This window comes from Arachis hypogaea, chromosome 5 (genome assembly GCF_003086295.3).
Source record: "Arachis hypogaea cultivar Tifrunner chromosome 5, arahy.Tifrunner.gnm2.J5K5, whole genome shotgun sequence".
Lineage (NCBI taxonomy): Eukaryota > Viridiplantae > Streptophyta > Magnoliopsida > Fabales > Fabaceae > Arachis > Arachis hypogaea.
Genome location: NC_092040.1, coordinates 25056077 through 25128165, shown reverse-complemented (window position 1 = coordinate 25128165; position 72089 = coordinate 25056077). Strand labels below are relative to the sequence as shown.

The 72089-nt window shown below is 34.4% G+C and overlaps 5 protein-coding genes and 1 long non-coding RNA gene across 15 annotated transcripts; 5 read left to right on the top strand and 1 right to left on the bottom strand.

The window, feature by feature from the left end:
* The first annotated feature begins 20218 nt into the window (after positions 1–20218).
* Positions 20219–27347, top strand: LOC112800985 (pentatricopeptide repeat-containing protein At3g42630). 6 transcript variants are annotated; one of them, XM_025843452.3, is made up of 3 exons: positions 20219–20587; positions 25795–25954; positions 26052–27347. In XM_025843452.3, exons 2-3 carry the CDS (start codon positions 25799–25801, stop codon positions 27162–27164), a joined length of 1269 nt encoding a protein of 422 aa, XP_025699237.1. In that variant the 5' UTR covers positions 20219–20587; positions 25795–25798; the 3' UTR covers positions 27165–27347. The 6 variants fall into 6 exon arrangements, with proteins under 6 accessions (XP_025699237.1, XP_025699235.1, XP_072093003.1 ...); XM_025843450.3 differs by having other exon boundaries at positions 20223–20587; positions 25753–25954; XM_072236902.1 differs by having other exon boundaries at positions 20225–20587; positions 22489–25954.
* Positions 27348–31515: 4168 nt separating this feature from the next.
* LOC112800984 (uncharacterized) lies at positions 31516–33089 on the top strand. 2 transcript variants are annotated; one of them, XR_011881878.1, is made up of 3 exons: positions 31516–31774; positions 32387–32416; positions 32647–33089. It is a non-coding gene; the product is annotated as an uncharacterized lncRNA (long non-coding RNA). The 2 variants fall into 2 exon arrangements; XR_011881877.1 differs by having other exon boundaries at positions 32575–33089.
* An 863-nt stretch (positions 33090–33952) lies between these two features.
* Positions 33953–36007, bottom strand: LOC112800983 (transketolase, chloroplastic). Of its 4 annotated transcripts, XM_072236898.1 has the most exons (5): positions 35744–36005; positions 35588–35654; positions 35029–35332; positions 34865–34937; positions 33953–34490 (listed from the first exon to the last, which is right to left on the bottom strand). In XM_072236898.1, exons 3-5 carry the CDS (start codon positions 35053–35055, stop codon positions 34366–34368), a joined length of 225 nt encoding a protein of 74 aa, XP_072092999.1. In that variant the 5' UTR covers positions 35056–35332; positions 35588–35654; positions 35744–36005; the 3' UTR covers positions 33953–34365. The 4 variants fall into 4 exon arrangements, with proteins under 4 accessions (XP_072092999.1, XP_072093000.1, XP_072092998.1 ...); XM_072236899.1 differs by lacking the exon at positions 35588–35654 and having other exon boundaries at positions 35744–36007; XM_072236897.1 differs by having other exon boundaries at positions 35588–35940.
* A 947-nt stretch (positions 36008–36954) lies between these two features.
* Positions 36955–41220, top strand: LOC112800982 (uncharacterized). The gene is made up of 14 exons (XM_025843447.2): positions 36955–37158; positions 37233–37277; positions 37375–37473; positions 37553–37663; positions 38140–38314; positions 38447–38503; positions 38642–38778; positions 38891–38950; positions 39034–39111; positions 39473–39546; positions 39792–39863; positions 40214–40278; positions 40686–40733; positions 40904–41220. The coding sequence occupies exons 1-11, from the start codon at positions 37087–37089 to the stop codon at positions 39847–39849; spliced, it is 966 nt and encodes a 321-aa protein (XP_025699232.1). The 5' UTR covers positions 36955–37086; the 3' UTR covers positions 39850–39863; positions 40214–40278; positions 40686–40733; positions 40904–41220.
* Positions 41221–49708: 8488 nt separating this feature from the next.
* LOC112803336 (uncharacterized) lies at positions 49709–51123 on the top strand. The gene is made up of 2 exons (XM_025846835.1): positions 49709–50321; positions 50402–51123. The coding sequence occupies exons 1-2, from the start codon at positions 49709–49711 to the stop codon at positions 51121–51123; spliced, it is 1335 nt and encodes a 444-aa protein (XP_025702620.1).
* A 137-nt stretch (positions 51124–51260) lies between these two features.
* LOC114927752 (uncharacterized) lies at positions 51261–52160 on the top strand. The gene has a single exon (XM_029298688.1). It carries the CDS (start codon positions 51261–51263, stop codon positions 52158–52160), a length of 900 nt encoding a protein of 299 aa, XP_029154521.1.
* Positions 52161–72089: the final 19929 nt, after the last annotated feature.

The following is a 72089-nucleotide window of genomic DNA, read 5'->3' as shown; positions in this document are numbered from 1 at the left end:
TTCACAAGCAAGCCCGTTAGGTGATCCAAGTCCATTCCTTATCTAACTTAGTGGCTAACCAAGTAACTAAAGTTCATTTGCATCTGAACTAATCCCTTCTCCACTGAACCAACTCTCTGTTCTCGTTCTTCTCTTCTCTCACCCACGCATGACAATATGGCTATGTTAGGGTTCACATCCTAGAAGAAAAAAAGAGTTTCTGGTCGCAAACTTTGTCTTTCAGACAATACACAAAGAAGAAAAGGGGAAGAAGCTTCTTGAAGAAAAGGTCAAATCAATGAAGCCAAAAGTAAAGGCCTCCTCTAACTTAATCAAAAGATAAAGGTAGATTGTTTCTATTTACATGCATGTTGATAGCTTGATTAAAACCTACCTTCTTCTACACATACCATTTCGGGAAAAAATGAAGAAAGTGGTGTCTGCTTTTTCCTGATGTGAATTGGTGCACGAATTTGTAATTCGTACAACTAACCAGCAAGTGCACTGGGTCGTCCAAGTAATACCTTACGTGAGTAAGAGTCGATCCCACGGAGATTATTGGTTTGAAGCAATCAATGTTTATTTTATTAATCTTAGTCAGGAGGCCAATAAGGTTATTTGGATTTAGTTGTAAGAAGTCAAAGTATTTAAAATTGTAAGAAAAATAATAGAGAATAATAGCGTTACTTGTTGTGCAGTAATGGGGAATATGTTGGAGTTTTGGAGATGCTTTGTCCTTTGAACTTCAACTCTTCCTTGAAATCCTTCAACAGACGCAAGGCTCCTTCCATGGCAAGCTCTATGTAGGGTGTCACCGTTGTCAGTGGCTACTTCCCATCCTCTCAGTGAAAACGTTCCTATGCTCTGTCACAGCACGGCTAATCATCTGTCGGTTCTCAATCAGGTTGGAATAGAATCCATTGATTCTTTTGCGTCTGTCACTAACGCCCAACTTTCAGGAGTTTGAAGCACGTCACAGTCATTCAATCCCAGAATCCTACTCGGAATACCACAGACAAGGTTTAGACTTTTCGGATTCTCATGAATGCTGCCATCAATCTGGCTTAAACCACGATGATTCTGATTAAGGAATCTAAGAGATATTCATTCATTCTGATGTAGAACGGAGGTGGTTGTCAGGCACACGTTCATGGATTGAGGAAGGTGATGAGTGTCACGGATCATCACCTCCTCCATAATTAAGCGCGAACAAACATCTTAGATAAGAACAAGCGTGTTTGAATGGAAAACAAAGGAATTGTATTAAATCATCGAGACGCTGCAGAGCTCCTCACTCCCAACAATGGAGTTTAGAGACTCATGCTGTCACAAAGTATGTAATTCAGATCTGAAAATGTCATGAGGTACAAGATAAGTCTATAAAAGTTGTTTAAATAGTAAACTAGTAACCTAGGTTTACAGAATATGAGTAAACTAAGATAATTGGTGCAGAAATCCACTTCTGGGGCCCACTTAGTGTGTGCTGGGGCTGAGACTAAAGCTATCCACGAGTAGAGGCCTTTCTTGGAGTTAAACTCCAAGTTATGACGTGTTTTGGGCGTTCAACTCCGGATCATGACGTTTTTCTGGCGTTTAACTCCAGACAGCAGCATGTACTTGGCGTTCAACGCCAAGTTACGTCGTCTATCTTCGCGCAAAGTATGGACTATTATATATTGCTGGAAAGCCCTGGATGTCTACATTCCAACGCCGTTAAGAGCGCGCCAATTGGACTCCTGTAGCTCCAGAAAATCCATTTCGAGTGCAGGGAGGTCAGGATCCAACAGCATCAGCAGTCCTTTTTCAGCCTAACTCAGATTTTTGCTCAGCTCCCTCAATTTCAGCCAGAAAATACCTGAAATCACAGAAAAACACACAAGCTCATAGTAAAGTCCAGAAATATGATTTTTGCCTAAAAACTAATAAGATTCTCCTAAAAACTAACTAAAACATGCTAAAATCTATATGAAATTACCCCCAAAAAGCGTATAAAATATCCGCTCATCACAACACCAAACTTAAACTGTTGCTTGTCCTCAAGCGACTAGATAAATAAAATAGGTTCTAACAGAAATTAAGAAGTAATAATATTTTAGAGTTTTAAATGAAGCTCAGATTCTTATTAGATGGGCGGGGCTTGTAGCTTTTTGTTTCTGAACAGTTTTGGCATCTCCCTGTATCTTTTGAATTTCAGAATGATTGGCATCCTTAGGAATTCAGAATTCAGATAGTATTATTGACTCTCCTAGTGTAGTATGTTGATTCTTGAACACAGTTATTTTATGAGTCTTGGCCGTGGCCCTAAGCACTTTGTTTTCCAGTATTACCACCAGATACATAAATGCCACAGACACATGACTAGGTGAACCTTTTCAGATTGTGACTTAGCTTTGCTAAAGTCCCTAGTCAGAGGTATCCAGAGCTCTTAAGCACACTCTGTTAGCCTTGGATCACGACTTTAACCACTCAGTCTCAAGTTTGTAACTTGGACCTGCATGCCACAAGCACATGGTTAGGGACAGCTTGGTTTAGCCGCTTAGGCCTGGATTTTATTTCCTTGGGCCCTCCTATCCATTGATGCTCAAAACCTTGGATCCTTTTTACCCTTGTCTAGGGCTCATGGCTTTTTTTTTACTGCTTTTTCTTGCTTCAAGAATCAATTTCATGATTTTTCATATCATCAATAATATTTTTCGTGTTCCTCATTCCTTCAGGAGCCAATATTCATCAGATTCAAAGTACAAATTATGCACTGTTCAAGCATTCATTCAGAGAACAAAAAGTATTGCCACCACATATAATTAATTATAATTTTTATTATTGAGAACTCGAAAAATATAGATTACTTCTTTATTCTAAAAGAAAATCTACTACTTTATTTATGCCTAATGATGATGAGAAAAATAAATTATAGCTTAATTGGAAATAAAATCAAAATAGACATACTAATTACTACTAAATATCTCCTAAGGTGAATTTCTATAATAGTACTATCACTAAGCTAAAGCAGAAAAATTGGAACTCAGCAACCTGTTGTTTTGAGGAGTAGATGTTCCTCTAATCTGTGGGGTGTTGTTCAAGGATTAATTTTTGGCGCTTCAGCTCCCTTAGATCACGCCCTTGCTCTTCCTGTTCCTTGAGCAGTTTGCAAAGCATGTTACTTTGATTATTCTGTTCTTCCTTTATTTGGTCCATAGCTTCTTGTAATTTGGAAATAGAAGCCTCAAGATGTTCCCAATATTCGAATTGGGGCAGTTCTGGGAGGGCTTCTTGTGCTCTCCTCTTGGTTGGATCATCTTGTTGCTGTTGTCTGACCATTGATATTCCAGTAATGGGCTTTTCAATTAGGATATATTCTGTTATTCCCATCTTTACTCCAGCATCTTTGCAGAGCATGAAAATTAGGCTTGGATAAGCCAATCTGGCGTCCTTAGAATTCCTGTTTGCTATTTTGTATAGCTCACATGAGATCAGCTGACGGACTTCTACTTCTTTTCCCAACATGATGCAGTGAATCATTACTGCTCTTTTAATAGTGACTTCAGAACGGTTGCTGGTGGGCAATATGGAACGCCCTATGAAATCTAGCCAACCTCTGGCTACTGGTTTTAGATCTTCCCTTTTGAGTTGAACTGGGATGCCAGTCGTGCTGGTGGTCCACTTGGCTCCAGGGATGCATATGTCCTCCAGAACCTTGTCCAGCCCTTTATTGACCCTCATCATTCTCCTATTAAAGGAGTATGGGTCATCTTTCAGTTGGGGAAGCTTAAATATCTCCCTGATCTTGTCAGAATTGGTATGAATGATCTTTCCTCTGACTAAGGTCCGATGGTCAAAGAGAGCAGCTCCAATTATTCTTTGCCTGTCTGTTTGCCATAGATTAGCATAGAACTCCTGAACCATGTTCCTTCCCACTTTCGTTTCAGGATTGGCCAGAATTTCCCAATTCCTGTTTCGAATTTGCTCTTGGATCTCCGGATATTCATCTTCTTTCAGATCAAATCTGACTTCCGGGATCACTGATCTGTGACTCATTATCTTGTAGTAATGGTCTGAATGTTCTTTAGTTAAGAACTTCCCTTGATTCCAAAGTGGCTTTGGAGTGTTCTCTTTCTTGCCTCTTGAGTTGGGTTGTTTTCCTTTAGGAGCCATGATCTTTAGTGGGTATGTTTTTGTGATCACGGATAAAACACACCAAACTTAGAGCTTTGCTTGTCCTCAAGCAAAAGAGAAGAAAGAAGAGGGATAGGAGGAGAGCAAGTGTTTGAAGGTGATGAGGAGGGGGGCGCCGAATTCAAAATATAGGGAGGGGGGTGGGTAATTTTCGAAAAAAAAGAAAAAGATAAGATATAAGATATGATTTGTAAAAGATAGAGATGATAAGAAAAAGATATAGTATTTTTTTTTAAAAAAAAAAGATTTAACTAATAATTAAAAGATAGATCTGAAATTTTAATTTTGAAAAAGATTTAAAAATATAATTGAGTTTTGAAAACAAACTTACAAGAGTTGGATCGGATTGGAAAGCCATTTGTTTTTTTGGGTTAAGATATATTTAAAATTTTTGCAACATGGATTTTTAGAAATCAGGGTTTTTAGAAAACTAACTTGATATGATGGATGACAATTTGGAACATGTTTATGTAAGAAATCATGAATTGAAACATAAAAATTTTGAAAAATCAGGATTAAAAATGAATTTTTACCTCCTCCCACCATCCTGGCGTTAAACGCCCAAACGATGCATGTTTTGGGCGTTTAACGCCCAATTGTTGCTTCTCCTGGGCGTTCAATGCCCAGCTGATGCTTCTTTCTGGCGTTGAACGCCAGGAAGTCCTTTGTCACTGGGCGTTTTTTCTGAACGCCCAGGATGCTAGCAGACTGGCGTTAAACGCCCAGAAGGTGCTTCTTTCTGGCGTTTAACGCCCAGAAGATGCTCCTTTCTGGCGTTCAACGCCAGAACTACCCTTACTGGCGTTAAACGCCCAGTGGGTGCTTCTTTTGGGCGTTCAACGCCCAAAGTGTTTCTTACTGGTTTTTTTCACGCCAGTGAGCTTCCAAATTTTCCTGTAACTCTGTGACTTCAACCAATTGCTATTTCACCTTTGAAGATACTTGGACTCATACCTGTAAAAAAAAGAAAATTTATTTAATTAGTAAATAAACTTTGTAAATGGCTGGGTTGCCTCCCAGCAAGCGCTTCTTTATTGTCTTTAGCTGGACTACCACTGAGCTCTAATCAAGTCTCAGTTTTGAGCATTCTTGCTCAAAGTTGCCTTCAAGATAATGTTTAACTCTCTGTCCATTAACAATGAACCTTTTGTTAGATTTATTATCCTGAAGCTCTACGTATCCATATGGTGATACACTTGTAATTACATATGGACCTCTCCACCGGGATTTTAATTTCCCAGGGAATAATTTGAGCCTAGAATTGAATAGCAGAACTTTCTGCCCTGGCTCAAAGACTCTGGATGACAATTTCTTATCATGCCATCTTTTTGCTTTCTCCTTGTAAATTTTTGCATTCTCGAAAGCATTGAGTCTAAATTTCTCTAACTCATTTAACTGGAGCAATCGTTTTTCTCCAGCTAACTTGGCATCAAGGTTTAGGAATCTGGTTGCCCAGTAGGCCTTGTGTTCCAGTTCCACTGGCAAGTGACATGCCTTTCCATACACAAGCTGGTATGGAGAGGTCCCTATAGGGGTCTTAAATGCTGTTCTGTATGCCCACAGAGCATCATCCAAGCTTCTTGCCCAATCCTTTCTACGGTTAATTACAGTCCGTTCCAGGATTCTTTTGAGTTCTCTATTTGAGACTTCAGCTTGCCCATTAGTTTGTGGGTGATATGGAGTAGCTACCCTGTGGCTAACTCCATAACGTACCAGAGCAGAGTAAAGCTGTTTATTGCAGAAATGAGTACCCCCATCACTGATTAATACTCTAGGGATACCAAATCTGCTGAAAATATGTTTCTGGAGGAATTTTAACACTGTTTTAGTGTCATTAGTGGGTGTTGCAATAGCCTCCACCCATTTGGATACATAATCCACTGCCACCAGAATATAAGTGTTTGAATATGATGGTGGGAAAGGTCCCATGAAGTCAATGCCCCATACATCAAACAACTCAATCTCCAATATCCCTTGTTGAGGCATGGCATAACTGTGGGGTAGGTTGCCTGATCTTTGGCAACTGTCACAATTAAGCACAAATGCTCGGGAATCTTTATAGAGGGTGGGCCAGTAGAAGCCACTTTGGAGGACTCTTGTGGCTGTTCGCTCACTTCCAAAATGTCCTCCATATTGTGATCCATGGCAGTGCCATAAAATCTTTTGCGCTTCTTCCTTAGGCACACATCTACGGATTACTCCGTCTGCACATCTCTTGAAGAGATATGGTTCATCCCAAAGATAGTACTTTGCATCTGTGATTAATTTCTTTGATTGCACCCTACTGTACTCTTTGGGTATGAATCTCACTGCCTTGTAGTTTGCAATGTCTGCAAACCATGGCACTTCCTGGATGGCAAACAGTTGCTCATCCGGAAAGGTTTCAGAGATCTCAGTGAGAGGGAGGGACGCCCCTTCCACTAGTTCTATTCGGGACAGGTGATCTGCTACTTGATTCTCTGTCCCTTTTCTATCTCTTATTTCTATATCAAACTCTTGCAGAAGCAACACCCATCTGATGAGACTGGGTTTTGAATCCTGCTTTGTGAGTAGATATTTAAGAGCAGCATGATCAGTGTACACAATCACTTTTGATCCTACTAAATAGGATCTAAATTTGTCAATGGCGTAAACCACTGCAAGTAGCTCTTTTTCTGTGGTTGTGTAATTCTTCTGTGCGTCATTTAAAACACGGCTGGCATAGTAAATGACGTGCAGGAGCTTGTCATGCCTTTGTCCCAACACTGCACCAATGGCATGGTCACTGGCATCACACATCAATTCAAATGGTAATGTCCAGTCTGGTGCAGAGATGATTGGTGCTGTGACCAATTTAGCTTTCAGAGTTTCAAAAGCCTGCAGACACTCTTTATCAAAGATAAATGGCGTGTCAGCAGCTAGCAGGTTGCTTAGAGGTTTGGCGATTTTTGAAAAATCCTTTATAAACCTCCTATAGAATCCTGCATGCCCCAAAAAGCTTCTGATTGCCTTAACATTGGCAGGTGGTGGTAATTTTTCAATTACTTCTACCTTAGCTTGATCCACCTCTATTCCCTTGTTCGAAATTTTGTGCCCAAGGACAATTCCTTCAGTCACCATAAAGTGACATTTTTCCCAGTTTAAAACCAAGTTAGTCTCTTGGCATCTTTTCAGAACAAGTGCTAAATGGTTAAGGCAGGAGCTGAATGAGTCTCCAAATACTGAAAAGTCATCCATGAAGACTTCCAGGAATTTTTCCACCATATCAGAGAAAATTGAGAGCATGCACCTCTGAAAGGTTGCAGGTGCATTGCATAAGCCAAATGGCATTCTTCTGTATGCAAATACTCCAGATGGACATGTGAATGCCGTTTTCTCTTGATCCTGGGGATCTACTGCAATTTGATTATAACCTGAATATCCATCCAGGAAGCAGTAGTATTCATGACCTGCTAGTCTTTCTAGCATTTGGTCTATGAATGGTAAAGGAAAATGATCCTTTCTGGTGGCTGTATTGAGCCTTCTATAATCAATACACATGCGCCACCCTGTAACTGTTCTTGTAGGAACCAGTTCATTTTTTTCATTATGAATCACTGTCATGCCACCCTTCTTAGGGACAACTTGGACAGGGCTCACCCAGGGGCTGTCAGAAATAGGATAAATAATCCCGGCCTCTAGTAATTTAGTGACCTCTTTCTGCACCACTTCTTTCATAGCTGGATTCAGCCGCCTTTGTGGTTGAACCACTGGCTTGGCGTCATCCTCCAGTAAGATCTTGTGCATGCATCTGGCTGGGCTAATGCCCTTAAGATCACTGATGGACCACCCAAGAGCTGTCTTGTGTGTCCTTAGCACTTGAATTAGTGCTTCCTCTTCCTGTGGCTCTAAGGTAGAGCTTATAATTACAGGAAAGGTATCACCTTCTCCCAGAAATGCATATTTCAGGGATTGTGGTAATGGTTTGAGTTCAGGTTTTGGAGGTTTCTCCTCTTCTTGAGGGATTTTCAGAGGTTCTATTATCTTCTCTGATTCCTCCAAATCAAGCTGAACATCTTTAAAGGTGTCCTCTAGCTCTGATTCGAGACTCTCAGCCAAATTGACCTCTCTTACCAGAGAGTCAATAATATCAACACTCATGCAGTCATTTGGGGTGTCTGGATGTTGCATGGCTTTAACAACATTCAACTTAAACTCCTCCTCATTGACTCTCAGGGTTACTTCCCCTTTTTGGACATCAATGAGGGTTCGGCCAGTTGCTAGGAAAGGTCTTCCTAGAATGAGAGTTGCACTCTTGTGCTCCTCCATTTCCAGCACCACAAAGTCAGTAGGAAAGGCGAATGGCCCAACCTTGACAATCATGTCTTCAATCACTCTTGATGGGTATTTAATGGAGCCATCAGCAAGTTGAAGACATATCCTGGTTGGTTTGATTTCTTCAGTTAAACCAAGCTTTCTGATAGTAGATGCAGGTATTAGGTTGATACTTGCCCCAAGGTCACATAAAGCTTGCTTGGTACAAGCACCCTCTAATGTGCATGGTATCATAAAAGCTCCCAGGATCTTTAAGCTTCTCAGGTAAGCTTTTCAGAATGACTGCACTGCATTCTTCAGTGAGGTAAACTTTTTCAGTTTCCCTCCAATCCTTCTTATGACTTAAGATCTCTTTCATGAACTTAGCATAAGAGGGTATTTGCTCAAGTGCTTCTGCAAACGGAATCTTTATTTCAAGAGTCCTGAGATAGTCTGCAAAGCGGGCAAATTGCTTATCCTGTTTCGCTTGGCGGAGTTTTTGAGGATAAGGCATTTTAGCTTTGTATTCCTCAACCTTAGTTGCTGCAGGTTTATTACCTACAGAAGTGGGTTGGGAAGCCTTTTTAGAGGGGTTGTCATCAGCACTTGTATGTGACTGATCCCCCACTGGCATTTGAATGCCAGAGGTGGAAGCTGGAGTGGCGTTAGACGCCACCTCCTTGTTTGTTACTGGCGTTTGAACGCCAGAACCATGTTCCCTTTAGGCGTTCAACGCCGGATTCATGCTTGTTTCTGGCGTTGAACGCCAGAAATGAGCATGGTCTGGGCGTTCAGCGCCAGCTTTATTCCTCTCTGGGCTCTGACTGTCCTCAGAGGGATTTTGAGTAACCAATTGTTCATTTCTTGGTTTCCTACTGCTTTGAAGTGAGGTATTTAATGTTTTCCCACTTCTTAATTGAACTGCTTGACATTCTTCTGCTATTTGTTTTGACAGTTGCTTTTCTGTCTGCTTTAGTTGCACTTCCATATTCCTGTTAGCCATTCTTGTTTCCTGTAATATTTCCTTGAATTCGGCTAGCTGCTGAGTTAGAAAGTCTAATTGCTGATTAAATTCATTAGCCTGATCCACCGGACTGAGTTCTGCAGTTATTGTTTTAGCTTCTTCTTTCATGGAAGATTCACTGCTTAGGTACAGATGTTGATTTCTGGCAACTGTATCAATAAGCTCTTGAGCTTCTTCAATTGTTTTTCTCATATGTATAGATCCACCAGCTGAGTGGTCTAGAGAAATCTGAGCTTTTTCTGTAAGCTCATATTAGAAGATGTCTAATTGCACCCATTCTGAAAACATTTCAGAGGGGCATTTTCTTAGCATCTCTCTGTATCTCTCCCAGGCATCATAAAGAGATTCATTATCTCCTTGTTTGAAGCCTTGGATGCTTAGCCTTAGCTGTGTCATCCGTTTTGGAGGGAAATAGTGATTCAGGAATTTTTCTGACAGCTGTTTCCATGTTTTTATGCTGTTCTTAGGCTGGTTATTTAACCACCTCTTAGCTTGATCTTTTACAGCAAATGGAAACAGTAATAATCTGTAGACATCCTGATCTACGTCCTTATCATGAACTGTGTCAGCAATTTGCAAAAATTGTGCCAGAAACTCTGTAGGTTCTTCATGTGGAAGACCAAAATACTGACAGTTTTGCTGCACCATGATAATGAGCTGAGGATTCAGCTCAAAGCTACTAACTCCAATGGAGGGTATACAAATACTACTCCCATATGAAGCAGTAGTGGGGTTAGCATATGACCCCAGAGTCCTCTTGGACTGTTCATTCCTACTTGCTTCCATGATGGAATTACAAGAGATAATTTATATGTTGATTTTTTTTATTTTATAGAAGTGGAATAAATAAAAACGGAATATATAAAAAAAATTTGAAAATATTTTATGAAATTTTTTTTTCTCGAAAATTTTGAAATTGAAATCTGAATTTTATATAAAAAATTTCGAAAATGTGGTTTTAAAATTAGTTAGAAAAGATATATATTTTTTTTTGAATTTTGAATTTTATGATGAAAGAGAAAAACACATAAAAGACACAAGACTTAAAATTTTTAGATCTAATGCTCCTTATTTTCGAAAATTTTGGAGGGAAAACACCAAGGAACACCAAACTTAAAAATTTTAAGATCAAGACACAAGAAAAATTCAAGAACACTTTGAAGACTCACAAGAACACCAAGAACAAAAGAAAGAACACCAAACTTAAAATTTTAAAAAAGACAAGATAAATTTTCGAAAATTAAAGAAAATTAATAAGAAAACACCAAACTTAGAGTTTGGCACAAGATTCAATCCAAGAAAAAGTATTTTTGAAAAAGATTTTCAAAAGTATTGGTGCTCCCTCATCAAGAATATAAACCAATATTCTAGCCAAATGGGCAGAAAAGGTAACAATTGTTCTGAATGGGTATATTCTTTTTGGAAGACTAATGCTTTGGATTAGTATAAGAAAAACAAGAAAAGACACAGAACAAGAAAAATTAAAGATCAAACAAGGAAAATAAACAAGAACAACTTGAAGATCAAGGAAGAACCAAGAACACTAACATGAAAATTTTAAAGAAAATACTAAATATGCAATTAACACCAAACTTAGAATAAGACACTAAACTCACGAAAAATTAACAATTAATTAATAAAAATAATATTTTTGAAAAGAAATTTTTGAAAAGAAACTATCCTATCAAAATTTAATGACTTTGTAACAACAAAAATAAATTATTACTAATCTAAGAAATAAAATAAGCCTTCAATTGTTCAAACTCAACAATCCCTGGCAACGGCGCCAAAAACTTGGTGCACGAATTTGTAATTCGTACAACTAACCAGCAAGTGCACTGGGTCGTCCAAGTAATACCTTACGTGAATAAGAGTCGATCCCACGGAGATTATTGGTTTGAAGCAATCAATGTTTATTTTATTAATCTTAGTCAGGAGGCCAATAAGGTTATTTGGATTTAGTTGTAAGAAGTCAAAGTATTTAAAATTGTAAGAAAAATAATAGAGAATAATAGCGTTACTTGTTGTGCAGTAATGGGGAATATGTTGGAGTTTTGGAGATGCTTTGTCCTTTGAACTTCAACTCTTCCTTGAAATCCTTCAACACACGCAAGGCTCCTTCCATGGCAAGCTCTATGTAGGGTGTCACCGTTGTCAGTGGCTACTTCCCATCCTCTCAGTGAAAACGTTCCTATGCTCTGTCACAGCACGGCTAATCATCTGTCGGTTCTCAATCAGGTTGGAATAGAATCCATTGATTCTTTTGCGTCTGTCACTAACGCCCAACTTTCAGGAGTTTGAAGTACGTCACAGTCATTCAATCCCAGAATCCTACTCGGAATACCACAGACAAGGTTTAGACTTTCTGGATTCTCATGAATGCTGCCATCAATCTGGCTTAAACCACGAAGATTCTGATTAAGGAATCTAAGAGATATTCATTCATTCTGATGTAGAACGGACGTGGTTGTCAGGCACACGTTCATGGATTGAGGAAGGTGATGAGTGTCACGGATCATCACCTCCTCCATAATTAAGCGCGAACAAACATCTTAGATAAGAACAAGCGTGTTTGAATGGAAAACAAAGGAATTGTATTAAATCATCGAGACGCTGCAGAGCTCCTCACTCCCAACAATGGAGTTTAAAGACTCATGCCGTCACAAAGTATGTAATTCAGATCTGAAAATGTCATGAGGTACAAGATAAGTCTATAAAAGTTGTTTAAATAGTAAACTAGTAACCTAGGTTTACAGAATATGAGTAAACTAAGATAATTGGTGCAGAAATCCACTTCTGGGGCCCACTTAGTGTGTGCTGGGGCTGAGACTAAAGCTATCCACGAGTAGAGGCCTTTCTTCGAGTTAAACTCCAAGTTATGACGTGTTTTGGGCGTTCAACTCCGGATCATGACGTTTTTCTGGCGTTTAACTCCAGACAGCAGCATGTACTTGGCGTTCAATGCCAAGTTACGTCGTCTATCTTCGCGCAAAGTATGGACTATTATATATTGCTGGAAAGCCCTGGATGTCTACTTTCCAACGCCGTTGAGAGCGCGCCAATTGGACTCCTGTAGCTCCAGAAAATCCATTTCGAGTGCAGGGAGGTCAGGATCCAACAGCATCAGCAGTCCTTTTTCAGCCTAACTCAGATTTTTGCTCAGCTCCCTCAATTTCAGCCAGAAAATACCTGAAATCACAGAAAAACACACAAGCTCATAGTAAAGTCCAGAAATATAATTTTTGCCTAAAAACTAATAAGATTCTCCTAAAAACTAACTAAAACATGCTAAAATCTATATGAAATTACCCCCAAAAAGCGTATAAAATATCCGCTCATCATGAATCAATGAATGAGATTGTTTCTTGGAGCCAAAGCACAAGATTAATGGCTTGGATTCTGATAAGCTGATTGAGAGAGAAAAAATGTTACTGCTGCTGTGTTTGCTACGAGGCTTAGTTCTAAGTCGAAATCCCTGATTTTTTGGGCTGATGGAAGAAAGAGAGAAAGGCTAATTTCCAGCTAGTTTATGAACCAAGGAGCTGAACCCTAGTCGTGGCTAAAGAAAGATACAAATAGGAAAATTACTTCAGTTAGAAGGTAAGGAGAGATAACCAGAGTTTGGTGAGTTGTGTTCTGAGAAGAAGTTCCCTGAAGAAGTTCCTCTACTTGGACAATGCTTTCTTTCAAAGAAGCATTCTGCCAATATTGAAGAACTAAATCAGAGGCTTGTAAATCTGGTTTATCACATAGCAAAAAGACTGTTGAAGAATCAATCTCCTTCATGTTTTACAGATTGTAATTTACTTTTCAATGTTTATATTTCTGTAATTTCTTGAGTGAAAAGGCAATATTGTGAGAACTCATGTAAAAGCCAAATGAGTGAAAAGAGGCTGAGTGATACACTTGAGAGAAAAGTCTAGAGTTATTTTGGATTTCTTTAGGTAAGTTTGTGTCTTGTATCTAGTACCAGTGAGGTACGCCTTTCTTAGTTGGGTGAGCACTAAGAGTGAAGAGTTAGGTATTAGCATAGCCAATGTCAAGTTAGGTTAGAACTTGAGTGTGAGAGGATTGTGTTAATCTTATGGAATTGGTGTATGTAATACTTTAACTTTAGTGGAAATTCCACCACTGTTATGGTGGAGACTAGACGTAGGTTGCATAGTACAAGGCAACCGAACCAAGATACATGATGATGTTAGCTTTTCTCTTCTCTGCACTATTCTATTTTCTGATATTCATGAGACAAAAATAAATTGTCTCATAAATTTCTGCTGCTGAGTTCAAACAAAATCAGAATTGAAAGTCTGCTTTAAAAGGGTTAAGTTCAGTAACTCAAAGAAAGGCACAGATTCAACCCCTTCCCGCCCTTTTCTAAGCCTACTACAACCTTCATTATCCAAACAAGAAAAATCAACTTCAGGAAGTAACAAACCAACAGCAACCACCCCACCTGCTGCTACCCCACCAGCAAGCAGTCAACTAGCAAGGAAACATCCGTCAAATCCTATGCAAGGTGCAACACAGGGGACTGTTACAAGGATTGAAAATTTCAAGAAGTTTGTGCCCAACCCTGGATTTAGACCACCCAGATACGAAAAATGAAGACTAGGATTATTATGTTTAGGATCATATTATTTTGATGAAAATGTATGCTTTCTTAATTAGGATCCTAGTGTTGGGGATTTTAGTGTTCAAAACTTATAAGGTCAATACGTTAAGAACTTTGATATACTTGTTGACCATTGTTCTGGCTCTATAATGCCTATTTTGGGTGTGTTTTCTACATTATGAATATGGATTATGACTTTCTTGAATTGAGCTGTGTCAAATTTTTTGTTCTATTTTGGTCTCTAATATGCAATTAAGATTAATTCCATTAGATGAATCCATTAGTAGTGCACGAACAAAAATATGCATATAATATATTGTTTATTCAATTTCCAAATTATTGTTGCACAGTAATGTCAAACAGTTTAATCTGCATTTCTTTCAAATAAAAGGACAGGTACAAGTACATGAACAACATATGCATATCACATGTTACTTGTTTTTTGCTAGATACAATTGACCCTGTTGTCTATCCAACTTTAAGAGAAGCAAAACTACTGTAATCAGCAGCAGCATACATGCAAACAGGAAAATCTTTCCCATTTTTAGAATCCTAACTTCAGACTCTAATCTTTCAAGTTTCTAAGCAATCTTCATCTTCCATTCTTCATTGTCATTTGAAGAGCTTGTTCTACCATCACATGTTACCACATCTTCTTCTAGAATTTTATTTACCCACAGAAATAACCCACACCACCTCTTACCTACAATCTGCACCCAAAAAAGTGAATCAACCAAGTTTATATCCAGAATTACAGCAAACAACAACAACAACCACTTACATTGTGGTTTGGGCATCCCAGAAACGGTCTCCCTGGATTAGAATCCATCACAGACCATCACAACACTGGTCTCGACCCGCACCCACACCATTCTGGCAAATACAAATCTCTGTTTCTATTCATTCTCCTCATGATGCTTCTAAATGATCGTGGGTTGTTATAACAACTTTTCAAATTATGCGCTCCTTATCCAAATAAAATACTTATCTAAATCTATCCAAGTTGTTATAACAACTTTTCAAATTATGCGCTCCTTCTCTTTCTCCTTCTCCATTTCTTTCTCCTTCTCCTTCTCCTCCTCCTTGTATTTCTTCTTCTTCCAATGAAGTACTAGCAGACTTCTTCTTCTTCTTTTTCCTTTCCTTCTTTTTCTCATCTTTTTTTTCCTCCTCCTCCTTCTTTATTGTTATCACTAATAACACTAACATTTTGCAAACGTCTTTATTAGTTCTGGTTTTCTCTACTGTCATCATTAAATAATTTTGGTTCATTTCTTAATTTATTTCGGCTCATTTATAGTTAATTGTCGGTTTATTCACTTGATGCTGCTGATAAGTATTGACCAAATTTTGTATTCACAAGTGAACTGAAATTAACACATAAATGAACCGAAATTAATTCACAAATGAACCAAAATAAACTAAAAATAAAATGAAATTATTTAATGATGGCACAAAAAAAAATCAGAACCAATAAAGATGTTAGTAAAATATTGGTGTTGTTGGTGATGACGATAACGAAAGAGGAAAAGAAGGAGAAAATGAGGAGGAGGAGAAGTAGAAAAAGAATCTGTGTGCGAGACAAAAAAAAAAAAGAAGCATGGAGGAAGAGAAGAAGAAAAAACATATGTAACGACACTCTTTTAATGAAAGTGATTTTTTTTGTGTTGAACTTATTTAAATAAATTTGGATAAAAAAATACTTAAATGTGTAACAATTCTAATTCAAAAAACATATAATGAGCAATGGTTATTGTTTTTTTTTTTAAATAACAACTACATCTTACTATAGATATTTATTTTATATTACTTCATACATGGTAATTAATTCAAACGTGAAACGTTCTATAACATATTAAAATTTTTTTGGTAAGATAATTTTTTAATCATACATGATTTCATCTTATCTTACCATGTTTTTGGTATGGCATTTTAATTTATGAAAGTTTCTAAAAAAGAAGGTAGATCATATCACTCTTGGCTTATTCGTGTATCAAAAATTTAATCCATTAACATCTTAAATTTCTTAATCAAACTTAATTAACCTTCTTCCTTTAACAGAAAATAGGATACATCTGGCTCTATAACAATTGTTTCCTCAAATCCGTTGCTGTAGTTAAAGATTATTTTCATGCGTCTAAATTAAAGCGGACACATAGTGTTAACTTCACATGTGACTTCCGCAATAAGCATTACATACTGACTCTTATTTTTTTTATTCTTTTCTCTTCTAATGTGTAGATTTGTTTCTTTTTATTCATTTTTATTTTATTTTTAATTTTATTTTTTATGTATTATATATGTTAATGAGTAAGTTAATTATAGAAAATAGAATACATTTGGTTTTGTAACAGTTGTTTTCTCAAATCTATTGTCATAGTTAAAGATTACTTCCATGCATTCAAATCAAAATCGATCACGTAATGTTAACTTCACATGTTGACTTTCACAGCAAGCATCATAAACTGACCCTTAATTTTTTTGTTTTTTTTAATGTGTAGATTTGTTTCTTTTCTATTCATTTTTATTTTATTTTTGATTTTATTTTTAATTTATTTTTTTCATGTATTATATATATTAGTAAGTAAGTTAATTATAGTTTGATTAAGTATGCATAAAGTGTTGTATATATATTGGTTGAATAACGTTACTGAAGTAGAATATATTCATTTTTATAATTTATAATTTTATTTTGATATTCATTTTTGCACTTCATAATTTTATTTCTCTTTTTTTTTCCCTCTCTCCTTTCTTCAAATTTCTGGACACAAATCCTAATAATATACGTATGTAAAATTTTGTTTTGTTGTTTAAATTTGCATTGGATTATGAAAATGAAATTATACATTAGTTTTGATTATGTAATTTTTTTTTTCTTTTACTGGAAATAAGAATCATATTGATGGAAGAAGACGAAGGAATAGATATAAAGTTAATGATTTTTTTATATATTAAGGGTAAATTAAATTTTTTAAAATAATGTGTATTCTGTCTATTATAATTGCTAAATACAATTCTTTTTAATCGTGTTTTTATGTTTATTTGGATGCCATTATTTTGATAAAAAAACTTTTTAAATTTTTTTATTTTTTAGCGTGTTTGACAAATTTCTAATAGTAAAAATAAAAACACTAGAAAAGTAAAAAAATATCTTTTTTCAAAAGTTACGATTTACATTTTTTTAAAAGATTTTTTTTCTTAGAAAAAGATGGTTTTTATGTAATAAATAAACAAAAAAAAATACTTTTATATTTATACCCCAACATAATTGATATATAAAAAGATCTTTTTACATGAATTATTCAAGCATAAAATTATTTTTATTTTTTTATAAGATCTTTAAATAAAATAACTCAAAAAAAAGATATTTTCTTAAAAATTCGTCCAAACAAGTCCTTTGTATATGTATGCTTGTCTTAGTATTCATATCTTTGTGTTGTTTCTCGGTCTTTATATGAGAACAGGACAAGACAAGACATTGATGGACAGAGACACAAAATTTTGTATTCTTGTATTCTATTTGGTTATAAATTAGAATAAATTATGAAAATCTAATTTATTCTCATTTTTTTTCATTCAAAAAATTTGAGATGAAAAATATAATAATAAAAATATATAATTATAAAAAATTAACAAAAATAATAAAAAATAAAAAATAAGTTGTGTCTCTTGTTAGTGTCTCTGTATCCTTCCTGTAAGGATAGACACAAAATACACTAATTCAGTGTCTCTAGACACACTGTTTCTGTCCATGTTTCTTCTGTTCATGTCTCTTCTGCCAAACATAATTTTATATTTCTGTGTCCATGTCTCAGTGTTTTTGTCTCTGTAAACAAACAGCAGCCTATAAGACATGAACCAAATGGAACCTTAGTCACTCTACCGCTGTCATGTCACTGATTCCTCACCTCACTAATGCACACTTTGCATCACTTACTACACCTTAATATTAACAATAACCACACTTCTTCACTCCACTACAACTCCTCATTGCCAACACTACGCCGCTGCACCACTTTCGGCGACTCTTTGAATCTCTTTCACTTTCTCGTATTTTAATTTTCTCTTCAATTTGATTTCTCTTTTTTTTATTATTGTTTTAAGTGGATTAGAGTTAGATGCGTGTATAAAAATGTATACAAGTAACACACAGATATAGGCGTACACATGCACACATAAAGAACACTTAAAGATCTCGAGTTAGTATAAAAATCAATAAAATCTGACTCTTTAGAATCATCTTCTATCGAGGACACACATAAAAAGAAGAAAAAGATGGTTAAGTCCAACTCTCCTTCATTTTGATCAATTTGCTTATCAATGAGACACAATAAGTCCACATCCTATACTCTCTATCTGTCCCCTATTATTAACGCTGCAATATTTTCACTCAATTTATCAACATTCTAAAATCATAACTTTTACAAAATTTATTTAACCTCAATTCTTGAAAGTTGAAAAGCATAAAACTAAACTCTTCAATTTTTCTAGCACCACAAATCTCATCTCAAACCAAACTTTTAAAGGTAAATTATGACCCACCAAAATCTATAGAAATTCTACCGTACATACACTCTACTTCTCCATTCTTCTCTTAACCTATTTCAATCCATATCTCTACCTATTTAATTCCAACATTCTTTACTCAATTTATTTTTAAATTTCAAATCCTCTAATCCTTTCCACTTCCATACACCCCTTTTAATTTCACATTTTAAAAATTAAAATTTACACTTTTTAGACTTCATTCTATGCCAAAATAAATGAATAACAAGTTTTGTATATTAAGAAAAACAAAAATAACAACGAACTTTACGCTTCGTAAAACAAAAACTTGTATTTTATTAAGCCCATGAGTCCATGACTCCACTTCAACACTTGTCTCTCTCACCCTTCACATTTTCTCCCTAATCTCTTTACTCCATCTTCCATTTCATTCTCATTCTTCTTAGTTTGTATTCTCCTCCTCCTTCGTGTGAGTGTGTTTCACTCTTAGAGCTGCTGTCTCTGCTTAAAGTATGATAAATTGATAATAATAATACTTATTATTTGTTAGGTTGAATTATTGAACCTTAGAATTACATGGTATAAACCATGATTTTGAAAATCGGATCGAACCTATCGGTCGGATTGGTCTGATTTTGAACAAAGTTTTTCTATGATTTGGCTCAACTTAAAAAACCGATAAATATAAAATACATGGTATAAACCATGATTTTGAAAATCGGATCGAACCTATCGGTCGGATTGGTCTGATTTTGAACAAAGTTTTTCTATGATTTGGCTCGACTTAAAAAACCGATAAATATAAAACCGTTTCGAAATTGTTGAATTGGATGAAAATCAATCGGTCCAACCGAATTGAGACCCGCCCGGTTTTCACTCAGCTGCCTCAAACAGTATCGTTTTGGGATTAAAAAAAAAAAACAGGAATTGAAGCCTAGAGCAACTCCAATGCTAAGAAATAGAGTTCCTCTTTTGACATATGGGAACTCAATTACCATTGGAGTGAAAAGGGAAAGAGGGCTCTTCACGGGGATCAAGGTTGAGAGTCCCTCTAAGCAGGGACTTGCAACAACCAATAAAATCATGCCATGTGGTAAGTTAATAAAAAAAATAAAAAATATATTAAATATATATTAAATACTTATATATCTATTTAATTAATTATTTATATTAATTATTTAATAATTAGTTATATTAAATTATAATTAATATAAATAATTATGTTAAATCAATATCAAATATTATTTATATTGTTATATTAAATCATAATTAATTAAATTTATTTTACATAAAAAATAAATTTAATTTTTATATATTATAAAATAATTTTTAGTTGAATTATTTATTTTTATTTATAAAATTTAAAATACTAATCAAATTTAAGTTATTTATTTTAATATTTTATAATATGAAATTATTTTGAATTTATAAATTTAAATAATATTATTAAAAAATAATAATTATTATATTAATTTTAATTACTTAATTAATTAATTAATTAGGTGGGACCACAATAGGAATTAAAGTTAGTTTCTTCTAATGGAGAAGAGAGAGATTCATTGAGTTCCTATTTATTGGTTATGACGCAAAATCTGATGTGGAGTCACCTTTTATGACAAGTGGACCATAAATAGGGACTGAGATGAGTTCCCTACTGGAGATGGTCTTACACTCGTAGAGTGTCACGAGCCATCATCCATTCATCCCTTCATCTTTCTAAAAGACATTGCTCTTCGCCTCTTCCCTGTTCCCTCTCTGAGAAAGGAAAGAGGAGACAAACCCTAGCATTCACCGCCGCTGCCGCTCTTCTCACCGCCGTCATCCCACCATCGTTTAGTCGTCCTCCACCGTCCCCTCTGCTGTGTTCTCCAACGCCTCTGCTCATTCGCCAACTTCTTCGTGTCGCATCGCCAGCTCCAGTTCGGAAGTTCGTCGCCCATCGTCCGTGGTTGTCCGTCGTACATCGCCGCCGGCGTTCTTGCTCCCTCTCCCTCATACTCTGCTCACTTCTCAGACCGAAGGTAATCTATGTTTTCTTGATTTTATTTTTGTTTTTTATTTCTTTCTTATCCCTGTTTTCTCTGTCTTCTTGCTTAGTTTATTGAGATTCATACTCTGCTCACTGCTCATTCGGTAATGGCTATTTTCTTTCTTATTTTTTTTTAATTGTTCAGATTCAGAGAGGTTCCTCTTCTTTGCTTGCTTGGATCAGTATGGTTTAGGATATTCATTTTCCCGAATGATTTGAAGCAGAATTTAAGTGGACCAATTTAATCTTGCTTGTTTTTTGAGATAATTTAATCTCCTTTGTTAACCTAATTTAATTTTGCTCGCAGTAAACCCCAATTATTCAAGCAGCTTTTTTGTATGAGTGCTAAAATTATGATAGAAATAGCTGTCAACAGCTTTTTTTTTTTTAATCTTGCATTTGGGCAGTATATTTGTTTGCAGTTTCCTTTTGCATCTTATTGAATGCATTGCTTACTGAATCTAATCAGAAGCTATGATGATGAATTTTGTAGCATTGGTAGGATACACGGTAGGATACTTTTAAAGATTTTGATTAATAGTAGAGTTCTCTTCCAATTATAGCTTGCAAATTCTTACTAGGTTTTGTCCAGGGCCTTCAATTCAATTTAGTTTAGAGTTATTTGTTATAAAAGAAGTCACATGTGAAATTCTTTTTTCTTTACTTTTCTTTTTCTTTACTTATCTTGTTTCAATGTATGCTAACAGCTCATGAATTAGTCTCTTAAGTTGGAAACTCTGATTTCTGTACAGTCAGTTCCTACATGCTTTTAACTACAATATATAATTGGGATTCATTTCTACAAGTTTCTTGATATAAGTTTTCTTTAGCCTCTGTGCTAACTAGAAGAATGTAGTTCCATGATAGCGTATGGTCTTTAATGTTTGCTACTTTCTTGTATCTAGCTTTATTGTTGAGAGAATTTAATATGTTGCAGATTTACTAAGATCATATGACTTTAGTTGATGTAATGCTTTAAATTTGGGTGATATTTTAAAGTTTATATTAGATTATAATTATGTTTTAGTGTGTTTATTTATATTTTATTTATTATTTTATTATAAAACGGTTATTGCGGTTGAACTATGGTTGAACCAGTAAACTAGTGAATCAGTAACTAAAGCGGTTCGATGACCGGTCCGTTTTTCAGAACTTTGGTGTAAACATTTGAGATTTATGATAATTCTTCCTTTTCCTTTTTCTTGCATGAATCGAACATATAGTTGAGGCATTAGTCACACCAATTAAATAGTTGATTTCATTCTGGGTTCCATTTTTTTTTCTCCTTTCAGCTTTGACATTTTTTTTGGTTCCCTTCATTGTTTCACTTGCTTTGGTTACTATAGCACGGTAGGTGTGAATAGTAAACTCGAGAGTTAACTCTCTAGAGTCTTGGTTGGCAACCATGCACTACTAGTTTGGCTTATTCCTTTTTCTTTTCCTTTTCTTTCTTCTTCTCTAGTTTGCTGAAAGTAATGAGTTTCCATTTCATGTTTTGTCAGTTACACAGTTTAGAAATTAAATTATGTTTAGTAGTTAACAATGTCTTGGTTGCTGAATGAACTTGCTGTAGGAGAACAGTGGACATTATGCAACCATGTTGTTCTGTGGGGTGTTTAGGATTGATAAGATCTGCAAACAGAAACTGTTGTCTATAAAAAACAATGAGAAATGTTATAGGGTTAGCAAAATTTATTGTTTTTGGTTATTATTTTTAGCGCTGCGATAGAATTTACCTTTAAGTTTTAGATGCACTTTTTTGTCGCATATAAAACCAGATGCACTCCGCCATTTTGACCAACCTGCTTGGATCCTATAATTTACATCCTGTTCAATCTCTCCATTATCCTGTATGATGCACCCAAGATACTTACAATTTTTAACTTTTTGTAGGATGTTTTCTCCAATCTTCACCTCTATATTGGGGTTTCCCATGTATTCCGTCTTGCTACGGCTTATGCGCAGACCATACACTTTTAAAGCTTCTCTCCATAACTCCAACTTCTTATTTAGGTCTTCCCTTGACTCTCCCATAATGACGATATCATCGGCAAAAAGTATGCACCATGGCACAGGCTCTTGAATGTGCTCTGTGAGTACTTCCAAGACTAATGTGAAAAGGTATGGACTTAAGGATGATCCCTGGTGCAATCTTATACCAATAGAGAATTTCTCTGTCACACCACCTTGAATCTTCACACTAGTTGTGGCCCCATCATACGTCTTTAATTGCCCGAATATATGCGATTCTTATTCTCCTCTTTTCTAAAACCTTCCATAAGATCTCTCTTGGTACCCTATCATACGCTTTTTCCAAATCAATAAACACCATATGTAAATCACTTTTATTACTACGATACCTCTCCATCATCCTTCTTAATAGGTATATCGTTTTAGTGGTAGATCTGTCTGGCATAAATCCAAATTGGTTCTCTGTTACTTGTGTCTCTTTTTTCAACCTTCGTTCTATCACTCTTTTCCATAACTTCATAGTATGACTCATAAGCTTAATCCCTCTATAGTTTTCGCAACTTTGTATATCCTCTATATTCTTGTAGATAGGTACCAAGATGCTCTTTCTCAATTCATCAGACATCTTTTTTGACCTTAAAATCTCATTAAAAAGTTTGGTTAACCAGTTGATGCCTTTTTCTCCAAGACCCTTCCAAACCTCAATCGGGATATTATCAAGTCCTACTGCCCTGTCATTTTTCACTATGCTGTATGGTACGGAGTGTTGGGCGGCTAAAGGGGAGCACGAACATAAGCTGAGTGTGGCAGAGATGAAGATGTTGAGATGGATGAGTGGTCATACGCGATTGGATAAAATAAGGAATGAAGATATAAGAGAGAGAGTTGGACTAGCACCCATTGTGGAAAAGATGGTTGAATCGCGTCTCAGGTGGTTTGGACATGTGAGAAGAAGACTGATAGAACATCCAGTCAGGAGGGTAGATGAGATGGAAGATGGACAAAGGGCGAAAGGCAGAGGAAGACCTAAGAAAACTATCCATGAGGTGGTCAAACGAGATCTACATGTAAACGGTCTCTCTGTAGACATGATACATGACAGAGCACAATGGCGTCATATTATTTTTAGTTATCAGTCTAATTTTTTACTTTCATATTTTGCATCTTAAAAATTGTTAACTTAAAGTAACTAAATACTAGCTTTTTTACCTTCATATTTTCTGTAACTGCGTACAATAATAAATCCATCTCCAACCAAGAGATCGAGCTAAAAACTTCTTTCGAGGAATGAGCAAAACCTGGTCATTTCTCAAGAGAACAATAACTAAGGGACCCAAGGATTTGGAACCTACATGCTGATACTCATGATTTCGATAGCTATACCAGTGATTTAGAGAAGATTTTCCAAATGTGTTTTGTGGAACTCTAAGATAGCGTGAGTCTGTGTTACATGGTTGGAAAAGGATGACGGAATTATAAAATGACAAAATAAAAAATTAATTATCAAATTTGTAACTTCTATGATGTGTCATTTTATTTGTTCACCTTACTAATTTGATCTATTTGATTAGTGTTTGTAGAGAATGGAGAAGAAAAAGGATTAGAATATAGGTTAGACTTGTAAGGCAGTTAGTTAGTTTGAGTTTGACCTATAGCTTGTTATAAACTTATTTTCAAGCACTACGTCTAGTCTGTTGTTGAATTTGACCTGGGCTAAAATTTAAAAGGTCTCACAATTAGGGGTGGCAAACGGGCTGAAGTCCGTCAAGCCGGCTCGCTTAACTCACGAAAAAAGGCTGGCCAGGCTAGAGTTTTGAAAAATCCACCTAACCTGCACTGCCTAACCCACGGGCTTTGGTAGGCTTCGGTGGGGTGGGGCGGGCTAGTCCAGTGGGCCCACCATTATGTTTTTGCTTTAAGGCCTAAAACGAAAACTATCTAAATCCATAAACCCAACTACCCAGCTCGGAACAAATAATCCTATCCATAAATACAATTCACTCCCATTAGGCTCCCCTCTTACCCATCTCACCCCTAACCCTACTCACAAGCTCATAATTCACAAGTTTGATTTGGAATGTTTGTATTTTACTCAAGTTCTAACTTGGATAATGTTTGATTGATTAGAGATTTGGATAATGTTTAATTCGATGCTTTGGACAATGCTTATTTTGATTTGTACAATGCTTGTTTGATTATTTTGTTCAAGAAATTGAGAATTATATGAATTTAGAAATCATAGGTTTATTAAAATGTTTGTGAATTGACTTTTTATGCCAATGTTTAATGGCTTAGTAATTTTTTTCGGAAAAAAAAAAAAAGCGAAGTGAGAGAATAAACGAGCTTAGCCCGCCGGCCTGCAAATCCGTTGTTAGGCAGGGAGGGGTAGAGATTTGGGAGTGCCTCGCTAGGCGGGGTGGAGTTGGCGGGCTTTTGGTGGGGTAGGCTAGCTTGCTTGCCACCCCTAGATACCATTATATTGATAGAAAAAGATCTTTTTTCAATGAAAAAAAAAAGATTTATTTTTTTATTTTTTAGCCTGTTTGACAAATTTTTAATAGTAAAAATAAAAGTAATAAAAAAAATAAAAAATATAATTTTTGAGAAATTACAATTTATATTTTTAAAAAAGATTTTTTTAAAAAAAAGATGGTTTTCACCAAGGTTCTAAAACCGGACCGGTCATTGAACTATTCTAGTTACTGGTTTATTGGTCCAACCGGTGCAACCGTGGTTCAACTGAAAGAATCGTTTTATAGTAAAATAGTAACTAAAATATATATAAAAGTTTTAACAAAAATTTCAGCATAATTTCAAATTTTTATAAAGGTTAACCAGTGAAGTAAGTCAACTAAATCAGTACAGTTTTATACAACAATAATTAACCCCATTTTCCTTTTCCAAAATCCATGGGTTATCAATAGTTTTTATCATAAATACCTCATTTTGTAAACATGCCTTCTGTTTCAGTTCTTCGATGAATATATATGACGAAGAATGTGTTATAAAAATAACTGAATGAAATAATATAAAGCATAAAATCCTCAATGAACTATGTATAAACCAAATTTGCCAATACTTCATTTTGTGCTAATGCTATAACTATTTGCATTTCAACATGTTTCTGTTACACAATATATGAATTTTTTGGAGTTATCCAGTGTTAAATAGGATAATTTTATACAGGGTTACTCTTTCTCTGTTCTCACAATTTCACTATCAGATCAGCCCTATGCTTCTTCCTCATGATCCTTCATCTCATGTCTCTTTCTCTCATTGGTCCATGGCTGCTGGTTCACTTTCTTGGAATGTATCAGCCTTCTTCTGTTGCCACCAATCATCTGTCACTGTGGTCGCAAAAGAACAGCGAATTGGGATCCGCAAATTGGTATGTGCCACGCAAAGAGATGGGCCATAACTATGTAAAGACTAAAGAACTACCCTTTATGCCAATTGACATTTTTCCTCTCATGTTATTTGAACAGGTAATCTTGCGGTGTAAAGGCCTGGACGGCTATCGAGACCGTTCTTCCTTTGCAAAAAAATCTGACATTGTTTTTCATGATATGAATGTTGATGATTGCCTGCCCAAAATGTCTACTTTGTCTGCAGAGATGTTATACTATGCAGAGAGTGGCTTCATTCCTCAAGCGCACACTATATGGGAGCAACTTGTTAACAGTTCTTTTGTACCATCAATTAAATTCATCTCGAAATTGTTTGATGGTTATGAAAAGCACAGGAATTTCAATGGCGTGCTTGAGATTCTACATTATGTCAGTTGGAGAAATTTTGGCATATTACCTCATGTTTACTCTTTGGCTATCTCATGCTTTGGAAGAGGAGGACAGCTTGAGTTGATGGAAGAAACTGTAAAGGAAATGGTTTCGAGGGGTTTCCGTATTGGTTCCAAGACTGGTAATGCTTTCCTTTTGTATTACTGTATTTTTGGTTCTTTGAAAGAGATGGAGAATGCATATGCACGCGTTAAGAGATCTGGATTTATGATAAACGAGGAAGCAATCAGGGCCATGGCCTCTGCATATATAAGGGAGAGAAAATTCTATCATTTGGGTGAGTTCCTAAGAGATGTGGGTCTAGGCAGGAAAAATGTGGGGAACCTTTTATGGAATCTTATGCTACTTTCTTATGCTGCCAATTTTAAAATGAAAAGCTTGCAGCGAGAATTTCTCAGAATGGTGGAAGCTGGATTCCGGCCCGACGTTACAACCTTTAATATTCGTGCTCTGGCCTTTTCAAGGATGTCTTTGTTCTGGGACCTTCACCTCAGCATCGAACATATGGTAGATGCGAAAGTGATCCCTGATCTGGTGATATATGGCTGTGTAGTTGATGCATACTTGGATAAAAAGCTTGGAAAAAACCTGTACTTTGCTTTAAACAAGTTGAACTTGGATCATTCTCCGCAATTATTAACTGATCCACTTGTGTTTGAGGCTTTTGGTAAAGGGGACTTTCATACGAGTGCAGAAGCATTTTTGGAGTTCAAGACGCACAGACAGTGGACTTACAGGGTTCTAGTACAAAAATATCTTAAAAGATATTACCGGAGAGACCAGATATTTTGGAACTACTAATTAATTGGCAGATGTTTTATACTGTACAATGTCTGGCTAGGATGTTAGTTAGAATAACAAGCTGAGTTGCAGGCTTGCAGTTTCTGCAACAAATCGACTTACTTCTCTGTGTTCTTATGACAAGAGCTAAGTCTTACTTGTAAATAACATGTAGTTAACTTGAAATAAGCTTTCACTGATCAAGGATTCACTTGAGTCGATGTTTAGTTAAAACAATATTTGATAGTATAATTGAGGGCATGATAACATTAAATTATTTTTACAAACGTTAGGGATACAAATATAACGATTTAAACGATAGAAACACAATAGCATTTATTCCAAATGATGGTAACAAAAACGATATTTTACTCTTTTATTTATCCGGGAAATGAATGCATTCTTTTGGATGTGTCTAACGGCTGAACAACACATGATGAGCCGAAAGATCTTTTCTTCTACCAACAAAGCGTAATGGTTAACATCTTAACAACACTTCAACTTTAATTTACGAAGATCAAATGGAAGACAAAAATACTCTATTAATGCTGTTTCTGGATAGTGAATTCTACCTTCTAAGCAATGCAACGCAACATATGAGAAAATGCTTTCTATTAATTAGCCTACTAGGCCTTTCTGCGAATTAGTGGCATGTATGGATCCATATTCAGTTCCGAAATCATGGGGTTGAAGTTGGTAAATACATTGGATGAGGTATGACCGATTTAATGCTATTTGTATCCAAAAGCTGGTTAGATCCTATCTTCTTTTTGGAATTTAAATCATCTAAAGTGAGTAGATTGGTAAAGTGATATAATGAGGGATTAATTATCATTAAATTAATAACTTCTATTATGTGTGAGCTCTTTTATTTTAATTTAAAAAGGATTAAGCTCTTACTTTTTCACATTACTAACTTATTCACTTTAGAGGGTCTTGACCCTATTTTTTAGGTTTACAAATAACATTTTTCTTTTTATTTGAACTTGTTTGGGTGAGTTTCTAAGAAAAAATATTTTTTTGAGTTATCTTTTTTTAAAAGATCTTATGGAAAAGTAAAAGTAATTTTATATTTGAATATCTCATCCAAAAAAATCTTTTTATCTATCAATTATGTTTGGGTATAACAATATAAAAGTACTTTTTTGTTTATTTATTACATGAAAAACATCTTTTTTTTTAAGAAAAAAAAATCTTTTAAAAAAAGATGTAAATTACAGTTTCTCAAAAAAGATGTTTTTATTTTTTATTTTTCTAGTGCTTTTACTTTTACTACTAGAAATTTGCCAAACACACTAAAAATAAAAAAGATTTTTTTCATTGAAAAAAGATTTTCTTTTATCAAAATAATGACACCCAAACAAGTACTTATCTTTTACTATTCTCTTTATTATCTTTTCTCGAAATTTGATATCTAATACCTATTTTGGATTCATATACCATTGTTGAATGGCTGTAGTGGAAAGAAGATAAAAAATAAAAGAGGAAAAAAAAATAAATTAACAACATCAGTAAATTTTGAACGGTCAAAAGGATGTAGAAGACTTCAATTATGTTCTTGCCAAATATATCCATAGTAGAAGGAAAAAGGGAAGATCAATTTGTGTTTATTGTTTAGTTTTCTCCTGTTGGAACTTCCTTCTGTGAGGAATTTTGTGATGGATTTATAGATTTTTAAAGAAAAAGTATAAAATAATTAAGTAATTCTTTGAGAAAATTTTATATTGATTTACAAGTTTCTTAAAGAAAAAGTATTAAGTAAGTCCTCGAAGAATTGCAATGTTAGACATATATAATTCATCTTTTTGTCCGAAATCTATAAATTCATCATTGCAATTCCTCAAGAACTTTTTTTCTTATGAGATCTATAAGTCTTATAAAAAATTTTTAAGGACGCATTTGTTATTTTTTTTTTCTTAGGGGCTTATAAGTCATAAGATCATTTTAGAATCCTTGGGGCACTTGCTTGTTTTGTTAATCTAAATAATACCTCTATACATACATGATCAACGCTGCATTATTGAAATGAAAAATTAAATGGTGATCAAGTTGTTAAATCATAGTTAATTATAAAAATATTTGATCATATAGTGTTTAAAATATGCCAAAGAGAAGTCTCCTCTATTCCAAAGCATAATAGGATATCAAATCTTGGTCAAATTAATTTACTTATTATTATATATTATAATTATTTAGAGTTGAATGTGAAGCAATCTGTACTTTATTATATGTTTAGTTCTGCTTCCTTATTAACTCGTACATATAACTGTAGTGTACAATGTCATTATTTGAATATAAAGTGTGTTTTACCGAGACATGTTTAATAAGATTGAGCTATGCTGCATGGCGCATGCTATTGTGATGTAGAAAAAATATACGAAAGACAAAGTTACCCAATCGTTATAGCTATCCACGATGTGTCACTTATGATAATCAGAAGCAATAGTAATTTTCCATCCCATTGATTGTTTTTGGAGATAAGGATCAATTGGTTTTATGATTTTCATCACTTGATAATAATTTTGGATTCTTTAATTTGAACATACTTAGGTTGGTTCTTGAGTTTTGTAATTGTTAATTAAGTTGATTTGCCTATCACCAATTTAGTTAATTACTTATGTGTCTGGTTAACAAAACGGTAATACAAAAGAAACAAAAAAACACAGTGAGAATATATCTTATTTAATATTTATTAATTATTGTAATAATTGATAAATATTAAATAAAACAAGTTTTTGACTATTTTTGATTAATTTTTTTTTGTTATTAAATATTCCATTAACAAAATATATTTGTGTATAGTTAACTGTCACGATAAAAGTTTAATAGCTCACATAACACTAAAGGTGTTAAATTCAATTTGATACTTACTTTTATCGTTTATCGTTTAATGAACTGAAATTTATAGATAGGATGAGACAAAAGCAAGTCTCATTTAGTGTAATTTCAGCTAAATAGACCAAATTGAGCTTTTATCTCATTGTTTTTGGTAAAAAAATTGTAATTAATTTTCAAATTGAAGGCCACACCATAAATCAAATAATAAGTATATGTCAAGACAGTACAATAGTTTAATGTCCATAAATATTTTTTTTAATAAAAATTCATATGCAGCTGATCCAAAGTACAATATCTGTTTATATGTCTTGTTAATATTTTACCTCCAAAATACAATTGATTCACATTGATTTTGCACGAAAATATTGGGTAACAAAAAAATTTTAACTAAAATCAGTCGAAATTTATTTTATTTAGTATTAATTAATTACGGTAATAATTAATAAATACTAAATAAGATAAGTTTTTTATTATTTTTTTGTTTCCATAATATTATCGATTTTGTCATACCTATAATGAAATGGATTTTCCAGTGCACAAGATAACTGGAATTTAGAACAGAACCATGGAAGCGAATCCAAGAAACAAACATGCCGTAATGAATCCCCTACCAGTCACAACACCATTTTGTCACTCCACCTTCCATTGTTGCGACGCACCAATATAAGGGAACATAACCGATTCGCTGTCATTGGTGGAGTGTGAAGCCCGAGAAGATGCCCAATTTGGTGCATCACAACACTCTCTAAGTCAAGTGATTATGTATTATTGAATTGTATTCAAGCGGTGTAAAATGATATAATATAAAAAGATATTTATAAATGTTAAGAAAATCGTAAGATATAATATTTTATAATAAATATTCAAATATACTAAATAATTTTAATAAATGATAATTAATTCTAATATATTGTGTAGTCTTAACATTTGGAAGCACCCATGTTTTAGAGTTGTCCATTACCATGATCCCAAAACTGGAGCCTTCATAAAGTGCTGTCCCAAACTCGTTTCCGATCGTCTCGTTGTTAGAAAGGTCCATGAACACAATCTTTGATGTTGGCATCTTTGAATATTGTCTCTGTGAAGTTCAAAATCCCTATAGCATCTAACTATCGCTGGAATGAATCTTTGAACACATTGGCAATTTCGGGTTGTATATTGTACTTTAAAGGTGTTTGCTACGGTACGATAATAAATTTATATGTACCGATATAATAAAATATGGACAAATTAAAACAAGACATGTGAATTATATTTTCCATATCAATAATTAATTTTTCTTTTTTTAAATACAAATTATATCAATGCTTTTATTAAATCACCCTTATACTTTAATAAAAATAAAAATAAATTTTATTTAATTTTAATGAAAAGACTTAAATATCCTTTTCTTTTTCTATTAGACAAAAATCACCCTAATCTTTTAAATTTAATCAAAATTCAATTAACTTTACTTTATAATTTTATATTTGAATCAATTTAAAAATCAAAACCAAAATACATTTCATTATTCATATACACTACAAATTTACTTTATTTCTAATGAACCCTAATTTAATTTCTCCTTTCCCATTCATACCAAAAAAAAAGAAAAACATATCTAAAGAGTAACCTTCCCCTAATCCCCCTACCAGACAACCGTATTTTATCGTCACCCTCTCTCTTTCTCGTAGCCGCGCCTCCTCTCCGTCGTTCTTCACGCATAGCAGCACGCTCCAGCAACCACTAGCCGTTCTCCGTCCCTCTTCTCTCCGCATTATATGGTTGCTTTGGATTATTATGGGATTTGATTTGTAATATTTCTTTTCCTTGTGATCAAGCTTAGTCAATTAAGTAATGAGATTCAGTTCTATTTCAGTGTATCAACTATGAATGAGTGTTTTATGATTATAGTTATTTATGAGGCAAATTATTCTCTTAAGTGGATAATTATTAAGGCTTGGTTGTTCATGTTTTTAATGTAATTGCTTGCGCGACCTTGGATTTAAGGCGCTGTTCATTTTCTAATTGGTACATATGATCTGGTAAGATAACTTTTTTTTTAAGTTTAATTGAAAATTTAATTAAATGAGATGGTGTGAGGTGTGATCGTGGTGGAGATTAACAAACAAGAATAATAGTAAGATAACTTTTCTATCTCCATTTTTTTATGGTATAGGATCTTGAATCATAGACTTTTTCTTCAATTTCTTTTGTCGTTTTTCTGATCACTGCTTGAATCTCAAGTATTGCTTCGCGACCCAATTTATCCGGGTACTTCAAATTTCCGACCTTTTTCAACTGGGGATGCTTAATTTAACTCTGAGATTGATGAATCAATGTTTCTGAGAAGTGCCTTTTTATTAATTTACTATTAATAATATACATATCTATTTATGTTTTTTTTATCTATCTTAATGTTTCAGGAAGTTACACTTACACTTCACAGGTTGCAGGTAGTAATTTTTTCTGTTATTGAATACATGCAATGCATTATAATCCTCTTGTTTGTTTTAACTTCTAACTATGAATTGATGCAAAGCGTTATAATATATTGTGAACATAGTAATTTACTACTCTGAATTTTCCATGTCAATCTTAATTTTTGCCTTAGTTATGAATTCTCTGCCGAAAAATTCGAAACAACAGCAGGTCATGAGGAATCTTCCGTTTTTGACCCGTGCAGTGTTAATTAAGATCATTCTAATGCGTTGAAGCTTGAACTTGGATTATCTAGTCCTGTGGTTTCTTCAGAAGTTGGGATTAGCCAACCCAAGGAGGAGCATGAGGTGGATGAATTGAGTGATGCTGATTGGAGTAATCTCACAGAAGTGCAATTGGAAGAACTTCTCTTGAGCAATTTGGACACCATTTTTAAGAGTGCAATAAAAAAGATTGTTGCAAGTGGCTACACCGAAGAAGTTGCTAAAAATCTATCTTAAGGTCTGACATCTGTTATGGATGTAAAGATACCGTATCAAATATAGTTGATAATACGTTACGAATCATGCAGATTTGTTTGATGTATACATTAATTTGTTTTCATTGTCAATGTTGATCATAGAGGTAAGTAACACTCTTGTAATATTTTCCAAGCCATAATTTTGGAATTAAAGTCAGCAAGCAAAATACTCCATTTTTCTTTCTGTAAACAAAAATCATAATTTTATATTTTACACACCAGACACCACCAAACAACAGTACATATGAATTGAGACTGCAAAAGGAATTTTCATAGTCTTCATAATTTGTTTTAAATACTGATATTATATGCTAAAAAGTACTAGACAAGAGGAATAAGAGATTAATTTTCATGGAGCTATGAACTAGTTTTGACTAGATAAATGAACTAAAATCTCCAACTTTTTGGAATTCTAAGTGATTACGAAATCTTGGAGGTTGTTTGTGCTGTTTTGATGTTGGGGGTGGAAAGATTTTTTTCTTTGTTAAGCTGGTTATGCTTTTGAAAACTAACTAGGTGGTATCTTTTTTTTTTCCCTACAAGTACAGGATGGTATTTCTGTAAGTTATGTTCCTTTAGGTAGCAATTGTTTTGAGGTATTGGGACAGAGACTAGAAGACTGAGACTCAGTATCATGTTTGTTGGTTTAGAGACTGATACTAAAATTTCTGTCTCTGTCCCCAAAATTTCAATATTTCAGTACCTTCAAAAAGTGGGGATACAGGAGACTAAAACTTTTAAAGACGGAGAATGAAATTTTAATAATATTTTATACCTAAAATACCTTCATTTCAATTAATTAATTCCGATTTTAACATTTGTACAAATTAAATTAGAGCTTCATTCTTGTTTCAATTTCTATCTCCCACTTTGCACCAAATAAAATATTGAGATTTATTTCAGTCTCAGTCTCTCAGTTTCAGTCTTTCAATCTGTGTCTCTCCACCAAACACTACCTTACTTACTATAGAGCGGTGTAGATATTATGCGTTGAAATACCAAATCAGAGAACAAGATGAACCACCATGAATGTTATTCAATGAGAATATTTGATTTTGACCGTGTGGCAAATGCATAACTCAACTGTTCAAAGTGTTCTTACAAGTTCATAAAACTTTCATCTCCTACTTTGATCTAAGAAACTCAAATGAGAATCACAAACAACTGTAACCTAACCTATTCCTTATTCAAGTGAAAGAATGCCCTTTAAACATGCCTCATGCAAATTTCCCTCTAAATGTAATCATCAACTCAAACCAAGGCAGAAACAAAAATAAAGAAACTAATACATCTTAGATAAGTGATTTTGCTGCAGCAATAACAGCTTCCTTTGTGATGCCAAACTCTTTGTATATTTTTTCTGCTGGAGCGCTAGCTCCGAATCGATCAATGCCTATTGCTTCCAATGATTCTCTCCCACCCAAATGTGATCGATGCTCAATGCTAAACACCAGCTGAAACAGCAGCAGGGAGAACACTCTCCTTGTATGCTTCCGATTGCTCGTTGAAAAGTTCCCATGAAACGAATGAACCGACTCTAACGGCCTTACCTTCCTTTCTGAGATTATCTGCAAAAACCGAATATTACCATGAAATACATAAAGCCCCTATCTGGTTTATAAAATGAAACCAGATAAATAAAAAGCACCTACTTCTGGACTCCTAATAAAGTTAGCCTTTGAAGTAATATGGATCCCCATCAGACATATGTAAAGTCAATAATCAAAATCAACATCACAGATCAAAACACATGCATAAGTCATATCAATAAAATGTTTAAGCTCAAATAATTTACATTGTTGATTGATCACATGTCAACACTAGTTAAAATGCTACATAGAGGTTCTTGATTTCATTCGCCTAAATCTTTAACTATTCCTCCACTATCTCCAAATAAAATAAAATTATTGTATAGAAGGATTAAAAGGAGAGAAACACTCACATGCATACACAAGCCGCATGTATGGATCCTCACACTCATCTGCTTTATCAAGCAAGTGGGAGTACTCCATCAACTAGTCCAAACACTTTGAAGTTCAATGATGCAGCAAAAAAGAACAGAAAAAGAAGCAATTGAATGATGGTAAAAATTGAAGCTTCACAAACCTTGGCCATTTTCTGAAGCATAGTCATAGGTTCAAATTAACTATGATAGCATCTAATTAACTCTTTTTTCTGTCCATACAGGAAGATTAGGTGTTGTGTAGGGTGTTCTACAAGAACAGAGAAGTTGGTGGCAAACCTAATAGCATGAGAAGCTGCTATGATGACACAGGCTCTTCATCTCTTCCAGCATTAATGGATTCTTACATCAGCTTTGACCAACAACAACAACCTCAAACCCATCTTCATGCTGATGAGTATGAGAAAGTGCTCGGCTTCTCCATTTTCTCTTACACCCAAACAAGCCCTATTTTAAACCAAAAATTCAGTTTTAAAATCACTTTTTAACCAAAAACACTGTACATTTGAACTCTGATATGTCATTGCTAGTTTTTAAAATCTGATGTGTCATTACTCTCATTGGCATGTAAATTTCAATAAAAACTAAAACTTTAGAAACAACAAAACAACCCAAAGAGTCATCGAAAGTATTACACCAAATAACATAAAGAGAAAAAGAGTACATAGAAGGAATCGAAGAATAGCAGCACCCAATATTCACCTTCAGACAAAGATTAAACAGAGCAAAACACCACACGCACACTCAACCGACCCAAAAACAAAAACCCCTTTTCACAGAACAAGAAATAGGTCAGAATCCATGAACCACCAAAATCAATTCAGAAAGAAAGCAACCCATCAAAGTAAACAAAGACACCTTGGCAACACAGAGCAAAGCAAGCTCGGCTTTCAGATCCTTGATCCACTGACCCAGAAACAAGAAGGAAAACCGGTTGCCCGCACCTGTGACGCCGAGTCGGCGACAGCGAAACCAATTTAGAAAGAAGAGAGAGTTTCAGTCTGACAATTGAGAGAGATGTAAGAAAATCCAGGAAAGAAGAAGAACACTAGAATGATACTTCTGAATATTTTTTGTTCTTTAGATGTCTTTTTTTTTTAATGAATAAACATATGAAATTAGGGTTTATAGAAGAGTATAAGCATGATTATTTGTACATGAATAATGAATTAGATGTTGTTTTAAATTTAAAGTTAGTTAAATTTAAAATTTAATTAATTTAAATAGATAATTTTTATTTAATATAAAAAAATATTTAAATTTTTTTATAAAATTTTTTATTTTTATTAAATTATAAAGATATTTTGGTAAAAGTATTGATATGATATATATATTTATTTAAAAAAATAACTGCTGACGAAGATAATATAATCTACTTGGCATTTTGTTATTTGTCCACGTTTTTATTATATCGGTACGTATGAATTTATCATTGTACCGTAACAAACACCATTAACAAATACTTGTTAACTGTTACTGTTTGTTCGAACAACTCTAATAGAGTGTATGACTTTTCATACTTACAAAAATTAAATTGATTTAGAATTAAAATTTTTATTAAAATTAATAAATAAAATAAAGTTGGTCTCATTTAAGATACACGATATTAACTTAACAAAAAATTAATAAAATTTTGTTACTTGTATAATTATTTTGATAAAATAATTAAAAATAATATAAAATTTAAATTGAATTGAGAATAATTATGAGAATAATAAATCTCACATTTACTTTCAAACATTATCCATGAAATGTGATAAGAGCAACTCCAATACTTTTAAAATTTTGATGTGTATATGGAGTGAAAAGTTTTTATATTTCACTTTACATAGGAAATGATTGATGAATTGATATCAGTCTCACTTTAGATAAATAATTTTATTAAAATTATATATTAGAATGAGAATTTCTATACTTTCTCTTAATTAGTTAATTTTTGTATATATCAAATACGATTGTACCAAAAAATCAATAATAATACAAGTGTCACTCGTCTTTGGCGCTTTCGTACCCCCAATGCTAAAACAAAACCACCCTGCAAATTTCCCTCCAAAAAGTGCAACCGCAACCTGCATTACATTCCTCGAAGAAAGAAAACGACGTCGCTGGGATTTCCTATAAAAAAGCGACAAATATGAAAAATTGAAAATGGAAACTGAAAAGCAAAGAAATTTTTGTTTTCTTTTTGGATAAAATAGGTGATGGAACTTCTGAAGCTCTCAAAGTTCAAGCTCCAACTTCAATCCCTAATTTCCGAAGTTCGATATCTCAGGGTAACATTTTCTCTGAAAACCCGTTCGCCATTGACACTCCCTCCGTTTTCTTCGACTAACGTGAACTTTTTCAGGACAGAGAACGCTCTGCCACGGAACAGCACCGCCAACAAATCCAGGTTTTCCATTTTCTGTTCTTTTACTATTTTTCTTTAGAAAATTTTGGTTATTTTTTCAAGTGCTTATTTGATTTGCGGTGTTTGAGAGCGAGATCAGAGGCAGAAGCAGAATGAGGAAGAGTTGACTATGAAGATACAGGAATTGCAGCAAGAGTTAGCTTCGGTCAAAGAAGATTGCCAGAAACTGGAGAGACAGGTTTGTGGTATTTGATATTTGCATCTTTAAGATCTTGTTTCTCTTTGGAAAATGAAATTTACTTTTGCTTCTAATGCAGGTAAATTACCTACAGAATGATAATGCGATGCTTGAAAGCAAGCACAAAGAGTTGAAGGGAACCCTAAATAGCGTGCTACAGTCTAGGGAGAATTTCGTGCATGCTTATGAGGTTATTTTTTGTATGATTGGCTTTGGTCTTCTTAATATTCGTTATAAATATTGCCATATAAACCATTGAATATAACCAGTAAAGGGGAAGAGATGGTGCTATTCAGCAGTAGGAACCGAGAATTTCGATCATCTCAATTTTCTTTCATGGTTTGCGAGATTGTGTAGAATCTGATGAACATGTGATGTGTGAATTTGAGCAGAACTGGGGAATCGGTGTTTATAACTATATAGCTATAGTGAACCCATTTCCCCCCTTTTTTGTGTGACAATTCTATGGATCTCCTGTGGTATTCATATCTAATCCATATGTTTGATTTTGAACCATATGATTTGTTAATTAGGATTTTGGTTGTTTCTGTAGATTACCAGGACAATTAAAGCTTGTACTTTATAGAGAAATTAATAACAGTTGGACTCCTCCTAATTAAGGAATTACACTGATCGTGTATTTGGGTTTAACAAAAATTTATGCAGGAATCTACTGCTCAAATGAAACGTTCAATTGAAACCAAAGACAGGATGATCAATGTTCTTTCAGAGAAAATAAACTCTCACTTATTGTTATTTGATTCGGTAGAGAAGGAGGTGTTTTATGTCAAGCAAATTGTGGACAAAGTGCAGAATCTTGTAAATGATAAAGAGGAAGTTGGTAAATAGATTTTCAGCTAATAGTCATTCATGCGTTTTTATCTGGGGAACTGTATATATTCATGCGATCAAATGATATAGAAGATTCATTGGTCTCTTGTTTCCTCCCTTTTCAATAATATCCTGTAAGCAGTGACTAGCCTGAGAAACAAAATGGACCGGGTCTCTACATTTGAAAAAGAATTTGTAGGTAACTTAAAACCCCCATTATCAATCTTACATATCTTAAATATGTTGTATGCTATTAATGATATATTTAGGTGCATGATGTGTTTCCATCCTGTTTAAGTTTCATCATCTGGGAAACACTATTTTTTTGTTGCTCCAGAAAATATTACTGATCTAAGAAATAGACTGGAAAACAATGAGGCTGAATTACGAAGAAAGGATAGAGTCATCTCACAGCTAGAAGCAAAGCTGGATGCGGCAAGACTTAGCAATAATGATCGAGCTCATATAGAAGAAATATCCATACCAAAATGGAATAGCTGTCTTAATCAAATACAAAAGTTTCATTTAAGTTTATTTGCTTTTACTTAACAGATTCTGTTGAAGTCTTCTCTTAACCCAGCTAAACATAAAGCAAACTTTATCAGCAAAGGATGTGGAGATACAAAACTTAATTTCAGATAAAGAGGTTGACATTTGATTTACCGCAATGTTTATGATTTCTGGTTGGAGGTCCTTTAACATTCTAACTCCTCTGAACATAATCCTAAGGCATTACAATATGAAGTTGGAAGTTTACAACACATCCTACAGAGGATTCAGGACACTATAATGAATACGAATGAAGAGGTAAATGGATTTCATCCATTTTTGGCTAGAAGGATTTTATTTTTAATACAATTTCTGACTTGACTCTAATTTTACTGTGACATACATAGTTGTCATCTCTTTTTGAAATTTTATCTGTTTACTGTAAGTTTCATAAGTATACAAAGATGAATAGGAATACTATTTCTTTGTCACTTTTCTCTAGTTTTTCTTTCACCCTTTTTAGATGGGCCTGTCTGCATGGTTGGATGATTGATATTTTAGTTTCAAACAGTAATTTTTACTCTCTTGTTTTTAAAAGCTATTCTTCTAATTAGTTCTCAAGGTTGAGTTGTATTTCTACATTATGTATGTGTCAGCACAATGCTTGTTTTTATTTCAGGACAAAATGTTATTCTCCTCAATTTTGTCACAAAAAGAAGCAAGCACAACAGATCTGAAGGCTACAAATAATAGGTAAACATAACATATTGGTACACATGTTAACTTCATCTAAAAATTGGTGTTGGAATTTATAGGCTTATTTAGTGCAGAATGAAAAGAATAAGACACTTGCGTTTCTAGGCCGTCATTCCTATGTGGATGCAAGTGATACCTAATAATGAATGTATCAAAGATTTTGGACCTTCCTGCATTTCTAGGCTTCTATATGAATATTTCAATTATTTCGTTCTTATTAAACAATGCTGTCCATTTCCCAGGATGGAAGATATTGTTCCAAGCAAGGAAGAGAAGGCTCATGAACCTACTGAATGCTGACTTAAAGGGCAGAGGTTTATGTTTAATATTATTTCCTTTGTTTCTAAACAGTTTAATCAAGTCACTGGATCTAACTTTGTCAACAAACTCATATTTGATATTGGTAGATATATGAGAAATAGCTTTGAACCATGGCAGCAAAGAGGACAATGCATTTTCCTTGAAGAATATACTCTTTATTTTTTATATATTTCTTCTGGGACTTAATTGTTTGCAATTGGTTGCTTTAGTTAACCTAAGTAAAACCCAGAAGCACCAATTTTATGGTTCAAAAGTTTGATCTTTTTTACCCCGATGTTTCTGTAAAATTTTCCATTAATTTCAAGTTGAAATTATCCTGATTTTTGTTGCATGATAACTTCAGTTACCTAGGTGTAGCTCAAAAGCCGGAAAAAAAAGAAGTGTTTGAAGAGCATCAATTTGCTGAAGGTATAGTGTCGATGCAGATTAATCAAAATTTCCAAGGGAGATAATTATAAATGTATTAAAATATATTAGCAATTAAACTATATAGTCATTACTCGTTTGCAGACATGAAGTTTTCTTCCATGTTAATCATTCTTAAAGTTTTTTAACTCAAATTCATTAAACTCTTTGTTTCTATGGCCATTTGATCTTTTAAAGTTACAGTTTCAAGTTTGTTATTCACCTGTAATTTACTTTTAAGTTTGGACAATGAACTCAACTGCTCAATCTTTGTTATGGAGGGCTGGAGGCAAATTGATTTGCAATTTGTTTTGACTTCCATACGGGACATGCTTTGAGATGGTAATAGATTTTAGAACCAGTTGAATTAGCATAATAGTTTACTAGTAGTGTCCGATGTTATTCTGCAGGTTTGATCAGATCCTCCGATGACAGCTTACAGCTGATAATCAATAGAGGTATGAATTTTCGATTCTCATTGTTGTAACATGGGTTGTCTGAAATAATGGTAATTCAGATATTTGATTTTAATTTAGTAGATACTTCCATGTTAGCATGACTTTGTTATTTTTTATTTTTATCATTGGTTACTGTTTGGTTACACATATTTATATTGTCATGAAAATAGGTGAAGGAGGCAGCATTATGAAAATGCACGGATAATGCCCTGTCGAAGCATGGTTTTGGTGCCACAATTTTTCTTTTTGCCTCTCATTGCTCATTCATCATTGACAATGCCACAAATTCCCTTTTAATCCTGTATGCTGTATTGGATGGTCATTTGATAATGTAATGTCTGGTTCCTTTTTATTATTATTATTACTATTTTTTTGGGTGGGGGCTGTCATATTTATATACAATTACAAACTCCAATAGAAGGAAGAGACAGGACCACTTGTGGTCATTATTCTGTCTAGTCTTAATGAAAGTATCTATGGACCCAAATTTCTTTCTCTTTCAATAATCATGACAACAAGGAGAATCTATTTTTTCCTTATGAAGCCATTGGGACTCGGATTCTATTATTATGAATTCAACTAAGAAGATTGGACTTGATTGAGGTTCTGTGAAAAATGAGTCTTCCAACAAGATTGTTCCCCCCCCCCCCCCCCCCTCTTCAAAACTCACATTCAAAATCTCTACGAGATCAAGTTGTATAATTATCCATTATCTTTGTCAATCCCCACTCCAACAAGGTATCTTTGGTACAAAGGAGAAAAAGATTATTTGAAAGAAAAATGTTTGGTGAATAAGTTATATTTTTAACTAATTTTGACGAAGTCTTTTTTCTTCAATTGGTATTTATTGTTCCCATAAGTTATTGAACTAATTTGGTTGAATTTAATTACCAAAATAATTTGATCATATAGCATCACGGTATTTTAAAACAAGTAGTTTAGAAGTCTGAGCCGAGGTTGTTCCAACTTTCAACCAAATCTTGTACTTCGATAATAACTTGTCCACTTGACACTACCTGGAAGACAATCATGATTTTAACCTTTAGTAAGGTTAAGTCAACATCAAAAGTATATCGCTTATTGAAGAAAGGAAAAAATATATAAAGTTATTGTTCCTGGTCTAAGAGTTTTAATTTGTAAGGAATAATGTTTAGTGGGCTGACCATCAAAAAATAACTATTAGTAGGCTTTTCCGCTTTTGTGAATTTTAGTGTAATGTCTCTAAGCTCCTCTCTTCTTTGATAGTTTTTAAGTATTATTTTTTACTATTAAAAAGAGGCTTTCATAGCAATGTTATTAGAGAACTTTTAGAATAATGAACCAATTTAAATTTTATCTATTTTTAGCGAAAGACAATATAATTTTTTATTAAGAAATAGAATATTTTGACAACTAATATTATTTATTTTGAGATAATACAAATTTTTTATTAAAAATTTTGTCAAACAGTTAATAAAATTAGTTTTGTAAGAGGTTTTATTTATAAACATAAAGTGTATTTTTTTGTCCTTAACATTTATAATTTCTTCAAAAATATTTTTAATGTTTAATTTCATTTAATTTTGTCCTTAACATTTTTATTTATTTAATTTTGATCCTAACGTTTTAGATAAAATTAACATCCATAGATTATTTTGACATCAATCAAAACCATTAGAAACAAAATAGAATGAAGTTAAACGTTAAAAGTATTTTTAAAGAAAATTATAAATATTGAAGACAAAAAACAGATTTTATCTTATTCATAATATGTAAAAAATTTATACTTCCACAAAATTCTTTTTAGCAATAGGACCAACCACTACTATTCCTAATATTTTTTTCATCCTCATCATGATAACTTTTATCTCTATTATTTCTATTGGGCAACTATATCTTATCACCATTATTATCTCCTCTACTACTATCAACACAAACACTAACACATCAACATCATCATTCTGTTTTTTCTTTTGAAAATTTTTCATATCACAATTACTTTTTTTTTAAACATCATTTGCAACAATGATTCCTTTTTACTTAATCATTACAGAAATTAATACTAATCATCACGGTGAAAAAAATTTCAAAAATAAATTTGTCTGTGTGGATTTAAAATTCTAAAAATTATCAATAAAATTCTTATAAAATTAATTGTTATTATTATTTAACGAATTTTTAATAAAATATTTATATTATCTTAAAATATAAATTTTAGGGGCTGGGCGAAGTATCCCTTTATTTTTCTCTGAGGTCGCATTTTCTTTCATAAAAATACGTAGGAGCGGCATTGAGTCTTTAATCAATTTGTTAAAGCTACTCAAGAAAAAAAAAAAAAAAAAAACAAATTTTAAGATGTTAAAAACTCAAATATCAGAGTCTTATATCACAAATAAACATGTTTCCAAAACTTCATTTATATTTTCTAATTAAAATCTACTATATTGTCTTGATGATTAGTAAATCTGAAATATTTGTAATTTAAATCCGGACAACATAGCCATTAGCTAGATATTGTGAATGACATTTACATTAAAAGAATCGTATCTGTTGTAAAATAAATAAAGAAGATATAATAAATATAAAATAAAAGTGGAAGTAAAAAACATAAGTATTAATATTAGCTAATAATAATCTCATTATAATATGAATAATTGATGTATCTATATTAAAGGAGAAAAAAAATGTTAACAGTGTATAAAAATAATATTATAGTAAAAAGAGGAGAAAGAAATGCTTTATTATTATATGTAATAATTAGAGGCTTAAATCTCTATTTATATACATACATGAGGTAGCTTTTTTAACTTCATATTAAATGTAGTCATTTTTGAGAAACTATTTCTCATAGAAAATGGGCATCCACGTAAGGTGTGATAAAGTATTCTTATCACAACACTTCTTCTTTGGATGACCATTTAGGATTATTGCCTCGTTAAAACCTTACTAAAGAAAAATCCAATGAAAAAAAACTTTAGTAAAGAAAAAAGAGTACAATATCCTTTAGAGATGGAGACTACCTAATTAAAAACTTTGTCAAGAAAAATACAATGGAAAAAAAATTGACCAAGGAAAAAAAGTACAGTTTCCCCCTCTTGCCGACATCATTTAATGTCACGAAATCGGCGCATCCCAATCTCATGTACCAATTTTTCAAAGGAGGATTTTGGTAGTGACTTTGTAAATAAATCTGCCAGATTATCACTTAAGCGGATCTGTTGGATATCAATTGTCCCTTGATTTTGAAGATCATTAGTGAAGAAGAATTTGGGAGAAATATGCTTTGTTCTATCACCTTTGATATATCCGCCTTTAAGTTGAGCAATATATGCTGTATTATCTTCAAACAGGACAGTTGGAGCTATCTTATGGTCAATCAGTTCACATGATGACAGAATATATTGGATCAAACTCTTGAGTCAAAAACACTCGCGACTAGCTTCATGTATCGCGAGTATTTCAGCATGATTAGAGGAGGTTGCTGTTATCGTCTGTTTTGTGGACCTCAATGATATAGCTGTACCACCATATGTGAATAGATATCCTGTTTGAGATTTCTCTTTATATGGATCAGACAAGTATCCAGCATCTGCATAGCTAACTAATTGTGACTTGGATCCATAGGGATAAAACAATCCCATATCAACCGTCCCATGAAGATATCGAAAGATTTGTTTGATTCCGTTCCAATGTCTTCTGGTTGAAGAGGAACTATACCTTGTTAATAAATTCACAGCAAATGATATATCGGGTCGTGTATTATTAGCAAGATACATTAGCGCTCCAATGGCACTAAGATATAGTACTTCACGACCAATAATATCTTCATTCTCTTCTTTAGGACGAAATTGATCCTTTTCCACATCTAAAGATCTTACAATCATTGGAGTGCTTAATGGATGCGACTTATCCATATAAAACTTTTTCAAAATCTTTTCTGTGTATGTTATTTGATGAATAAAGATCCCATTTTTTGTATGCTCGATCAGCAGGCCGAGACAAAATTTAGTCTTTCCAAGATCTTTCATCTCAAACTCTTCTTTTAGAGTTTTTATAATTGTTGGAATCTCTTCAGGAGTTCCAATGATATTTAAATCAACGTATACAACAATTATAATGAATCCAGATACAGATTTCTTTATGAAAACGCATGGGCAGATATCATCATTCTTGAATCCATTTTTGGCCAGATACTCAGTAAGACGATTATACCACATTCATCCAGATTGCTTTGTACCATATAAAGATCTTTGCAATTTGACTGAGTATAACCCTTGCAAATATTCATTGGATGGTTTAGATATCTTTAGTCCTTCAGGGACTTTCATATAGATATCCCGATCTAATGAGCCATATAAATAGGTTGTTACCACATCCATTAAATGTATATGCAGTTTATGATATGCAGATAAACTGACCAAATAACGCAATGTTATCGCATCCACTACAGGGGAATACGTTTCTTCATAATCTATACCGGGCCTTTGTGAAAAACCTTGTGCCACAAGTCGGGTTTTGTAGCGCACAACTTCATTTATCTCATTCCGTTTTCTCACAAATACCCATCTGTATCCAATAGGTTTTACATCTTCTGGTGCACGGACTATAGGTCCGAAGACTTCACGTTTTGCAAGTAAGTCTAATTCAGCCTTCATGGCTTCTTTTTATTTTGGCCAATCATTCCTTTGTCAACATTCTTCGACTGATCTTAGCTCAAGATCCTTACTTTCATGCATGATATTTAATGCCACATTATATGCAAAAATTTTATTGACAATTGTTTTATTTCGGTCCCATTTCTCTCTTGTAAAGACATAGTTTATCGAGATCTCGTCATTTTCACAATTTTTAGGTACCTGAACATCTTCTGGCGTTAAAATTATATCATAATTTTGGATAACTGCAGGTGTCTCTACTATGTCTTTTATAACAGGAATAGTATTTACCTCTTTTCGCTTTCAAAGATTTTTGTCTTTGGAACCGAAAGGCCTGCCACGCTCTTGACGTGTATTTGCTTCGGTGGCAATTTGTCCAACTGGGACATCAATTCGAATTGAGGCATTTTTCGCTGGTATATAAGATTTGGTTATCCTCTTTGTATCAGAAAATGCATCAGGTAATTCATTTACTATTCTTTGTAAATGTATAATCTTTTGAACTTCTAGTTCACATTGCCCTGATCGAGGATCTAAATGCATCAACGATGATGCATTCCAATTAAGTTCCTTTTCAGGAAGCTTATTCTCTCTCCCCTAATGTTGGAAATTTTGATTCATCAAAATGATAATCCGTAAATCGGGCATTAAATACATCCCAGTTTGTATCTCAAGATACCTCACTATAGAGGGAGAATCATATCCAACATATATCCCCAATTTTCTTTGGGGTCCTATTTTGGTGCGATTAGGTGGTGCAATGGGAACATATATCGCACACCCAAATATTCTTAAATGGGAAACATTTGGCTGTTGGCCAAATGCTAATTGCAAAGGAGAGAACTGATGGTAACTCGTTGGGCTCAAACGAATAAGTGTTGCGGCATATAAAATAGCATGTCCCCAAATCGAGGTTGGGAGATTTGTTCTCATAAGCAAGGGTCTAGCAATTAATTGGAGGCGTTTAATAAGTGATTCTGCTAACCCATTTTGTGTGTGAACATGAGCTACTAGATGTTCAACACTTATTCCATTAGCCATACAATAAGCATCAAAAGTTTGGGAAGTAAATTCACCAACATTATCAAGACGAATTGCTTTGATTGGATTTTTCAAAAATTGTGCTTTTAATCAAATTATTTGAGCCAGTAATCTTGCAAACGCCAGGTTGCGAGAAGACAATAAGCACACATGTGACCATCTCAAAGATGCGTCTATCAGGACCATAAAATATCTAGAAGATCCACATGGTAGATGAATAGGTCCACATATATCACCTTGAATCCTTTCTAGAAATTCAGGGGGACTCAAATCCAATCTTTACTAGTGATGGCGTTAAAATTAACTTTCCTTGAGAACATGCAGCACAACAAAATTCACTAGATTTAAGAATCTTCTGGTTCTTTAGTGAATATCCATGAGAGTTTTCAATAATTCTCTGCATCATGGTTGTTTCCGGATGACCCAATCAGTCGTGCCAAGTTATGAATTCATTTGGGTTAGTAAACTTCTGGTTTACAGTGGCATGTGATTCAATTGCACTAATCTTGGTATAATATAAACTAGATAAAAGTGAAGGCAACTTTTCTAATATAACCTTTTTTATTTGAATCATGAGCTGTGATACGTAAGTACTCATGACTTCCTTCATTCATTGTCTCAATATGATATCCATTTCGGCGAATACCTTTGAAACTCAACAAGTTTCTTAGACACTTCGTAGACAATAGTGAATTATTTATTATAAATTTTGTTCCTATAGAAAATAAAATTATAACTCTTCCAGAGCCTTCTATCACATTGCCTGAGCCAATAATAGTATTAACACATTCTTCTTTTGGCACCAGATGGGTAAAATATATATCACTTTTGAGAATACTTTGCGAACTTGCACTATCCGCAAGGCATACATCTTCATTATATATCCTTGCCATTTTCTTCAAAGACAAATAATAATAAAATAAGTAGTATGTAGAGTTAAATTGAATACTTGATCGGAATTATTTTTCTAAGAAATACTGTACATAAAAATAATGTCATATACTAAAATTTTATTGTAAAACATGACACATTTAATAATTTCAAAATTCATAAACATTAATATTTCATTATTTATATACATCATATTTGAAACTCAAATACATAGAAAATAAAACTTAACAATAAGTTCTTTACATTATTTATTTACATGGATACTAAACAATCTCACATATTAAACTATTCCATCATTGATCAAATGACCAATATTTCCTTCAGGATCCTCAAAGAAATCAGATACATCATAATGAGTGGTGAAATTTTCAGCATCATTTGAAACAAAATTTGTTTCCTTTCCTTTGTCAAAGATCGACTAGGTGCCTTGAGGTACGACATGTACGTGACCAATGGCCATTTCCACCACAACGGAAATACTTATCATCTGTTGATTTATTTTGCCCAATATTTCTTTCTTTATCCCACTTCTGGTGAGATCCTCTCTTTTTAATATAATTCCTTTCTCTTTCATAATTTTTCTTGTTATTAAAACCTTGCCATTTACCTTTTTTGGGGTAATTTGCCGCATTTATTTCAGAAAATGGGGCGGTGCCAGCTGGGCGTGCTTCATGATTCTTTAAAAGCAACTCATTGTTGTGTTCAACAACAAAAAGACAAGAAATTAACAGCATGGAAGGTTGAGAAAGTTTTCTCCAACATATCATGATCAGTTATCTTTTTTCCACATAATTTCATTCGTGAGGTGATTTGAAACATTGCAGAATTATATTCATTTATAGGTTTAAAATCCTGTAGACGCAAGTGTGTCCATTCATATTGGGCTTGAGGAAGTATCACCGTCTTTTGATGATTATACATTTTTTCAACGTCTTTCCAAAGATCTGTAGGATCTTTTAATATGAGATATTCATTTTTCAATCCTTTGTCAAGATGACGACGAAGAAAAATCATGGCGTTGGCTTTATCCTTTTGGGATGCATTATTTTCAGCTTTAATGGTATCTCCAAGATCAATTGAATCAAGATGGATTTCAACATCTAATATCCATGATAAATAATTGTTTCCAGATATATCAAGAGTATTTAATTCAAGATGAGAGAGTTTCGACATAATGAAAATTTGTTACCTGAGTCTTCCTAAAAATTTGATCAGAGTCTCGTGCTGATAACGTGTTGTAAAATAAATAAAGAAGATATAATAAATATAAAATAAAAGTGGAAGTAGAAAACACAAGTATTAATATTAGCCAATAATAATCTCACTATAATAGGAATAATTGATGTATCTATATTAAAGGAGAGAGAAGTGTTAGTAGTGTATAAGAAGAGTATTATAATAAAAAGAGGAGAAAGGAATGCTTTATTGCTGTATATAATAATCAGAGGTTTAAAGCATATACGTATATGACGTAGCTTTTTTAACTTCATATTAAATGTAGTCATTTTTAAAAAACTATTTTTTATGAAAAATGGACATCCACGTAAGGTGTGATAAAGTATCATTATCACATCAGTATTCACATTAATTGAAATGTGTATTAATATTAAGAAGATACTCAATATTATTAATGAAGTGAGAGAGTAGAAGTCTAATTTTTTGTAAATTAAGATATTAAAATTCATACATGATAAAAATTATAAATTTAATAGTGATTAAACTTAATTTTATTATTTTATCACTTTTTTTTACTTGATTTTTTTTCCAAAACTTTAAGCTTTTCTATGTCAAAAAAACAAAATAGAAAAAGGTATTAACCTTTTCGTGGCACGTGTATTTCACACTATCTAAGGCTTCAAGTAAGTGCTTTCAATGTTCATTATACACATTTTCAAATGAGTAGTTTAGGATCTAGCTACCCAAGTTACAACTGTTTACAATGCAACTTTTAATAAAAAAGAAAAAGGAGTTGGTCTCTTTTTTGGCTCATTAATTTAAATATGGAAAACATTTTGGTGAATTGGGAGAAAATGGAGCAACTGGGTGTATTACACAGAGATGGACGTGTTAGATGAAATGCACAACACGTAAGGGGCGTGGTGCATACAACACGTGGGGGGCGTGGAAGCTAGGTGGCATGCTGTGGTTGAGCCACCTAGGCAGCACGCAGGGGGCGTGCTTAGTCAGCACGCAGGGGGCGTGCTGACGTGGCGGAACGTGGTTGGCCAGCAGCTGCACCACGTGGGGGGGCGTGCTGACGTGGCGAAGGATGATTGGTCCAACTGTGCACCACGTGGGGGCGTGTTAGGTGCACTGCTCTATATAAGGTAGAGCTTGATAGTGTTTTCCATACCGAGTGAGTGAGATTTGAGTGTGTTGTGAGGAATCTTTGATGCTCTTCTGGGTGTAATGGAGGACACCGCAAATTTGGTGGTGTATCGTGATGGTGAGATAATACGTAATACTCATGAGGGAGTGAGGTTTGTGTCACAAAATCCATTTTCGTTTGTGGTTCCATGCACGATGACGTTAATGGAGCTGCAGAATGGCCTATGTCAAAGCATGGAGAATGGTACGTTAATGAGAGTGAGCAGAATTCTGTACCGGAATCCGGTTGTGGTTTTTGGTGGTCTAATACAGTTTGATTCCATTCCGATCACGGATGAAGTGAGTATGCAGAATATGTTTCAAATTCATCGGCAGACTTATATGAGACACCCACAGATTGAGTTGTACGTTGAGTTTGAAGCTGTAGAGGCAGTAGCGGTCCAAAATGATATAGATGTAAATGATGATATAGCTGCAGTGTACGAAGAAATGAATAGTGACAGCGAAGAGGACTTCGAAGCCACTTATGAAGCCGGCGACGAAGATAAGGATGGCGATGTGGGAGTTGAGGCAGCAGTGGAGAATGTAGTGGTTCATCCCTCGAGCAGTCAACCGATGGGCGTTCCACCTTTTATGTGTGAGTTGGATCTCGATGCCATGCATGCCCCCGAGTTTCCGGAATATGCAAACAGAGGTACGTGTTGACTAAATAAGAAGTTTTTGTTACTTTATACCTTGGACTGTGCAATAAACAATGATTTCGGCTTTCTATAGGTATTGCTGATCCTGAGGACGGAGAGTTCCGAATTGGAATGGAATACAGTTCTAGAAAGTCGGTCGTTGCAGCAATTAGAAGTTTCACTATATCTAGAGGAGTTAACTATGATGTGTATGAGTCTGAGTCACAGACATTCTATGCAAAATGCAAGATGTACGGGCGTGGATGTGACTGGCTTATCCGAGCCAGCTTGATACGGAGAAAAAATTGTTGGGAGATACACAGATACAACGGTAGGCACACGTGCACCATCGGAACGATTTCACAAGATCATTCCAAGTTGGACTCAGATACAGTTGCTGAGGCTATAAGGCCGTTGGTCGAGACGGACCCGTCCATCAAGGTGAAATCTATAATTGCGGAAGTCCAGTCAAGGTTCAACTATACCGTCAGTTATCAAAAGGCTTGGTTGGAAAAGCAGAAGTCCGTTGCCAACGTTTTCGGTGATTGGGAGGAATCTTACCAAGCATTGCCGTGGTGGCTCTCGGTCATGGTGCAGAAGATTCCTGGTTCATTTGTCCAAATAGAAACACGACCATTCTACAATGGGAATGAGGAGGCACAAAGTGTAAAAATACTTCATCGTGTATTTTGGAGTTTCAATCCATGCATTAGGGCATTCAGGCATTGCAAGCCCTTGGTTCAGGTTGATGGCACACACCTATACGGAAAATACAAAGGTACACTTCTAGTCGCTGTTGCACAAGATGGGAACTAGAATATTGTGTCTATTGCCTTTGCCTTGGTGGAAGGTGAGACAGCTGATGCGTGGCACTTCTTCCTCAGGAATCTGCGAACGTATGTTGTTAGAAAAGACAGTGTGGATATGATCTCAGACCTCCAAGAGCATGGTGGATGTTTTGTATAAGACACATCAGCAGTAACTTCTTAAGGGCATTCAAAGTCCCTCACTTGCAGAAGCTTGTTGTCAATATAGGGTATTCAAGAACGGTGGAGGAGTACAATATCAACTATAAGAGGTTGGAAGAACGAGGCGAGGCATATGCCAGGTGGTGCGATGCCATCGGACTCAGACATTGGGTATTGGCATTCGACGAGGGACATCGATGGGGCCATATGACAACGAACCTTGTCGAGTGTATTAACTCAGTGTTGAAGGGTGCCCGTAATCTACCTGTGTTGGCGCTGGTCCGAGCAACATATTATAGGTTAAATGAACTCTTTACATGGAAGAGTGCCGAGACTCACGAACGCAAGCGTGCTGGATTTACGTACTCCGCATTTGCGCAACAGCGGATAGAAGCAAGTATGCAACAGGCTGGGAATATAGTTGTGCACCGCTTTGATAGACGAAATGAGGTGTTTGAGGTGCGCGAAATGACTACTGGAAAGGTGTTAGTTGTTGATCTAGCGCGACGAACGTGTGACTGTGGGCACTTTCAGGTTGAACGAATACCATGTCGCCATGTTATTGCTTGCTGTGCTAACCAGCGGCTCGATTGGCAGTTGTATGTGCATGAGGTGTACAAGATGACGGAAGTTCGTAAGGTATATAGGTTTGAGTTCACACCATTAGGAGATCCCGAGACATGGCCTGCTTATGAGGGACCCACATTGGTCGCTAATCCCGCACTGAGGCGAACGTCTAAAGGCAGGCCCAAACTGACCCGATACCTGAACGAAATGGACTCACGTGACATGCGTGGTCCTCGGATATGCCGTCTCTGTGGTGCTCAGGGTCATAGTCGGAGTAGGTGTCCGCAGCGTGCTGGACCGAGTGGTGCTGGTTCATAGTTTAGTATGGTCATGTTTGTACTTTTTATTTTGCATTTCGTCAGTTGATGCTTTTGAAATCAGACGTGTTTGTATTTTTCAAATGAAGTCTATCCATTGATATCTTAATGTCTGCTTAATATTGTCATTAACTGATTTCCTTAAGTTAATATACAAAAAAGGGAACTACAGGTTACATAAGTTAACATACCAGAACATTAAACACGAATTACATTAACCTAACTCTGAAAATAAACTCTAAATAACCTAAACCGAAGCTCACTTCTTTCCACCAAAGTACCTCAGTCCCTTACCCATAATGCCCAGACTGAACCGCGATGGAGTATACCTATCAGGTGGATTTCGCTCTGTCCGTAGGTCATATGGGTGACCTCGAACTGAGTTATCCACCCCGGAGCTCCCGAACCACCTGCCTCTGTGGGAGTGGCGGACCCACCTGCATCTGTCGGAGCGGCCGACCCGCCTACATCTGCTGGAGCGGATGATCCGGGATTGAACGTGTCAACAACTGTGTATGCCTGCTGACGCTGCATAAAACCACTATCACATGACGCACTCGCTGACGTGCGCTCGGAAGTACGACCCTGCAAACCATGAGCCATATCTACTGATGCCCTACGTGGATCAGCTGACACCGACAGTGAAGGGATACCACTAAAATCTGACCAGCCACCAAACCAGCATCTCCGCCGCTGGAGAAGTCAAACCAATCTGTACCAGAAGGAATGGTAAGTATGGGATCATGATGCTGGCCGGACTGACCGTGGTCACTGTGCTGAGAATGGTGGCTGCTCTGAGCATGGGGGCTGTGCTGAGAGTGCTGAGAATGGTGGCTGCTCTGAGCGTGGTGGCTGTGCTGAGAGTGGTGACTGCCCTGAGAGTGATGGCTACCATGACTGTAGGCCGGTGGCTGTGGTATATAATAAGGAATCGGCTCAAACACTGCATGCTGTGGGGCAGATGGCTGTGGGGGAGGTGGCTGTAGGGCAGGTGGTTATGGATGATGAGGAACGTAGGCCGTCAATCTCAGCAGATGTCCATAGGAGCGTACGTACCAATCCCGATACTCTACCGTCGGGAAAAAATCCCAGGTCGGAAGGGGGTGCCGATCCCGCAATCGACTGTGTCGCCTGTTGGCCCACTCCTCTATCCATGGCCCCATGCAAAACTGTCAAGTCATGTTGCTGCACTCCACGTAGAACGATGCAATGTTGATCAACTGGAATATCCCTTGCTGCCCGCGGAGGAGGTTGTGCATATCCATACTGACGCATCACTCGGTCCGCAGGGTGCCACTCGACACACTCGAATGACAACAACGGAGCAACGATGTCACACACCTTAAGATGGGGATATAACTCGTCCGGAACGATCAATCCGTGATACGGCCGCCACTCAAACTGCCACAGTATTATTGGCATATTAGAACCCTAACAATAATGGATTGAAAAGCGAAACAGCTAAAATATAACTATTTACCTCTTGCATGTAGTCTATGTCATGCCTGAATGTCTCTACGGTCTTGGATAACCACGCTGTGGTCCGTTCCGAATGACTCCACCTGACACATGATTAATTGAAAAAATTTAAATAAAACACCATAAGTCAAACATGCATCATGAATATAACACACGACTGAAATAAGACTTATTACCTCCTGCCAACTGGTATCTCGGCAGGTGGAAGGGTTTGTCTCGGTACGGGAGCAAGACACGGCATTCGCTCCCATGCCCAAACAAACAACAGATTCAAAGGGCCATCCATCTCCTTTGTATCATATCGTGATGCACGGCATAGTGCTCTGTAAAGATGAGCGAGACAAGCTGACCCCCAACTATAAGTATGGATCTGCTCGAAATCGCGAAGCAATGGTAGATATTTCGCATGGGCATATGCGGTCGACTTGTCCGTGAATAGGGTCGACCCTAACAAACAGAAGATATGACATCTGACGTATCTCCTGATGGACTCCTCAGTATCCAACGGCTCTGCGTCTCTAATACGTCGAACCCAACCCAACTTTATATAGGACTTCGCATTATGACTGACTGATGGCTCACGACCGAATATCGCTATGCCCTGACTTTGAACGAACTCGCTACTACTATCTGTCCATCCACTGACAGGCTCTCCATCAATGGGTAGGACAAATATATGAGCGACATCCTCTAATGTCACTGTAACCTCACCGATCGGCAATACAAAGCTGTGGGTCTCAGGCCTCCACCTTTCAACCAGAGCAGCTAACATGAGGTGAAATCCTCTTATGACTCCAATTCTGGAGACGTGGTAGAGTCCCGTGGCGCGTAAGTGGTTCTCCACTATTGAATTCCACGTCTGTGGTGGATCCAGTTTACGCACTAACAAATTTCTGTTAAGCTGCATCAACAAAAATATATGTTACATTAATTAAATAATAATCCTTATAAATATTATAATAAACATTTACTTATTATTTAGTAATTAAATAATAATTCAACCTATCACGTATTATTTAGTAATCTTTATGTATCAATTTATTTATTTTTTCAATTTTTAATAACGATATAGTATAATATAATATAATATACTATTATTTTTTTATAAATTTTACATATTTAATTTCTTATAATATTTACTTACTCACGTTGCGTAAATTATTACAACATCAGAATATGTTTTTTATTCTTCAACATATTCTTAATAACAAAAATTAGTACAAATTATACATATTATTATTATTATTATTATTATTATTATTATTATTATTATTATTAACATTTATTTTACAAAAGTTATTGTTATATTCTTAAAATATTTATAAAATACACAGAATAATATTCTCAACACCAAAATATACATGCATAAAAAAAATTTATAAAAAATAAAATAATTTAAATACAGCAAAAAAAAAATTTGTTTACTTACATAAATAGGATGATTCAAATAGTTGATAATATGTTCTTCAGGCGCCAGATAATTACGTACCATTTTTTTTAATCCTCTAACTAATATTCTTTTTCTTTCCACGTATAAACTTAACTCACCACTATTCACTACTACTCACTATACTCTCCTCACTAATACTACCTACAGACTGACCCACTTCCTTCTCTCCTTCTCCCAATTATTTTTTGCTTCAGGTCAAACAGCATGAATGGGAGGAGAAGAAGACTCACCAACGCATGCATATATACATGGAGCATCACCGGCGCTGGTTCCTGGGGTGGGGGGCTGTCTCCTGCATGCAGGCAGGATTGCAACACGCCCCCTGCGTGGTGCAGCAGGTGCATTGGGACTCCGCGCAACTCTGCCAAGCCTCACGGACCTCGACGTACCACGCCCCTTGCGTGGTGACTCACCACGCCCCCGGCGTGCTGCCACCTCAGCGCCCACGCTCCCGGCGTGCTGCCACCTGGTGTTCCATCTCAGCCATCACGCCCCCGGCGTGCTGCCACATGGCTCTCCTGCTCAGCCACCACGCCCCCGGCGTGTTGATGGTGAGCTCCACCCACCGGTAATTCCCCTCCTTGGCCAATATCCGGCCAATTCACCACCACTACCTCCATAAATAAAATAATTTCAGCTCTTTTTTATATCAATTATTATGAATTTAAAACTATAATCTCATAATCTGAAACGTTTCACAAGTTATGGTAGATGGTCTATGATAGAAGTTAGAAATGTTGAATCTAAAATATTGCACGAGTGTCATCATATAATATTGAGCTATATAAAAATAGTTTTGCAAATGCAAAAGCAACACATGCAATAATTTCAGCGTTAAGAAGGGAAATCTAACAGTAACTTTTTTCGATTCTTTTACCTTGCTAAGAAGACAAAATTTTGATCCTTAATTCCGTCAGAAATTTCCAGCTTTGCTCAAAGCACGAGAAAGAAATACGTGGTTGCATTGAGTCAAACCCATCAATGCACTGATTTTGGAGTACACTCATTTAAGTGCTGCTTGGGGAATAGTGAGAATGCAATAATGATGCGACTTTGCTAAAAGAAGTGCGATATCCATATTTCCGCTTTTTAAATTTTGGAGTCGTATTTCTTGTGGTATTTTTTTAATATGGTTGACACTTAGCATAGTTTTTTTTTTTTTATTTTTTTTTTTTTATGTGAAGATCATAAATTTGAGGATCAAGTTCTTTAAATTTGTAAATTGAATCCTTCCATTTATTTTATGGTAAAAAACATATTTTAACACAACTCAGACTTTTTAATTTGTGCCTTATAAAATTTGACTCTTAAATTTTTCTATAAATTTTATTATTTTTTAAATTAAAAAATTTGATTTGTTATTTAAATTAAAAAAATAAAATTTATATAAAAAATACACCAATTAACTATTATAATAAATTACACGTAATTTTTTTTATTTTTTTTTTTAAAATTAGTCCCATATTTCGGATACAAGATATTTGAATCCAAATTTTGACGAGAAATTCTTAAATTATATATTACGGCCAGGACAATTAAAATTTTAAAGGACTTTTATAAGAACTACTAGGGTTAAAAATATTAATACGACAATTGATAAATCCATGAGGATGCTTAATATTGGACATGTTAGGTCTATTTGCTATTTTTCAATTAATTAAGTCTATTGACTTGGTAAAAATTTCAGAGGCTTAATTATCTTATTATTCATAATATAAATCATATACTATACTAAATAAGTTAGAGAAAAATAATAAAACATGTAAAATATTAAATTTATTATTTTATTCATATTCTTTATTATTGAATACTAATTTAATTGTTGAAGCTCAATTCAATTACTATAACTTCGATTGTTTGATTGTATGTGTGAGATATGACATTTTTATTATTTCAATACCGTTCTTAAGTACATACAAAGTCTAGCTAGATAAGGTAATGATTTAAATTTTCGCTTAAATTGAGTATGGTATCATCAAGAAAACAACGATTTAATAAGCAACATAATATAAGCATAAACACACTTGAGGGAAGAACATCGATAATATTATGCATCAAACATGGTCACATGTAGCACACATATATATATACAACAATATAAATAAAGTTATTTATATAAAACATAACACTTTGTAGAAGCGGAATTATTTTGACTCTCTAGGAAAGATTAGGTCTTTGAGTTGGTTCTGGAAGAGAAAACCTATGAAGGATCTTCTTCGGAACTTGAGAGATATCCATTAGGGATAAATGGGGAAATAACTTTCCTTAGAGACGTATTGATTTGAGTCGAAGGAAAATGGTGGTCTTCAATGGATTTTTGAGGTGTTAGGTATGATAGTGGTGAGTACAGTGAATTTTTTTTTTGAAATAAATTATAATAACTTTATTTTCCAAAACAAATAAAAATATCTTTAAATACACAATTTTTTTTTTGGGCTGGGATATAATTTGCCTAGACACTAAGCAAATTAAGATGCAATTTGCCTAAACATTAGGCAAAGTCGTCCCAGCATGGTCTCCACCTAAAAAATTAATTTTTTTATAATTAGAAAGAATTAAAAAAATAAACAAATTTTACTAGTAATTGAAATAAATTAAAATATATTTTTTTTTGCTAGGTTGCAGTTTGCTTAAACAATAGGCGAACCACATGTTTGGGACGCAATTCGTCATTTCGTCTATACATTAGGCAAACTATATACTAAAACTCTACAACACGTTTGGATATTATCAATAGCTTTAGTGTTGGTAATTTATTTTACCGATAGCTAAACCGTCAGTAAAATTACGTGGACAAATAGCTTGTTGAAAACAATTGATCCCTTTTAACTAATAACTTAATGGTCGGTAAAATTAAAATAAAAATAGCGACGACTATGTTGTAGGTGATATTAGTGTTGCCAAAACATAAATTTATTTACTGCAACAACAACTCTCAGTAAAATTAAAATACCTTTTATTAAAAAATGAATTGCACATTTATCGACACTAAAGACGTTGATAAAATTGAAAACTACTTTTTTTTTTGCAAAATAATATTACCAACAGTAGCAATCTTGTCAAACTGGGTGGTAATGTAGGCAATTTTTCCCTCACATTTAAGGCTGAAAGTGAACTGAACTGAGTTATCACGAAAATTGAGCTTGACTCACGGCTTGATTAATTAACAATTGAGCTTATTTTTTAAATTCAAGTTCAGCTTATCGAAAGCTCACGAGTTGACTCAAATAATAGAAACATAATCTATAATTCTATATCAATAAATTATAACTTATATATATTAAAAAATATTTAAAAAAATCAATCTTATATATTGCCTATCTATCAATTATAATTTTTTTATTAAGTATAGACTAAATAAATATAGGATAAGCTCAACTCAACTTATTTAATTTATGAGTTCAATTTCAAGTCCATGCTTGGCTTGCTAGCTCATGAATTCTGTTTGTCGAACTATTAACGAATTGAGCTCGAGCTGTCTCATGAGCTGGCTTGAATAACTTCCAACCCTACTCACATCTCTAATGTCGCTGCTCCCACTGCTGCCGCTCTTGTTGGTTGCAGGTCTGCAGCTCTCTCTGTCTCACTTCTTCCACTCTCTCCATCATCACCATGTGCCACCGCCGAGACCACCACTATCACAGCCCCCTCTCTGTCGCCGTCAACCCACCACCAACCCCTTCCTTCTTCTCCTTTTTTCCCTTTTCTCCTTTCTCCTCGCACCATCTTACCACCATCACCCCCACCATCATCGCGACGTTGCTACCCAGCCTTCACAACCACTCTTTCGCCACCTTTAGCTCTGGCAACATCATAGTGTTGCTACATCTCTACTTCTTCTCTGTTCTCTTTGTTCTGCCCATTCCATATTTTTTTAAACTCTATTTTTCTTTTTTTTTTCAAATTTTATTTTGGTTAGGTTGTTTTATTATTCTAATTTTAGTCAGTTAATTTTGTTAGAGTTAATTTTTTTATTTTAGTGAATTTTAGATGGTTAAGATAGGTTAATTTTAGGATTATTAGATTGTGTTATATTGTTGAAAGTGTTAAAAATTGAATGAATCGATGGATAATGCTGCTGATTTGTGTTGAATATGCTGAATTTGTGTGAATTGATGTTAAAAGACTATTTCTTTTGTTGAACAATTACTGACATTTGGTCGAATAACATTGACTTGAATTTGAACTATCAATTGTTACTTAGTTGTGTTGATTTTGCATCTTTGATGTATGTGTATGCCAAGTGTGAGTTTATATACCTCTATGTCTATTGTTTGTTTTAAATTGCATGTTATACCTACCATGTGATTTAGGATGTTTGATTTTTGCTTGGCATAGTTAATTAAATCTCTTTCTGATAAAGGATTGTAATGTGTTGAAAATTATTTGCTAATTTAGTTTTGTGTATGTATGTTGTGTGTAAATGCCAAGTTGCTTGATTGAAGTGTTTTCCACACTTAGTATCTGATTTAGATCCAATAATGTACATTATGGTCGAAATGGTTCTATTCTAAAACACTTGTTGTTTATATCATCAAATGTTGAACTTAATGTTGTGATATTAGTTATAAGAATTACATTGGTATTATTATAATTTATTGTTGATTTGTTGTTCTGAATTTCTATTAGTTGGTATGTTATTTGCAGACATGACGACAGGTAGAGGTGCTACGGATTAGGCTACTGGTTGTGGACATCGTCGTGATCGTGGTCGTGGTAGAAAGAGCGTTTCTTCTAGTACCTCCGAAAATTTTGGATCCTCTCACTCTACTCCAACAACCCCAGTAGTGTCACAAGTTGCAGATTTAGTGGACCAGCCGTTCATCATGGTCCCTAACTCCAACTATAAGCCTTCGTCTACGGTGATGCCACCGCCTCCTATTGCGCAGCAACCGCTGCCATGGCGACGTAGCTTCCAGCAACGGATGCTGCGGCCCCAAAGTCCTCTGACATAAGTGAGGCAGCTGATGCCCCTCCACTACCTCCCATCGTACGGTTGACCATTTGGCCTAATGACGACACGAGAAAAGAATCACTTTGAGTCTTACATATTCCCTATTTATTGTTTTTGCTGAAAGTGCCTTCAAATTGATTCTAGTTTAGGAGATCTAGGTTTGAATGACTGAATGTGTTTCCTGTTTATTAATTATGCTTATTTCTAAAAGTTTCTGGTTATTGTTTCTTGTTTAGTAGATTTAGATTTGGTTGTCTGGTTAGGGTTTCTTATTTACTGATTATGGTTATTGCTGCAAGTGTCTGGTTATTATTTTTTGTTTAGTGGATTTAGGTTTGATTTTCTAGTTAGTGTTTCCTGTTTATTGATTATGGTTATTGAGCAAGTGCTTAGTTATTGTTTCTTGTTTAGTGAATTTAGCTTTGGTTGCCTGGTTAGTGTTTTCTGTTTACTGATTATGGTTATTGTTGTAAGTGCCTATTTTTTTTCTTGTTTAGTGGATCTAGGTTTGGTTGCCTGGTTAGTGTTTTCTATTTAGTGATTATGGTTATTGCTGCAAGTGCCTAGTTATTGTTTCTTGTTTAGTAGACTTAGGTTTGGTTATCAGGTTAGTGTTTCCTGTTTACTGATTATGGTTATTGCCATATTATTTTGTTTGTGGGTTATTGTTAGGTTTGCGCCGAGCAACAATGCGTATATTCAAGAGATGATCAATGTCATCAACTTGATGTACGACCATCCCTAGGCTAGCTACAACAAAATCCCCGCTGAGACTAGAAAGCAATGGTTTTAGATATAGGTGGTAATTACTTTTTTTTAGTTTCAAACCTTTTTATCTAGTTTATATCTTCTATTTCAGTTAACTAATTCTAAAGTTTCTTTGTTGCAGCTGCACTTTATATGGGACGCTGAGCACAATATTACCATCAAGAAGATATTCGACCATAGAATGGGTTGGCAGCTCCAGCAGATGCTGGAGGATGTTCTAAGGGGTGGGACCACCTGACGACCTGGCTCTGACCAGAAATAAAGAAGGCTTTGTTAGTTCATTGAAAAACCGATGATGGGTTCAGGCATCAGCATCTCACCAACAGAACTAAAAAGTTATCGGCCAGGTCGTCCAAGTATCCGACGGCTCAGTGACCTTCACGAGACTAATGCCAGGCTGGTATGTAATCAGTAGCGGAACTTGAAACAAATTTTTGGGGGGGCCATGATAGAAAATAATTGTCAAAAAGCGTTTGATATGAACCCCATTTAAGATAAACTCGTCTAATTTCATCTCTCTAATTTGGATGATATTGCCAGATTTAAAGCCATTTTCAAGGTCTCGTTCCAAAAAATTAAAGTCAAACTCATCAGATGTAACTTTTGAACTTTTGAAAGTTGTATCTCACTTTCTTCGTGATTCATTAAAGTAGAAGAACTATCTACAGATGTTGATATTGTAAAAGTTATATGTTCTCCTTTTTAAATATTAGCCTTCTTCTTAAAAAATGTATCAATTTTTTATTTTTTATTATTATTTTATATAAAAATTTGGAATATATATCCTATAGAATATATAAAGAAGAAGTTAGAAGGACAAATATTAAAATTTATAATATTTATTGAATTTTTTTATCAATTTATACAAATACAATAATATTAATACTTATTGAATATTCTATTATTTTTTATCATATAAAAAATTTAATTAAATAAATAGTAAAATATAAAATAATATTAAATTAAATAAATAAAAATATCTATTTTTTTATATTTGAACTTAAAGGTAGAGAAAGTGTTGCTTATTGAACTTATTGGGTACTTTAAGTCATAGTAAAGTATGTAAACCAATTGAACTATTTTTTATCTTTTAAAAAAGTATTACTAATTTTTTTATAAAAAGTTTGGGGGGGCCATGGCCCCCCCTTGTCTGAACTAAGCTCCACCACTGTATGTAATGGCTTTAATTTTGTTAATAACTTAGTTATATTCTTTTGCATATCATTACTAGGCATCCTAATCATATTATTTCAATGAAATATACGTAGTCAAATTCGTTAGATCGTGTGGAGACATTGGAGGACACGTTCAACTACACCCACACACTGAAAAAGAATAAAGCGAGATTTGCTTATCAGCAGTCTCAGAACCATTATGTGAGTAAACATACATCTGATGTTGTGGTATAAAATTATTAGAGATTAACTGTATATTTGTCGTACTAATCATAATAACTTGTGTTACACAGGAGTCCCACACATAGAGACTAGAGGCCACGACTCAACAGTCTCAGCAAAGTGGAAAGGACGTCGTCGATAGCTTTGCAGCTTCAATCGTCGATCCTCATATTGTTTGGCTCGAGAGTGCCTCAGCGCCGTACAAGAACCGCATATACGGGTTAGGGTCATTATTCACTAGCAGCCTTTGCACCTCCACAATGGGGCCGTCGTCAGGCTCTGCCACCAGTCGAGCCGTCGAGCTCGAGAAAAGCTTGGATTTGAGGTTGCAGGTGTAGGAGCTCCAACGCAGCCTTCACCAATAGGTTCAAGAGCTGAAGGATTATCAGGAGAGGTATCAGGAGATCCTTACACACGTGATGGATACGAATGACCTCAAGTTGGAGTGAGGGGAGCAGATGGAGCAGCTTCAGCATATGGAAGCTCAGATGGAGGTATACCAGCTTCAGATGCACGCCGCTGGCATGATCCCTGTTGGTGGCAGCGGTCTTGCTGGTGGCACACAAACATCACTGCCTTTTGTGCTGCCTCCTCAAGGCGACAGGACCGACGACGAGGACTACTTGAATTTGTAGTTATTAGTGTTTTGTTTTATTGTCTTATTGTATTTATTTGATGTACTCGATTTTTAATTTATTTGAACATTGTATTATTTATTTTAAATAATAGGTTTTCATTATTTACAAATTGATCATTAATTGTATAAAAAATAAATTTAAATTAAAAATAAAATCGACCATTTATTTCATTTTTTAAAAATGATATTATCGTCAGATTTACTGTGGGAATAATCCGACGGTAATAGTGCGGGAACAACATTTCTTAGCGCTAACAATACCGTTGAAAAAATCTGTCAGCAATCAATTGGTTCTCTGAGCTTGTAATCCGTCGCAGGACAAAAAATTTCGACGGTAAATATTTACCAGCAAAGTTTATACCATTTGATTCATTCTGACGGTAATTTCAGTACCATTTGTTTTTTTTTTCGTTTTTTTGACAAAAAATTCAACTGTACACAACATTTTTCTTGTAGTGTCCTCAAAGAGACTTTGAAAAAAAAATGATTGTTAGGTGTTTGTCATTAAGCTAAAGGCTTGTACTTTTATTGATAAACGATTGTTAAGTGTTAGTCGTTAAACTAAAGGCTTACAGTGGCCTCCTCTTAGCACTTCTCGACCTATTTCGAACAGTTTGGATTTCTTGGTGTGAGTCCAATTCAGTTTCCTATCAAAAGAAATAGTTTATTAATGTAATATTATAGAGTTAAGTACGATTTTGGTCTCTAAGGTATAGGCCAAAAAATATTTTTATTCCCAATCTTTTTTTTGCATATAAAATCGTCCCTAAGGTTTAACTTAATTTTAAAATCGTCATTTTTAACAAAATTTTAAGTTTTATTACTAATATATTCCAAACAAAAAAATTATAAAATAAAAAAAGAAAAAAAAAGAAAATGGATGAGAAAGGGAAGGGAATAATGCGCGCGCGCGGCGGGGGGGGAGAAGAAAGGGGAAGGGAAGGTGGGGAGAAGGGGAGTTACGTCATTCTGCTCATCCTCCTCTCGTTGGTCACTGCTACTTGTCGCCGTTCGCCGCTGCTCTTCGCCATGCCTTGCCGTCGTCAAAGAGCTCGTGAAGAGGGAAAGAGAAAACGCATGACTAGAGAGAGGAAGAGGGGTGCCTCGTCGCCGTCGCACTCCACCACTGCCGCCGATGCTTCTGGTGCTCGACGCTATTACTGGTCCTTGCCGCTGGTCCTGCCTAGGGTTCTGATTCTCATTATGATTCGTTCTACTTCTGCTTCTGATTCTGATTTTATTGTTTATTATTTCTTCTGCATCTAATTTTATTTTTGATATCTTTGTGTTCTGATTTCTTTGATCTGCTGCAATGCACAGTTCCACATTTATCTAAGCTTTGTATATCTGAGAAGATAAAATCAATTCTCTGAACTTTGTATTTCTGATTCTATTTTTTTTTTGTTTATTACATTGGTTGTGCTTCTGATTTTATTGTTCTTATTGCTAGCACTGTGATGAAGAAGAAGAAAAGGAAGCATGGATGCTTCTGATTCTATTATTGAGTCCGTTTCTTATTTTGTTAATCCATTGTTCTTCTACTTTTATTTCTTCTGCTTCTATCTACTTCTGTTTTGATACTTCTGCTTTTATTTTCAATTCTGCTTATACTGGTGTTTCTTCTATTTCCAATTCTGCTTTTGTTTTTTCTTTATTTTTGTTGTTGAAGAAGAAAAAAAAGAAAGAAAAGATGTTTTTGCTTATTGTTATTGCTGAAGAAGAAAAAAAGGAAGAGATGGCTTCATTATTTTTGCTTCTGATGCATTGTTGTTGCTGAATATTTTTGTGAAGGAGAAGGGTATAATTGTTTGAAGGACGATTTTAAAATCAACTCGAACCTTAGGGATGATTTTGTATGGAAAAAAAGTTGGGGACAAAAAATTTTTTTCGACCTATACGTTAAGGACCAAAATCGTACTTAACCCTAATATTATATAAGTGAAATTATGTTCTATTATTAAAAGGATTAACCACCAAAAATACCTCCGAATTATTTAAACGCTGATAAAAATACACTTGAATTTTACTATCGACAAAAATGCCTTCAAATCATTTAAAAACACAACAAAAATACCTAAGAGTAAATATATATTTTCAAAAAATAGCTTAGAGATTGAATTTTGATACAATTTTTTGTAAGCATGATTATAAAAATAAGATATTATTATACTTGAAATTTGGTGATTTTTCGTTAAATATATATTTTTTATAATTTTTTTGTTAACAACCAATAATACTTTTAAAAAATCACAAAACAATATATATTTAACAAAAAATCATCAAATTTTAAGAATAATAATATATCCTTTTTTTAATCATACTTGTAAAAAATCGCATCAAAATTCAATCTCTAACATATTTTTTTGAGAAATACATATTTAATGTTAGTTTTTTTGCAAGATTATCTAACATTAAATATGTATTTCTCAAAAAATACATTAGATATTGAATTTTGAAATATTTTTTTGCAAGAATGATTAAAAAAATGAAATATTATTATCCTTAAAATTTGGTGATTTTTCGTTAAGTATATATGTTTTTTGTAATTTTTTTATTAACAACTAATAATACTTTTAAAAAATCACAAAAAAATATATACTTTAAAAAATAATTAAATTTTAAAAATAATAATATCTTATTTTTTAATTATTTTTTACAAAAAATTACATCAAAATTTAATTTTTAAGACATTTTTTGAAAATATATATTTACTATTGGACATTTTTGTCACATTTTAAAATTATTTAAAGATATTTTTGCGAATAATAAAATTCGAATGCATTTTTATCAACGTCTGAATATAATTCGAGAGCGTTTTTGGTGGTTAATCCTTGTTAAAAAGTTAACATATACCATCTTCTTTCCGTGGGCACATAGGTAATGGATCCACCCTGTGTGAATCGATCCTCCGGTGATAGATGCTCGAATGGACCATTCTTTGGCCCTGGTCTCCCAATAGTCTTACATGGGCAGTATTCCCTGAAATATTGGAGAATATTATCCAAGATCCAATCGATCAGAGTATTTTTGTTGTGGATGTTCAATAATATCTCTCAAAAATGTTTGACTGCTCTAAACTGCCAATGCAAACCTTGTAATGTGGAAATTCTCTGAGAGAATATTAAAGTATTACTACAAGAAAACAATAAACCAAAATTAATAACCTTGTAAGTTATAATAATAAGCGAAATTATAAAAAAACAACTTAGTTACCTTAAACAAGTCCCACTAGATCAAATTATAGTTTGTTACATGAAAAGAGTTCAAATATGTAGAAATTGTTCGAGTTTTCTAATGAAAAATTTTATTCTTTTGCTATGAAATGTTTGATTATTCTCCTAAAATAATACGTGAAACGCATATAAATATATACCAATATATAATTCCTTATTTTTGGTTTTCACATACAATATTTTTTATTTACAAACTTATACTCTCATTGTTTCATATATAATACCCATCATGTTTGTACGTTTAAGATTTTAAAATAATTATCTCATTTATAATATTTAGATAATGTTATTTTTTTTTTCAAATTTTCTACAATAATAATGTAAGTTGCAATAAAATAAATATAATATTATTTATTGAAGTCTATTTTTCATACAAGACTACAAGAGTAACGTTATCTATTCGGATAATATCAAACTCTAGAAATCAAATCTAGCATGTAATTAAAGAATAGTTAGTCTATTTTTCAAATGATCACTTCGCTAATCGCTAGGCATGGTCATTATTTAAAGAATTGCTACCTGAAAAAAATTATTAAAATTAGTAGAATTTTTAATTTTTTTAATAAAAACATGAAATATGTATTGAAAACTTTTATATATATGGCTTTTCTATGTAAAATTTTTCATTAATAATCTTCTCACATGTTAGCTGAACCATTATCCTTAATTCCTTTATTAATTTCGCTTCTATTACTTTTAATTTAATGCTGACTTCAGTGCAATAGTCTCCTCAATATTATTGTTGTTATATAGCTATATTTTGAGACGATAAGGTCTGCTTAAGAATTTTGTATTTAAAAAAAAAGTAAAATAAAATATTGATGCTGATAATTTAAATTCAAATAAAAATTTAGAAACTAACCTTTTTAAGTTAACAATTAGCTAATATTTTTTCCTTTAAATTTTTCCCCTCCCTTAATCTTTATTCATTCATTATTCTATAGACGGATTATTAGTTAATTTTTTTTTTCAAAGGAAAAAAAAACCCTATCATATATATCATATCATATATATCATATGAAAGACACGAAAAAAATATATATCATATGAAAAAAATAAATTTTGCTGTTTAAAAGAATTAAACCCAAAATATTTTATTTAAAATATAATATTTGTTACTTAAAATAATTTCTTATTTATTTATTTATTTATTATTAGCATTCAATGCATAAAAATTAATTAATAAATAGGACAAATCATGTAAAAAAATAAAATAAAAACTAAATTTACATGAATCCCCTAAATAAAAAATTGTTACATGAATGTCTTTATATGTAATTATATGTAAATCGAATTGATTTACATCGATTTAGCCATTATAGTGGTAAATCGAATCTATCAGCTTCGATTTAGTAATGTTCGAAATCCGCCCATAGTAAATCGAAACCATTTGCATCGATTTAGATCCATAATACGTGACCATAGTAGTTCGAAGTGAATGGATTCGATTTAAGCTAGTAGTAAATCGAATTGAGTGACTTCGATTTACATATGCAACAAATGCTAGTGGTAAATTAAATTTATTAGCTTCGATTTATTGTATATATATGTATATATATAAAAAAAATTGAATCCACTTGTTTCGAATTACATTTTCACCATTTCAATCCACCCCCAAACCCAGATTCTAGAGAATTTACGCCAAAAAACTATTACATTCAAATTGTAAAAATAGAAGACGATCCGAATTGTATCTATCGTCTTCTGCATTCATCGTCTTCTCCTTCTCCCATGCACTCATCGTCTTCTGCTTTTCCTTCACTCTCCGTCATTCTTCTCCTTCGTGAGCGCGCACTCTCCCTCTCTTCGCAAACTCTCTATCTATCTATATCTCTCTCTCTCTCTCTCTCTCTCTCTCTCTCTCTCTCTCTCCAGCTTCAGTGGCGACGACGGCAAGCTTAGTGGTGGCGGCGGTGGCAAGATGCCACTGTCAAGACTTGTGATGAGGACGACGATGGCGCTGGCTTCGCGGTGAGATGATGCGGTCTCCCTCTCTCTTCGTGGTTATTTCTCTTGTGGTTCTGGCTTTCCAATGGCCCGGCTCCTTCCTCCCTTCCCTCTCCTCTGTTTCTCTCTCTCTTCTCTTTACGTTTCTTTCTTTCTTTTTTCTTTTCTGAAGATGCTGAGTGTTGTGTTTTTAGGAAAGGGGGAGATTTTCAATCGCCAAAAAAAAGGTAAATTAGTGGCAGTTCTTTAAAATTCGTTGCAAAACCAAATCAAATAGCTGCTCTTCCAAAGTTCACCACTGAAACTTCTGGAAAACCACCAGATAGTAGTGGTTGTTAAAAAACTGCTAATTTTCTGCCGCTATCTTCTGTTTTCTTGGTAGTGCTTGGACGGCATTGCCCATGTTGCTGGTTCCATCCATGAAGAGGTTAGTGAATGAAATTTAATATCCTTAAAAAATAATAATAGTTTGTGATGTTAAGTCGCTTAGAATTTTATTATATGTGCTATTGAGATTTTGAAACTATAAATGGTAATTAGAGTATCGATTCAGTGGGTTGTTAGAATTTTAAAAATACAAATGCGAGGTGAATACATGTGATAAACAATGCTTAGTTAGAGTAGTGATTAAATAGATTAGAATTTTTTTTGTTTGGAATTTAGGTAAATCTAATTTAGGTTTCGAATGTTAGATTAATTAGATAGTAAAAGTTTGGCAGGAATTTAATTTAATTTAATTTTTCAAAATTTAATTAAATTCTTATACGTTAGGTGAATCGGCAGTAATGTAGTTTAATTTTGATTTATTTAAAATTAATTTAGTTTAATTTGTTTAAAGTTAATTTGATTCAGTTTAGTTTATTTAAAATTAATGTAATTTTAATCCTTAGATATTAGTGTTTAAATTAATATAATTTAATTTAATTTAATTTTATACTTTACGTATTGAATATTAGATTAATTATATATTGTTAGAATTTACTTTAATTTGGTCTACATTAAAGTTTAATTAAATTACTGAACGTTAAGTTATCTATGTCCAGGATTGCAATTTAATTTGTATTAAAGTTTATTTTTAGTAAAGTTTGTTAATTGTCATGGTTCTAAGAGAATTGTTTCTATTTTAGTGCAGCCACAACGATGTATCACTAGCATGAAGAGGTAGCAAGGTATGTCCTTAGACGATAGGATCATACTGTACTTGCAGATGGCCGGCTTATACCATTTTGCGAGGCTCAACGATCATTGGTTTAAGTTGAATGAGCCGATAGTCAGTGCATTTGTCGAGTGGTGGTGGCCCAACAGTCATATCGAGGTGGCCAAACATGTCTGAGGTCCATTATACCGTCTGACCTCCCAGATACCATTCCACCATCGTAGAGTGATCCAAGTCAAACATCTACAACTATTTCCGAACTCTTTATACTTGTCGTAGTACTTGTCAATTTGTCATGATCCGATTCCATCACTTTGTACTCAACCACACGACAGATGCTATAAGTCTTCACACAAAAGACGACTTCTTATTTATTCTGAAACTGCTGACCGACTTGGAACTCAGCTAAACTGATAGTGTCCTATGAATCTCTCGCGCGAAAACTGAATTCTACATCTAATAACCCCTCCAGTCTCATCGCATCCAAGTCTAAAGTCACAAAGTACGGCAGGTACTACTAAGTTTTCGAGCTTAATGTTGCACCAGCACCGTCAGTAATAGTCCTCCCTATATCATCATCGTTGTCATAAGCAATTGTGTCAAGCTTCATATCACCATTATCCCCCAGAACATCTTCCATTGCATTCAGTTCTCCAACCGTCCCAGAAATCGGAATCATAATAGGAGTATTCATGTTAGCATCTACTTCTGCAATCTCATCACGATATAGATCAGTTGCGCAAGATGGAAATGCCACCATATCTCCCGCATATGCAATTACAGGCAAAGATAAAGACGCAACAACAAAGATAAGATGCACATGATGAATGTCTTCTTATTGGATGTGATATCAATTGTCAGTTCAATTGTTAACCCGACACATCCCCTCAGGATGTCGCCTTTCTGTCACGTACATGTGTGTGTGTGTGTGTGTGTGTGTGTGTGTGTGTGTGTGTGTGTACATCCTGGGATATAGTACCCTAGCATACTTTTACAGGATACAGTGTTCGAGCACACTTTTACCGGATATAGACACCACATCTGAACATAGGCGGGATTAACCAACCATCCCTACGCCGGTGCTGCAACCTTGACAAGCGAGATTAACTAACTGTCCTTGCCAGGCGCATAGAGACATACCAATAATCTCATGAGTCTCAACCTCGACAAGCAGGATTAACCACCATCCTTGCTAGGTACATAACGATTTATCAATAATCTCATGAGCTACAACCTTTACAAGCGGGATTAACCACCATCCTTGCCAGGTACATAACAATTCACCAACAATAATACCTCATTAGCTTTTCTTTTCTCAAATCATAATCAACATACCGCTCCACCAATCCACTCTAGTTATTCCATCCACAGTACCTTACAAATCTAAGTCACCGTCTCTAAACTTATAACAGAAAATACCCTTTTTTAATTCACCCAATACACTCTTGCTCATCCCAAACCCTAAACACTAGCTAGAGAATCTTAAAAAATAGCTACGGAGGTTTAGAAAACTAAAGGAATAGTCAAAAACTCAAAAATCCATTTTTTTTCAAAACAAAGTGGTCATGCGTACGCATGCCTTCCGCATATGTGAGCCACTTCTGTGTACACGAACATATTGAATAGAATGGTTAGCCTGTGTCGCGTACCACCTACTGCGTACGCGAGACTTCAAAATTTTCAATTGTCTTGTATGTATTCCCTTCGCGTGCGCACGAATGCATATTTTTCCAAAAAGCTGCTAAGTGCAGAAAATTCAGTTTGTTACACAAAACTTCAAACGCACATAACTTTTTCATTAAAAATAATTTTTTGTCCAGTTTTTGAATGTCATATACTACACGAACCCAATTTTTCATTAAAAATCAGTTTCACAAAATTTGACGGTCCAGAAGCTAAGATATGGCCCATCGAAATTAGGTTAGAAATAGATTTTTAACAAAATACTCTAGTTTCAAAACTCTCAATTACTCTTCAATCATTTTCCAACCATCCAAACCTAATTTATCTTGCTTCCCGAATAAATCACCTTTATCCTCTATTATTAACTACCTTCACATTCTTACCTCCTTAATTAGCATCCAAATTCAATAATTATCATCAATCATCACCAAAAATCAAAATTTATCATTCATTCTATAGCCTCATAACAAATCTCAATTATATACATCAATTTCATTCACATGATCATATCAAACCTCCATTCTACTAATCACACATATTCCATCAACCAAATCATGCAATTCAAACCTATCTTAAAGGCTACCAGCCTAAGTTTTACACAACATTGCAGGGTTGTCTATGGAGGTGGGTGACGGAAGGAGGACTCGATTCTGAGAAGATGTCTGGTTACAAAGTGGTCCATTAATGATGAATTTTCCGAGGCTTTTCTCCATTTCAAACCAAAAAGGATCTGTCATGGGGGAATATGGGTTCTGGGATGGGTTAGAGTAGATCTGGAATTTCCAGTGGAGGTGAGATTTATACTAATGGGAGTTGGATTTAGTGGTTCATTTGCATGAGACTTTAAGACCTGTAAAGCTGGCACATGATAAACAAGACAGAATCTTTTGGAAGTTTGACAAGGAAGATATATTTTCAACTAACTCTTTTGTGCATGTAGTACAGTCAGAATCACTCCCAGAAGACATAACCAGCTACAGTTTCACAAGAATCCTATGAAAAAGTTTGGTACCGCCACGAGTGGAGTTATTTATTTGGTTTACTTTGATAGGAAGAGTGAATACTAAAGAAACACTGCTTAGATTGGAAATTATTAGTCAATGTGATAAGATGTACGTTTTGTGTAACAAAGAAGTTGAATATATTCATCATTTGTTCCTGGGTTGTGAGTTTACTTTACAGGTGTGGTCTCAATGGCTATCTGAATTCGGGAGATCGTGGTCCAT

What these genes read in the sequence shown, in the direction of transcription:
- LOC114927752 (XM_029298688.1), top strand. Translation starts at nt 51,261, where the DNA reads ATGTTTTGTATAAGACACATCAGCAGTAACTTCTTAAGGGCATTCAAA.
- LOC112800983 (XM_072236899.1), bottom strand. Translation starts at nt 35,055, where the DNA reads ATGACTATGCTTCAGAAAATGGCCAAG. An exon ending in TGCTTCAGAAAATGGCCAAG is followed by an intron (nt 34,938 to 35,028) that starts GTTTGTGAAGCT and finishes TGTTTGGACTAG; the next exon opens with TTGATGGAGTACTCCCACTT. An exon ending in CATGCGGCTTGTGTATGCAT is followed by an intron (nt 34,491 to 34,864) that starts GTGAGTGTTTCT and finishes CGGTTTTTGCAG; the next exon opens with ATAATCTCAGAAAGGAAGGT.
- LOC112800982 (XM_025843447.2), top strand. Translation starts at nt 37,087, where the DNA reads ATGGAACTTCTGAAGCTCTCAAAGTTCAAGCTCCAACTTCAATCCCTA. An exon ending in ATTTCGTGCATGCTTATGAG is followed by an intron (nt 37,664 to 38,139) that starts GTTATTTTTTGT and finishes AAATTTATGCAG; the next exon opens with GAATCTACTGCTCAAATGAA. An exon ending in ACTTAATTTCAGATAAAGAG is followed by an intron (nt 38,951 to 39,033) that starts GTTGACATTTGA and finishes CATAATCCTAAG; the next exon opens with GCATTACAATATGAAGTTGG.
- LOC112800985 (XM_025843452.3), top strand. Translation starts at nt 25,799, where the DNA reads ATGCTTCTTCCTCATGATCCTTCATCTCATGTCTCTTTCTCTCATTGG. An exon ending in GAATTGGGATCCGCAAATTG is followed by an intron (nt 25,955 to 26,051) that starts GTATGTGCCACG and finishes TTATTTGAACAG; the next exon opens with GTAATCTTGCGGTGTAAAGG.
- LOC112803336 (XM_025846835.1), top strand. Translation starts at nt 49,709, where the DNA reads ATGGAGGACACCGCAAATTTGGTGGTGTATCGTGATGGTGAGATAATA. An exon ending in TCCGGAATATGCAAACAGAG is followed by an intron (nt 50,322 to 50,401) that starts GTACGTGTTGAC and finishes GGCTTTCTATAG; the next exon opens with GTATTGCTGATCCTGAGGAC.